At 36.4% G+C, this 59,226-nt stretch overlaps 4 protein-coding genes across 5 annotated transcripts; 1 reads left to right on the top strand and 3 right to left on the bottom strand.

Annotated features, from left to right (window-relative positions):
* Window positions 1-9,828: 9,828 nt before the first annotated feature.
* Window positions 9,829-12,001, bottom strand: LOC127105604 (protein STRICTOSIDINE SYNTHASE-LIKE 3). Its single transcript, XM_051042795.1, has 4 exons — window positions 11,519-12,001; window positions 11,052-11,336; window positions 10,605-10,772; window positions 9,829-10,353 (listed from the first exon to the last, which is right to left on the bottom strand). Exons 1-4 carry the CDS (start codon window positions 11,848-11,850, stop codon window positions 9,954-9,956), a joined length of 1,185 nt encoding a protein of 394 aa, XP_050898752.1. The 5' UTR covers window positions 11,851-12,001; the 3' UTR covers window positions 9,829-9,953.
* A 1,287-nt stretch (window positions 12,002-13,288) lies between these two features.
* On the bottom strand, window positions 13,289-14,422 carry LOC127104584 (uncharacterized). Its single transcript, XM_051041764.1, has one exon. It carries the CDS (start codon window positions 14,420-14,422, stop codon window positions 13,289-13,291), a length of 1,134 nt encoding a protein of 377 aa, XP_050897721.1.
* A 2,049-nt stretch (window positions 14,423-16,471) lies between these two features.
* LOC127104583 (serine/threonine-protein phosphatase 7 long form homolog) lies at window positions 16,472-42,637 on the top strand. Its single transcript, XM_051041763.1, has 5 exons — window positions 16,472-16,531; window positions 16,639-17,348; window positions 17,431-17,521; window positions 17,689-17,983; window positions 42,498-42,637. The coding sequence occupies exons 1-5, from the start codon at window positions 16,472-16,474 to the stop codon at window positions 42,635-42,637; spliced, it is 1,296 nt and encodes a 431-aa protein (XP_050897720.1).
* Window positions 42,638-47,466: 4,829 nt separating this feature from the next.
* Window positions 47,467-52,779, bottom strand: LOC127106494 (beta-galactosidase 8). 2 transcript variants are annotated; one of them, XM_051043779.1, is made up of 17 exons: window positions 52,515-52,779; window positions 51,619-51,714; window positions 51,394-51,506; window positions 51,148-51,307; window positions 50,922-51,065; window positions 50,723-50,811; window positions 50,531-50,636; window positions 50,203-50,290; window positions 50,002-50,120; window positions 49,754-49,912; window positions 49,435-49,634; window positions 49,252-49,346; window positions 49,033-49,142; window positions 48,819-48,932; window positions 48,635-48,736; window positions 48,341-48,552; window positions 47,467-48,187 (listed from the first exon to the last, which is right to left on the bottom strand). In XM_051043779.1, the coding sequence occupies exons 1-17, from the start codon at window positions 52,587-52,589 to the stop codon at window positions 47,743-47,745; spliced, it is 2,427 nt and encodes an 808-aa protein (XP_050899736.1). In that variant the 5' UTR covers window positions 52,590-52,779; the 3' UTR covers window positions 47,467-47,742. The 2 variants fall into 2 exon arrangements, with proteins under 2 accessions (XP_050899736.1, XP_050899734.1); XM_051043777.1 differs by lacking the exon at window positions 52,515-52,779 and adding an exon at window positions 51,892-52,164.
* Between the last annotated feature and the right edge of the window lie 6,447 nt (window positions 52,780-59,226).

The raw sequence follows: 59,226 nt of genomic DNA, 5'->3' as shown, positions 1-59,226 counted from the left end.
CTTAACCTTTAGGTTGTGGTATTTATAGAGGTTTCTCTGTACCTGAGCTAGAGAGAGGTTACCTACACTCCCTTGACCAAGTACATGGGGAGGAAGGAATTTTCCTTTCTTGGATCGTGGAAGATGTGGTTATCCTCCTTGACTTCTTTTTTGGACTTGTTGTAGTGGGATATGTCATACCCGCATATATGGATAAGCGAGTGAGAGAAGTAAGCCAAGTAGGCGAAGCCTAATCGGGCGAACTGATATGGATGCTCGGGCGACTTCATGGTCCAATTCGGGCGGTCTAAGACTTTGTGGGACAGCTCGCGTCCCACTAGTGTGTTGGACTTTAATACCTCTTTGATGGGTTGCCCTATCATAAAGGCCACAATAAAGTTATACTGATACATAGTCCCTCAAGAATAAGAGTTGGAAGAGGACGAAGTGATTTAATCCACGCAAAAGGTAATATATTTATGGGCGAGAATCTAAGTTAAATCTCTTATGCAAGAATTTAAGTTGAGTCCATTTGGCGAGATTTTAAGTTGAATCCATCAGGCGGGACTTTAAGTTGAGTCCCTTTGGTGAGACTTTAAGTTGAGTCCCTCATACAAGATTTTAAGTTGAGTCTCACTAGCGAGACTTTAAGTTGAGTCCCTCTAGCGACACTTTAAGTTGAGTCTCTCAAAAGAGATTTTAAGTTGTGTCTCTCGGGTGGCACTTTGAGTTTAGTCCCTTGGGTGAGACTTTAACTTAAGTCCCTCAGGTGAGACTTTAAGTTAAGTCCCTCAAGCATTGCTTGGGGTGAATTCAATTTTGTCTTTGTATTCTCATAGTTATTCGCCCTTTATATGTTAGTTTGTAACTACGCATTTAGGGGTGGTTCTTTAAAGATCATGTTCATGCTCGTTGTCATTCGTTTATGAAATTCTTGGCGTCGTGGCTTTTCTATTATTTAGGGCTTAGTCAAGGTGGAAATGATTCCCCGTTTGATGTTAAATGTGTAGCATATTGAGGAAAAATGATCTTTCAATGAAGATCCAACCATGTAATTACCCTATAGGGAGGAAAGGAACTTCCAGTGAAAGTCCATCAATGTATTACCCCGTAGGACGACAATGATCTTTTAGTGGAAGTCCAACACTAAATTATCCCATATGACGATAAAGATCCTTCCCTAAAAGTCTAACAATGTATTACCCCGTAGAAAGGTAAGCATCTTTCAGTGGAAGTCCAACATTTATATTTGTCTCATAGGGGGCAAGGACACCCCCTTAAGGATCCAACAATTATTTCAAGGTTTCACTAATCATTTTCAGCATGTGACCCTGCAAAAAATGAAATAAGACAAAAAGGAGACGCCTCATTAAAAAAACCTATTTAGGTAGGAGAAAAGAGTGTCATCTCTTTACTTAAGACTTAAAAAGTTCTTAAAGAAATACAAATGACAGAGATAATAACTCGCCCTATCCAACAATAGAATAATTAATTAATGAATAAATTTGTGTTTTCCTGCCTCTTGTTCCTGCCGACGATCTCACTAGATAAATTATTGCTTTTAAGACTAGTTTCCTCAACTTGTATTTTGATACTCGTTGACATATTTTTCTCCTTTTTGTACACTTGGTGTCCTTTTATTATTTTTGTAACACAATTCAGTTTATCATATATGATTGGCCCACACTATTTATAAACTCATATTGAAGTGTTACACTATGATTATGAATTGGTCTACGAGATCTTGAAATGATAAATTTGCAATCAATTGTGTTTAATTCAGTATCCTACAAGGATTTTATATTCTCAAAAGCATAAATTAGATATTGATGATCCAAACGATCATTTGTAAGAAGATAGTATTATTGAGGAGAAAGATGATAACCCATTATGGAAAGACAACAGTTACTTGTAATTGTCTTAATGTTAAGGAAGATTCAACTACAGTTGTGTCTCATCCTAAGAATAAAATTCTTATTAAAATCCACCGAAACAAGGATGAAGTTTTCAGAAGAACTATTTCCTCAAAAGAATCTTTTGTAAAATAAGAATCAAAGATTTCTGCAAAAGAGCACGCAAAGGATTTAATGCATTAATGTTATATTCACCGAGAGATCATATTTCTACTATTGCAAGGAAAATTAATCATACTTTTCTCGTAATATACTTATATTAGACCCTTTCACTATTTTATTAATGGAAAAGTAATTTTTAACTTTATTTCATATTCATTTGTTGAAATTACTTTCTTACATTGCCATGACTATTATATATAGATTTTCATGCATGCTTGATTATTACTCATACACATTATTAATGTTACACATATCTATGACTATCATGCATGTTGCACTATATCATGCTCAATTGCTCTACTCTATTACACTACATTCTATTAATCACACACAAGTTCAAGGAGAGTTGAATAACACGACTTTGAGTTTGGTGTGCAACTCTTGAAACACCCTGGTGCCAAGTGGCTTAGTAAGAGTATCAACCACCTGAAGTAATCCAGGGACATAGAGAATAGGGTTATGTGAGAGAAGGATTGCACTAAGGTTGTCACATAGAAGTGTAGGAAGGAAAACTTTCACTTCAAATTATTTGAGGAGATACTCTAGCAGTAACTCAGACGTAGTGTGTGTTAAGGCTTCATATCTGGCCTTGGTACTCGACCTTGCAACAAGTAGTTATTTTTTAGAACTCCACAAAACCAGATTGGTATCACACACTACAATTTTCCCATTATTTTATCTGCTCTTTCTATTTTGGGTCATCAGTTATGTTTAGGTCAGTTGCCTTTGTCTAAGACATTGGACCTCTAATTGAGTACTCTGCATTTTGTCCGAGTTATTTATTTTTCTAGGTCATTGACTGAGTCATTGTGATTCAGCAGAGTCATTTTTGGTGCATCTATGTCATTTTGGTTTTGTCTGGGCCATAGCCAGTTCATCGGAGACATGTATCTTTATTTGAGTCTTTTGCATTTTTTATATGAGTCAAAGGTCAACCCAGTTGACTAAAAGTCAAACGAGACCATTTTGACTTTTTTATTATTTTCTTTTTTATTTATTTATAATATTGTCCTTTTTATTTCTTTCATTTTTATAAACAAATCATTTTCATTTAATCCTTTATTTATTCATTTAGCCATCTTTTATTTTATTTTTAATTTCCTTTTAGTATTATCACTATTTTGTTTTTCTTCAAGTCCGCGAGTCCAAAAAAAAGGCCATAAAAACCCAAAAAATATCCAAAACATCTAAATCGGATTAATCACAAAAAAAGGAAGGAAATTAAATATTTTTTCATTATAATCAAAATCGGTTACATTTGGTACATCCTTGATTTACACAAGCTTGAGCTCTAAGATACAATCATAATCAAATCAACCCTACACTGTCCTAAAGCTTCCTAAAACAAAACCTAATTTTCACCTATAAAAACCCTAGAGATTTACCCTAAAAAATGGAAGAAAAAGACAACACAGACACACAAAAATTCCAAACTCTAAGTTGATTTTCTTCTTATTGAAGAAAATAAACTACTAAACCTAGCCTCCATTGAAGCTTTACTCCATGTAGCAATACCTCACACCAAAGGAAAAAAAAGAGAAGTTATATATATATATATATATATATATATATATATATATATATATATATATATATATATATATATATATATATATATATATATATATATATATATATATATATATTATATATATATATATATATATATATATATATATATATATATATATATATATATATATATATATATATATATATATATATATATATAGAGAGAGAGAGAGAGAGAGAGAGAGAGAGAGAGAGAGAGAGAGAGAGAGAGAGAGAGAGAGAGAGAGAGAGAGAGAGAGAGAGAGAGAGAGAGAGAGAGTACAAAAAACAGAGAAAAGGAAAAAAGTAAAAAAGTAAAAATAGGACTTACTCTAAGGAGTTCACTGCAGAGACGGATGTGAAGAAAAGTGTTTTAGTGTTTGATTTGGTTGTTTTAGTTTAGGTTTAGGTGGTTTTCTGGAAATCTGGTTAGGGTTTTGAAGGTTATGGATGAAGATACTTCATGTTCTTGAAGAACACCATGAGTTTTTCGATGAACTCATAGTGGTGAATGGTGTTTGAGATGGTTGTTTCCTGGGTTTGAGGGTGGTGATCTTGGTTATAGGTTCGTGTTATTCATGTTCATAATGAACACGAAGAACAAGGTGAAGAGGGGTGGTTAGCATTGTGGTGTACGGTGGCTCTAAGTTTTGTTGGGGTGGACGAAGGTTTTTAAGGATGGTGGCTTTTAGAGAGAAGTGAGAGAAAAATAGAGGTTAAAGAGAAGAGTGAAAATAAGAAAGACAAAGAAAAGTGGGAAATGAAGGAGATCTGAGGGATGGGGCCCTCATATACTCTCTATCTTCATGCCCTGATGGCCAACACGTAGAATCCCCAAAGCCATGTGATTTTCCTCTCTCCCATGATCCTATGTGTTCCTTCCCATCATGGGGATCCCATCTGAGCCTTTAATTCTCAATCAAATGGATAAGCGAGTTCCACCTCTGATCCAACTAAGGTCATCAAATCAATCTAACGACCACACTTCTCCCAACTTGTTTTTGTTTTTTTATTCTCATGGGCCTCTTAGGATTTGTGCCATGAATTTCTTTATTTCACATCTCCCCAATTTCTCATGGACCCCCTTGTTTCTTTTTATTTATTTATTTACTTATTATATTTTTAGTTTATTTTTGTTTAGTTTTACTTTCAATTCAATTATTATTAGAAAAAATAAAATAAAAAACAAATATTAAAATACCAGAAAAATAGAGTTTATTACAAATGCAAAAATAGTTTCTTTCTTTGAAATTCCCTTAAAATACTCTAATTAATTTGGAAGAAATGAGTGAATGCACATTCACTTATTTCCCGAATAATCGAGGGTTTCATGTACGCTTCGTCTACACGATTATTTTCCTTCCACAAATAAATTTTCACAATAAACTTAAAATCAATCTCAACTCATCAAATTAATTTTTTCCCTTGTGCAATTAAAATAAAATTTTCATAAAAAGGATAGTGTTTGACTCATTTCAACGTGAAATACAAACATATGTTTCAGTCTCCATCCTGCGAGCATACAAGCAAAAGTTTAATCGCTCGAATGTCAGTTAAATACTATTCTCTAAAAATAACCAACACATAAACATTTTATACCAAAGAGACACGTAGCGTTGAGTTCCCCATCGCACCTGGGTATACGTAGGAGCGACACTCAATATCTCGTCAGGCCCATTAATAAAAAATTAAAATCCCCATTTATATAAGCGTCCTTTTAATAAATTGAAAACTGCAACCATCTTTAAGCTAAACATTTCACCTAAACTAATTAGGAGTTTCTCATTAAGTACAACGAATGTGAGGGGTGCTGATACCTTCCCCTCGTATAACCGACTCCCGAACTCGAAACTAGTTGTGACGACCATGTTTTCATTTTTCAAGGATTTTATTGACGTTTTCCTTTAAATAAAAACTTCGATGGCGACTCTGTAGTTATTTTGAGCGTTAGTACGCTTGGGCATTTTTTGTGCCGCGATAACTAGCAACTTAGTTGGGGACATCTAGCGAGTCAAGCTTATTCCTTTTAGTTTTAGGCTGAGTATTTTTGGCTGTTTCCATTTTTTTATGTTTTATTTATTTATTTATTTTTCTTTTTTCCGTTTTCTGTTTTATTTTAATACTTTATTTTATTACTCATATATCATGTTGGTTTGAGATTGCCTATTGAGAGAAGTTATATACCGAGCTTGAGGAAAAACATAAGTTAGAAGGATGTTGTGTAGTATAGGCCAATGAAATGCACATCCCAATAGGTTTTATATGAAAAGTCCACCTAGAGTCGCTTCTCTCTATCGTTAGGGTACTTTGAATGTTTGTATAATGAAATTTCCACCCTGAATCCTTATTTATAGTAATGCATGAATAACTTCTTATAACAGCTTTAATCCTACTAATTAACATGTATCAATTTGCTTGATTTCGACCTCACTGGCCTGTCTCCATGTGTCTTTGCTGCATGGGTAAGACTTTAAGACAGTTACACAATCAGGTTGCAACGTTTCGCTCAAAACTGCCTTTGTCGAACCTCCTGAGAACTAACTCTAAAAAATGTTCTAAGTCCTTAACTTCAATCCAACATAGACATTTTGATACCACTCGACCCAAAAATCCAAACTGCCGAAATGCTAGTGCTTAGCTCCAATCCTTTAAGTATTTTGTTGGATCTTCTATGTTGAACCCATGATCTCGAAATTCCATGCCAACAGTACCGCATGCACGAGTTGAGTCGATGTTGCATTACATTACATAAAGGTTATGCAAATGAGATTGTTTGAGTGTTGTTGAGTACCTTTGTATGGACTTGTGTGAGTTTGCATAATGGGTGAAATGTGAATACATGATATTGTGGTGCATGTTTTAATTTATGTATAGTTTGTGATGTATGAATTTATCTTGATTGTTTTGTGCACCAATTATTATTTGAATGTATTATCACCTCTTTCTGTTTGATGTTGCGGTTGTGCTCCTCTAGAATACAGACAATTTGGTACATAAGTAGGAGCTTGATGTTGAGGATGAAGTTGTGCCTCTTTAGTTGTTTGTCGATCGAGTCTATAGTTAGAGTAGCTCTGATATGTAACACGAGGGGGACATACCGTTATGTTATTTATTTTATGTTTCTTACCATCATTTAATTTTGATACTTAACCACTTTCAAACTGATAACATTGTCAAGGCTTTTTAATGCCAAGTATTTTATCATTTTGCTGCTTATCAAATGATTCAAATTTTCAATTATATGGTTCATGTAGTTCTGTTGAAGTTTGAGTAGCATCCTACTTGGAGGACTTATGTGTTATATTTAATTATTTCTCGAGTCGTGAAGTAGCATGTTACAATGAACATTGGAAGTCCATGACTAGAACTTTCGATTATCTTTTAAAAACCAAAAAATTTGGTCTTCATTACGGTAGGTTTCCTGCAATACTAGGAGGATATACCAATGTGAGTTAGATATCGAGTATTGGAGATTATAAATTTATAACTGGGTGGATATTTACATTGGCTGTAGGTGCAATTTATTGGAAGAGCAAGAAACAAACATGCATTACTCTCTCGACCATGGAATCATAGTTTGTGGCTCTTGCATCCTCTAGATAAGAAAGAGAATGGTTGGGGGAACCTTCAGTTGGAGATTCCATTAGCTAAGGACAATGTTTCAAAAATGTTGATACATTTTGATAGTCAAGTCACCCTAGATAGAGCATTCAGTGAAGTATACAATGGAAATTCTAGGCACATAGGTCTTAGACATTATTTTGTGAGAAAATTAATTAAGGATAGGATCATTTCACTTACATATATACAAACAAGTTATAATTTAGCTAATCCGTTTACTAATCCATTGGACAGAGACTTAGTAAAAACGACATTGAGAGGTATGCAATTGAAACTCCTTGAATAAGGGTTCCGACAACGGTAGCAACCCAATATGAAGTTAACAAACCTTAAACTAAGATTCAATGGATAACAACAAATCGTTGGTTTGGATGTTTGTGCAACATTTTGTGACAATGTTGACTATTACATATTGAGGGTTGAGATTTTTCAAACTCTTAATGAAATTCTATATCGAGGATATGTATCTCAAGAAATGGATACATAATGAACTTCACCTATATGAATTTCGATATGGTGTCGTCTCAAAGTGAGAGTTGAAGTTTCTCTCATGAAAAATTCACGAAAGCAGGAAAAACACATGACCATAAATAGTGTTAGGCGAGAGATGTTGGCGAAGAACCATTAAAGAACGTGTGTAAGGTAACGCTGATATAATCACAAGGGATAACAATTCAAAGCATAACTACCTAACATTCCAGTTAAACTTTGTGTTATCCTTACCAAGGTTAAGTTCAAATTCGAAAAGTACTTAACTATATTAACGTTATTTTCCTCTCTTTTTATAGAACTGGTTTTGTCATTATTATAACAAGTGGGAGATTGTTGTAAAATATTAATAATTAATAATCTTGAGTGTGTTCCAAAATGACAAAAAAATATTCAAGTGAATGTTAATGTTTGAATTCAGAAGTAGACAACACTTGTGAAGTGTTGCAGTAGGCAATTTGTAATTTGAATTCGAAAATAGGCAATACTTTGTGAAGTGTTGCAGAATGCAAAATAGTACATCCTTTGAAAAATGTTGTTGTAGGCGAAACAATCCAACATTTAGCAAAAGTGTTGCTGAAAGTGTAGGTTTCATCAAGGGTCGCAACCTTATGAAACAACACCAGTTTGACCTATAAATTGAGCATTCTCGATTCAGAAATCATAACAAAAATGCATATTCTGTAGAATAAATTTCAGACACTCTTCGCTACATTCGAGCTTTCATTTGTCTTATGCAAACCCGAAAATGCTGAATTATCCTGGATATTCCTACGTACAAACTCTAAGACAGTTTGAGAGTGCTTGAAATACTATAGAAAAAGTGATTCTTTCACGATTTTAACCTCAACCTATTTAATTAAAAAAAATTTAACAGTGTTTTTATTCAATATCATAAAATTATCATAATTTCCAATGTTTTTTTCTTTTTTGATTTTTTGTATACATTTTAATGTATAAACAATCATTATATTAGTGGTTTTAAATATATATATATATATATATATATATATATATATATATATATATATATATATATATATATATATATATATATATATATATATATATATATATATATATATAAATAAGATTAATTGTTGTACACGGTCAATGTTAAATTTTTTACACTATTAATACATCACAATCATCCGTTCGTGTTACTTTATATGTGATTATAATAAAAGTCAAACTTCTCTAACAAATTAATGGTTGTAATTAACTGACAGTATAAAATATCTTTACACTGTCAGTATATTTCAATTATATATATATATATATATATATATATATATATATATATATATATATATATATATATATATATATATATATATATATATATTGGTACGTGTGTATTTAAGTATAATTATATTGGAGATATTTCATGTTTTGAGGCAATTTATCTACGAGTTCATTATTTTTATTAAAAATAATTCTAATAGACTTATAATATATCATAATGCTTTATCTACCAACATTATACATAATATTGATTGTCTAATATTTAAATTATCAAATTTTATATAATAAATAATAAAAATTTATATAAATGACCGTACTCATGCAGATATACAGGACACAACCAGTTAGATCCACGCAAGAGAGCAAATATAAATATTACTTTCAATGATTAATATTTTTTTAATTAATAATTGCATTTGTTTGAGAAGAAAAATCTCAATAATTAATATATTTTAGGAAAATTCTTATATTCAGATGTTAAACTTTCATTTTTTTTTCTTTCTATCTCATAACTTTTTTTTTTCTTTCTATCTCATAATTTTTTTTATCTTAATTATGATTATTTAATAAAATTGAATTTATACGATCGACTAAATATGATGATAAGTATTGCAATGTGAAAATTCTACTTAGAAACCACACCATGCATTAGGGTGAATATTGAAATTGGAAAGGAGTCTAACATTATTGGATGTATAAATATACTTGAACACCCTTGTTCGTTTTGCTAGCTTTTGACTGAGATCTGAGCTCAGTTAACACAATAACACATTCTTATAATATTTACTCTTTAATTTTGTTGATTTCAACTAAAACACACTAATTGATCATGTTTGCACATGTTAGTAATAGAAAACAAGACAATAAAGAAGCAAAATTCATCTAAGGATTTATTTTCCACTGAGAACTTAAGGTACACATTATTGACAACATTGAAGCAAAACCAAACTCTGTAAATGCTATATCTGAAGAATATTGAAGGTAGAAAAGAAGTTACAATTTATAAACCGCAATAAAAGGCGTAACAACACTTCCTATCCAAAGTTGACCATCTTTCTCCTCAACTTCACTCACAGCTCTAACAACTTTTCCCTCACTGTCCTCCAATATCTGCAGCAATTTACCTTCAGGACTATACTTCAAAATCACACCATGTTGTTTTCCTCCAATTTGAAACATGAATTGAATCTTTGTTGGTATAGGAAGCTTGAGTATAACTTTCCTTATCCTTGGATATAAACCATTAAGGTATGAATACATGGATCTTCTACAGTGAAGTGCCACCCAAAAATCACCATCTTCATTCACCCTCACATTGTCAGGAGGTCCAGGTAGGACCGCCATGATCTCTGAAGTTCCAGCCTTTTCTCCTTTTAGCCAATATTTACTTAACCTACCCAGTAAGAAGCACATGGTTTAAAAAGAAACACATTCATATGATTTGACATAAAAAAAGTTTCTACAAAATAGAAGAAAAACCGACAATAAGCTGCACCGCTATCCATTTTTGAATGACAAAACCAATCCTCTTAAAAAAATACATCCATTGATCTAGAAGATACAACATTGCAATGTATGAGCACGACTACTTCTGACATTACAAAAAATAGAAGACAGCTAGCTAAAGTGGTAAGGTTTACTGACCTGCCAATAACCCCTTCACAATAAACAAAGAAGGAACCATCTTTACTTAAGGAAATGCCATTTGGGAATTGAATGTTTCTCACGAGAACAGTGGTTTCCTTTGTTGTAGGGTTGTATTTTAAAACCTTGCCACTATCATCCCCGGAAAATACCAACTGAATGAAATTTCTGTTAAAAAATCATGTCAGAAACAGATGAAACAATCCAATATCTTTATTTCACAAACAAAAAGCTCGACATATGCAAAATACTCAATAATCATCCCAGATGAACCGTCTTATGCTGTCATCAGTCTATGAACAAATAATAACAAGATGCCATTCACTGCTATACTGTGATCGATTGTTCCGTCATCGACAAACAGGAACTTTAACTTTAATAGAATACTTTCCTTGTTTATAAAATGATGCAAACTCAGAGTCTAAAAGTCTAACAACAAAATCATACCTCCTCTGATAAATTTCACTGCTTTCGGTAAAATAAACATTTCCTTCGGCATCTACATCGACATCATTAGTAAATCTCAGAGGCACCCCTTCCGCTTCAGTTGTAAGCGAAGTTGCTAAGCCTCCCTCAGGCCCCACCTTCATGAGTCCAAAATATGCATCTGCAATGTACAATTCACCTGTTTTCTTGTGAAATCTGAGTCCTAAAGGCCTTCCACAGATATGTTCAGTTTTCACGTAACTAAATGGTGTCGCAGCTTCTATAGGAAGAGGATTACATAATGACCTGTTTTTGAAATAGAGAAAGAAGAAAATCCGTGATTGTTCTCTGAGAAATGAGTTACTATATTTTATGTAATATGTTAAAATATAACTTATATACTCAAGTTCATGGTAGAAGATACTAATTATAATCTAAAGAACGAAGAAAAGATAAGAGTTTTGGAAAGGAATTGTGATGTGAAGTACCTATTGGGCGAAGTGTGTGCGAAATGAACCCAATTATGGTGATGATTGAGGAACAAGATTGTACCATCGGCAAGACCGGTGTAAGGTCCACGACCAAGATTGTCAAAAGCAATGCTCTCAGGTCCTTGTATTTGGTTCAAAAATCTAATATGAGAGTTTTGCAGTAAGTTGTGTTGGTCTCTGTGGGTAGGAAGTTCAGACCAAGGGGGCATTTGAACCTTTTTGACCTCATAATTAGGGAAATTTGCAATGACACTGTGGTTGAATGGGTCCAAACCGCAGTATAGTGCGAACAGGAGAAAGATAGCGGCAAAGATTTGAGTAAACGTCATGGTATTGGAATGAGAGAGAAATGAAAGATTGAAGGGTGAGTGAGTGAGTGTAGTTATTGTTGATGAATGGAGAACGTGTTTGTTGGTGTAGTGAATAGTTAAACTTTGAAGTGGGTTGGTGGCACCAAACCACAATTAGATTTGAAATGAGGTTTTGTATAGAACAAAAGATAAATATCTGCCGACAGTTTTTCTTTTGAATTTCTATTGCGATCCTTTTGCCATATTTAGACTTCATGCTACAATTTTGGAGTTTTTGCTTGAAATGCCCCAGTTTTGAAAAAATTGTACCAATATACCCCATTCTGAAAAAAAAATCTGAGTCTACCCCTTTTTTAGCTGGGCCTCGTCACTTGGTTTGACGAGAGGCTGAAGAAATTTTTTTGGTGAGTATGCTCGTCACGAGGGATTAAAGGATTTCGTTTTTTTTATTTATATTTTAAATAGTAATAATAATTAATATAATTGTTTTTTAAATATTAATTCTATATTTAATTAATATAATTGATTTAATTAAAAATAATAATAATTTGTTTATAAAAAAATATTTAAAATAAATAGTAAATAATTTATAATAAATAGTAAGTAGTAAATAATAATTATTATTATTATTATAATTTGTGATATTATTATTTTTGAAATATTAATAATAAAAATGAATAATTTTTAGAATATTAATAATAGAAATAGTTGGTGTTTTATATATTAATAATAAACTTGTTATTTTTCCCTCCAAAATGTCAATATTTTTTTGGGAATGATATCTTTCCCGCCAAAAAGTTTTTGTGTTTGTACTATCTCGGCCAATGATTTGCCGAGTATTCAACTATTAATTTTTGTATAAGTAGCAGAACTTGTAGAAATGTAACTCAGACCACCAAATCCTTTCTTTAGTTCATAATGTCTGTTTGTGGTCTTGTATTTTATGGACACGGTGAAAAAATGAGTGTTTGCCTTGATCCGTAATGGAATTTCAGAACACTGATTTCTGCCATCCACACTGGCTTCCGACAGTTGGGCGGGCGTCGTATGAAGGTGAGGAAAGTAGAGTATCGTTGTCCATACATAACGTTGACTGATGCAAGCCCCGATGGTACGTACATGTATTACCTGGATCGTATAGAAAATGATGAAGATGTCCAATGTATGTTTTCGGCACATAGTGGTGAAGTTAATAGAGGAGTTGAAGGTCCACTTGTGTTGGTTGTTGTTGTTGATTAGTTTTTTAATTACCAGTTGTGTTGGTTGTTGTTGTTGTTTAGTTAATGTGGTCTTACTTTGTAACCATAACCCTTTGATTAACAAATGTATTTCATAAATGTTTGTTCCCAAAAGACATTAGAAATACAAAATGGTTTATATATATTATGTGCATAGTAGTTAATAAATAAATAAATAAACATAGTCATCTGAACGGATATTTAAAACAACAAGATAATCATCTGGAAGGTCTTTGGGATGATCCTGCAACATTAGGACATTTCCTACGCATGTATCCTATTTCGCGACAAATTCCACACCTTCTCTTCTCCTTCTCAACGTCATCCATCTCGGTTCTAATCCTGGTGCTGTTTGGGCGCCCTTTCTTCCTCCTTCTCATAGAGTCGTCGTGGCAAAGAGTAAATCCTTCATATTGTGGCCAATTCTCCTCATGGGGAAGTCCTAGGAAACTCTCCTGATAGACCTTGAAGACGTTACGAATTTTGAAGACGTCTGGAATGTGAATGGAATAGTCCTGGCGTATGCTCGAACATGCTGCGATTACATGGGAGCAAGGTAAGTGAAATGCCTGAAATTTCCCACAGTCACAGTGTTGTTTCCTCAGATCAACGCTGAACGTTCCGGTTGGTCGACCGTCGTTATGATTAATCTTCTCTTGGACCATGAAATAAAATCTCTCTCGGTCGAACTGCATGACGTTATGCGTGTTAGCTTTGATGACTTCCTCAGCCATCCCCTTGTTGCAGTTATCAGTGAAAACCTGCCCAGAGGCTAACATTTTTGTCCACTGATGGCCTCTTCTACCAAATAGTGATCCTAAACGATAGTACGTAGATTTGACCAATGCAGTGATTGGAAGGTTCCGGGTTTCTTTCAACACCGCATTCATTGCTTTTGCTAGGTTAGTTGTCATGTGACCCCAGCGTTGCCCTCCGTCAAATGCCCTTGCCCACTTCTCGCGAGGGATGTTGTCTATCCATGATAAAGCGTCGTTGTTTGTTCTTCGGATTTCCCCCCGATAGTAGTTAAACGTTGCCTCTATTAACGCATAACCCATGTTAACAACTATTTTCCGCAGATCCTTGTCTTTAATCTCCCGCATGAAGTTTTGCGCGATATGTCTGATGCAATAGACGTGTGATGAAGGAGGAAATTGCCATCCATTTTCCGGGTTGTTGTATGCACTCTTTATTGATTCATGCCTGTCTGATATTAGGCATAGATTTGCTTGGGGGGTAACATGCATTCTCAAATTCTTAAGAAAGAAACTCCAGGCTTCCTTTGTCTCACTTTCAACCAATGCGAACGCTATCGGAAATATGTTCCCGTTCCCATCCTGTGCCACAGCCATCAGCAGAGTCCCTCTGTACTTGCCATACAATCAAGTTCCATCAACCTGCACAATTGGTTTACAATACGCGAAGCCACGTATACATGGTCTAAACGCCCAAAACAGACGATGAAATATCCTTTGGTCACCCAAGTATGAACCATCATTTGAAATCACAGGTAGGGTTTGTAATTCTATAATGGTACCTGGCAGATATGTTTTCATTACAAGTATCCACTGCGGAAGATCGTTGTAAGATGCCTCCCAATTTCCATAGAGCGACTCAACCGCCTTACACTTTGCAATCCATGCCTTTTTGTATGATATGATATACCGGTATTTCTCAACAACATGAGCAATGATAACCTTCACCTTAAGAGAAGCGTCCCGATTTACAAGCTCCATTATGCTCTTGCTAATCATTTCTGAACTGAGTTTTGTATGGTCTTGTGACATGGAAGTGGTTGTGCACGTATGAGGCCCACTACACTTACCAACTCTCCACCTTGAGTTGCCCTTGCGCAAAGAGACCCTGCATTTGAAATTGCATGTTGAATTTCTACATTTGATGACAAAACGTACACTGTCAGATTTAACCACAGAAAAATCTAGACTACGTTTTATATGCCATTGTTGCTACGCCAGAAGACACTCTTCCTTATCTTCATACTCTATGCCCTCCTCTATTTCGTCAAAGTTGTGAGTTGGTATGAAACTGCCGAAAACGGAGATTGGTTCGGCATCATCCAAACTTATGTTTTGCATGTGCGCAGGTGGGTTGTACAAACTAATTGATTGCGCTCTTAGCGCAACGACCGGTGTGTCTAATATTTCCTCATTGCCATCGTCATCGCTAACACCGAAAAGATCCTCAAATCGAACCTCGTCAAGATCATCATCACTATTCTCGCCCACCTCTTCATTTGGTATGAAAGGTTCATTATTTTGAGTCGGCTCTTCGTCAATGGCTTGACTCATTCCATAGTCGTGTGATTGTACAGATTGCGTTGGATAACATTGATTTTCGTTGTGAGACGGTTGTTCCTCAACATTGTCACTCGGTTGTTCTTCAAGATTATCGTCTAGATGAACATATATCTCAATGCTGGGTAATTGAGATAATGTTACATGACATTGAAACATCGACCTGACATCTTCGTCGGTCTTAATCGGTGTCATTATGTGAAAGACGGTATTATCATCTCCACTAAATAATGGTTGACGGTAAATGATGTCTTCAACATAACGTTGCAACTTCTTTTCAATACGGTCTTTTAAATGATGATAGTCGGAGTTGATGTGGATTTTGAACATAGTTACATTCGTATTGCAAAATGAGAATCCCTCACTTTCATCTGTGAAAAGTGATCCTTCGGAATGGATAGAAACAATTAAATTTCTTTGAGCCATGGATGTGTAAAATGAGGATTTGAGTTGGTGTGATTATAAATGAGAATTTTAGTTGGTGTGAATATATATGAGGATTTGGTTTGGTGAATGCAAATGAGGTAGTAGTAGTATTTATAGGAAATATCAATTTGATTTGGTAAGCATAATAAAACAAAATCCAAATCACATGTTATTTCTAAGTTAAATAGAGGAGAGAGAGAGAGGGAAACGCGTGCTGAAAATGGCATGTGATACCTCGTCACTTGGAGTGACGAGCCAAAACCCTAGGCATAAAGCCCTCGCCATTCCATTTGACGAGGGGACAAAGAGAAAGCTTGCACTCGTCATTCCATTTGACGAGGGGATGAAGAAGTAGGTACAACTCGTCATTCCAAGTGACGAGCCATTGGTGCAGGAAATTGGCATTGAGTTTTCCCTTCAGCGTGGGAATCTAACTTTGCAGGGAATCCTTACAAAGTTTTTTGCATGCGTTACATGCCATGCAAGAGTCTAATCCACTACTATTCAAAGTTTTACCAATTTTTTTATATTATAATTTTACCACTATAAATATTCAATACTTCTACACTTCTTACTCATCATCTACCTACAATTTCTATTTCACACATTCTTACCCTCTTCAAATATTTACTCTCTTCAATTTCTACACTTCCTTTCAAGATGTCTTTCCTATGGATGGACGAATCACACCGTGGAACGGCGACAAACATCGCCGAATACGTAAGTCTCATTCAAATATTCATTTTTATTATCGTTTTTTATTATCGTTTTTTATTTCCGTTCTTTATCAGACAAATATTCATTACTGTTATTTATTTTAATTTCAGCAAGATGGAAATTTTCGGGTTCATTCGCATTCATATATTCAACCAAGTGCGGTTATAATACCGTACTTGGAGCTAGCAGGTTTTGCGAATGTGACAAAAATTACAAGTCTAAAAGTATACTCTAAACTCATTGTGGCATTGTTAGAGAGATGGAGACCGGAGACACATACATTTCATTTACCAACCGGTGAATGTACCATCACATTAGAGGATGTGAGCATGTTATTCGGTCTCCGAATCCATGGAAAAGCTGTCAATGGGCCAACAAACGTAACCAATGACGTTTACATGGAAAATTTGGGAATCCAACCAACCGCCTCGGATAAAAATGGGGCTTCTATCAAAATTGTTTGGCTAGAAGCAGTATTAACGCAACTCAAAAATAACCCTAACCCGTCCGAGGCAGAAAATATTTTACATGCAAAAATTTATATTTTACTTTTAATTGCTACTTTTTTAATGCCAGATAAAAGTCACAATTTGTTGCATTCTTCTTGGTTACCTTTAGTAGGAGACCTTGAAAAATGTAATTCATACAGTTGGGGTTCTGCTTGTTTGGCTACATTATATAGACATATGTGCAAGGCGGCCCATAGAGGAGTAAAGAGCATAGGAGGATGTGTGGTATTACTAACTGTATGGGCATTCACACGCATACCCTTGATAGCCCCAGTTAGTAACGAGGTTCCATCATTTCCTTATGCATTAAGGTAACGATTTACATTTAAATGCAATTTAAATTTATTCAAATTATTTATACATCACTTTAACGTATTTTTTTTAATATGCAAGATGGTGCAAACGAGATATGAATTATCGAACTAATCCTCGACATCATTTACAAGGGTACCGTGTTGCAATAGAACACATGGAAGAAAAATATGTAAGAATGATTATTTATAATATTTAACTTATTTAAATTTATTATATACATTCTAATATTTATTATAATATTAAACTTATTTAAATTTATTGTATACATTCTAATATTAATTATAATATTAAAGTTATTTATTTTATACATTCTAATAGTTATATTTCTTTTAACAGTTTATTTGGAGGCCGTACATACAATATCCAGTGCCTGATTATAATGACAGTCGAGTCTGGAGTGCAACAACATACATCATATGTTTCTATACCGTTGAGATGCATAAGACGGATCGAGTCAAACTCCAATTTGGATTTGAACAACAAATACCGTCTCCGCCAAGATGTCTAAGTGAACACCATAACATGACTATGCTCAAAGCTTGGGACACGCATTGGCAAGATTTAAATAAAGAAGAGCTGAAAGAATGGAAAAGAAGAAGGCATTTGGTGTTACAAGGAAACTCGGTCAATGGTGAGTCTAAGCCGGGTAGACAATACATGAATTGGTTTTTATCAATTCCTTTTATGCACGTTGCTCCGACACAATTTTTGGATGATCCCCGTTGTAACACCCTTCTAAAATACCCCAATTATTTAATTAAAATACTAAACATATATCAGAGTAATTATGCAGTTAAGGGTGTCACACAATCATTCACACCATGAAACAAAATAACCGTCATGCTCATTTATTTAATCAAATAAAACATTTGCATAATTCGCAGCGGAATAAAATCCAACATCAATACAAAACATGTAACACAATACATGTAAGCTTATTCAACAATCATCAAGGGAAACAAGAAAGAAACATCCCATCCCGATGTTACATCTATCAGAGCACGACCCACTAAGGAGACTACACTAGACTCCAAGCATTAGCTTCTAATCAACTCATTGCTCGTTACCTGAAAAATAGTTGTAAGGGTGAGTTCCTCAATCGATATAATAAGCATTATAGAATATAATGTCATGTTAAGTAATTTAACACATTAATCACCCTAATCGTATTCGTACATTCAGTAACGGCACACCAACTCAAACATCATATTCAACACCAATACAACTCATATTCATACTCAATAGCAACACCACACACGTATAATATTGGAATACATCCATTCATATTATACGCCATACATAATTTATGCAAATGAGACTCCACACATGCGGTACCGACTATTCTTGAACATATAGTTCAAGCTCACCGATAAAATCCAGATACGGCTACTAAGCTCACTAGTCCCACTCATTTGAGACCTAGTGACTCACTCACTAATTCCTCACCATGGGAATTAGCTACAGCCCCGAAGGCTATGCTATGCACACTAATCATCTAGCATGCAAACATCAACAACAAATCCACAATGATTCACTCACTAATTCCTCACCATGGGAATTAGCTACAGCCCCATAGGCTATGCCATGCACGCTAATCATCTAGCAATGCAACATCAACAACAATCCACAATGGACACGTGCTCACACTCTAAGCCATACAACAGTCCATTCACAAATACATGCATAATATATACATTCACAGCATTATGCATATCATCATACATCATCAACACATGTATCAAAACATCATATCATGTCAAATAATTAAACACAGTATTAGCACACTCTACTAATACCTATACTGCTCAAAACAGCGGGAAATAATCCCTACCATATCACACACTGATATAGGCAACCACCAATTAGGCACACAACATTTAAATTAACAATTTTTCCACTCTGCAACAGCGTTAACCGGTTAACGCCCTGGGTTAACCGGTTAACGCAGGCAAAACACGCTTACTGCCCAAAACTTAACAGTGTTAACCGGTTAACGCCCTGGGTTAACCGGTTAACGCAGGCAAAACAGCACTAATTCTCAACTCGTAACAGTGTTAACCGGTTAACACCCTGGGTTAACCGGTTAACGCAGACAAAACAGTAGTTCCTGCGCTAACACGAAGCAGAATGCAGAATTCTCCGCATTTTCCGCTGTTAGAGGACTTCCGGACCTCCGATTCCAATTCCGTAAAAAGCTATACGTTAGGGAAATTACAACACACTCAATTACAGGTTCAATTTCAGTTTTTTACACAACATATCCATCACAATTTTCAGCATTCGACAATCCCAATTAGGGTCAATTCAACGGTTTATCACTCCCCATTACATGCTAACCCATAATACCCATTAAACGACGATAAACCCCCCTTACCTGAGTTAATCCGGCAACTTTGAGCTTTCAAGCTTTTCCGTTCTCCAACCTTTGCCCTTGCTCTTCCTCTTGCTCTGCCTCTTTCAGCCGCTTCTCTGAGTTTCACGTGAAAACCTTATTTCCCAAAATGAACTCTTTTTACTTATTCCAGCTTATATATATTTTCAAATAATTATTATTCCAATAATAATAATAATAATCCAATTATCTAATTAAATTAATAAATATATTATTAACTTAATTTAAATAATTACCATATTATTATCGGGGTGTTACAACTCTCCCCCACTAAAAGAGTTTTCGTCCTCGAAAACATACCTCAAGCGAACAACTCTGGGTAAGACTCCTTCATCTTACTCTCCAGTTCCCAAGTCACATTGCCACCTGCTGGTCCTCCCCAAGCTACCTTCACCAAGGTAATCTCTTTACCCCGCAACTGCTTCAACTCTCGATCCTCAATCCTCATAGGTGATGTTTCAACAGTCAGGTTATCTCTCACCTGTACATCATCTATTTGGACTACATGCGACGGATCATGAATGTACCTCCTCAGCTGAGACACATGAAAAACCTCATGCAAATTCGCGAGCAACGGCGGTAAAGCGATACGATAGGCTACCTCTCCTATCCTCTCCAAAATCTGATAAGGACCAATAAATCGAGGTGTCAACTTTTTTGACTTCAAAGCTCGACCAACACCAGTAATCGGAGTAACACGAAGAAACACATGATCTCCCTCTTGAAACTCAAGTGACTTCCTCCTCTTGTCGTGATAACTCTTCTGACGACTCTGAGCAATTCTCATCTTCTCCTGAATCATCTTAATCTTTTCCGTAGTCTGTTGAACAATCTCCGGTCCAACCACAGCACTCTCACCGGACTCATACCAACATAAAGGTGTCCGACATCTCCTACCATACAAAGCTTCAAACGGTGCCATACCAATGCTCGAATGAAAACTATTGTTGTAGGTAAACTCAATCAAAGGCAAATAACAATCCCAAGCACCTCCTTTTTCCAAAACACAAGCCCTCAAAAGATCCTCTAGTGACTGAATCGTCCTCTCAGTCTGACCATCAGTCTGCGGATGATATGCAGAACTCAATCTCAGCTTAGTTCCCAAAGCCCTCTACAAACCTTCCCAGAACTTCGATGTAAATCTAGGATCTCTGTCTGAAACAATACTAGACGGAATACCATGCAAACTTACAATCTTCTCAATATACAACTCGGCTAATCTCCCTAACGGATAATCCATTCTGATCGGAATGAAATGAGCCGACTTTGTCAATCTGTCAACAATTACCCAAATAGCTTCACAATTCTTACTTGTCCTCGGTAAACCAGAAACAAAATCCATACTGATACTATCCCACTTCCACTCTGGAATAGTCAACGGTTGCATTAGCCCAGACGGCTTCTGATGCTCAATCTTTGACTTCTGACAAGTCAAACAGGAATAAACAAAACTTGCAATTTCTCTTTTCATTCCCGGCCACCAAAATAACTTTTTCAAATCATGATACATCTTCGTAGCTCCAGGATGAATACTCAGGCCACTACGATGTCCTTCCTCCAGAATACTCTTCTTAAGTTCGGTAACATCCGGAATACACACCCGATTACCAAATTTCAAAACATCATTCTTATCAACTCTGAATTCACCACCTTGACCTTGATTCACTAGAGTCAACTTATCAACCAAAAGCACATCGGATTTCTGACCCTCTCTAATCTCATCCAGAATACCACTCGTTAACTTCAACATTCCCAATTTAACACTATTGTGAGTACTCTCACACACCAAACTCAAATCTCTAAACTGCTCAATTAAATCCAATTCTTTAACCATTAACATAGACATATGCAATGATTTCCGACTCAATGCATCAGCTACTACGTTTGCTTTACCCGGATGGTAATTCAAACCAAAGTCATAATCCTTCAGAAATTCTAACCATCTCCTCTGTCTCATATTCAGCTCTTTCTGATCAAACAAATACTTTAAACTTTTATGGTCGCTGAAAACCTCAAATCTTGACCCATACAAGTAATGCCTCCATAATTTCAGAACAAAAACCACAGCTGCCAACTCTAAATCATGTGTTGGATAGTTCCTCTCATGAACCCTCAGTTGTCTCGAAGCATAAGCTATAACCTGCTTATTCTGCATCAACACACCACCCAAACCCAACAATGAAGCATCACAGTAAACCTCAAATGGTTCCGACGGACTCGGTAATATCAGAATAGGAGTAGTAGTCAACCTTCTCTTTAACTCTTGGAAACCTTCTTCACATTTTGAGTCCCAAACAAATGCTTGCCCCTTTCTAGTCAACATCGTCAACGGTAATGCCAACTTAGAAAATCCCTCAATAAATTTCCTATAGTAACCAGCCAAACCCAGGAAACTGCGAATCTCAGCAACAGACTTCGGAGCTTCCCACTTAGACACCGCTTCTATCTTAGAAGGATCAACAGCAACACCACCTCTTGAAATCACATGACCAAGAAAACTAACCTCTTCTAACCAAAATTCACACTTTGACAGTTTAGCAAATAACTGCTTTTCTCGTAGAACTCTTAAAACCATTCTCAAATGCTCAGCATGCTCTTCTTCAGATTTCGAATACACCAAAATGTCATCAATAAACACCACAACAAACTTATCTAGGTACGGATGGAAAATCCTATTCATATACTCCATAAATACTCCAGGCGCATTAGTCACACCAAAAGGCATTACAGAATACTCATAATGTCCATACCTTGTTCTGAAAGCGGTCTTCTGAATATCCTCAGCTTTCACACGTATCTGATGATATCCCGATCTCAAATCTATTTTGCTGAACACACTCGCACCAACCAACTGGTCCATCAAATCATCAATCCTCGGTAAAGGATACCGATTCTTGATCGTCACTTTATTCAGTTGCCTGTAGTCCACACACAACCTCATAGTACCTTCTTTCTTCTTAACCAATAACACTGGTGCACCCCACGGTGACAACACTCGGACGAATAAACTTCTTATCCAACAGATCTTCCAACTGACTCTTCAATTCAGCTAACTCAACAGCAGACATACGGTACGGAGCCATCGATATCGGTCTAGTACCAGGTACCAAATCAATCGAGAACTCAACTTCACGCTCTGGCGGCAATTCATTCACTTCTTCAGGAAACACATCAGGAAAATCACACACCACGGCTAGATCACAAATCACCAGTTTATCTTTAGCCTCCAAAGTCGCTAACAGCATAAACAACTCTGCCCCATCTGCTACTGCCTCATCCACTTGTCTCGCTGATAGAAACAAATCCTTTCCTTCCTCAACCTCAGGAAATATCACAGTCTTATAAAAACAATTGATAGAAACTCGGTTAAACACCAACCAGTTCATACCCAGGATAACCTCAACCTGTACTAGTGGAAGACACACAAGGTCCATTCCAAAGTCTCTACCAAAAATACTCAAAGGACAACTCAAACAAACTGAAGTAGTAGTCACTGAACCCTTTGCAGGAGTATCAATCACCATACTACCATGCATCTCAGATATCTCTAACTTAAGTTTCACAGCACAATCCAAAGATATAAAGGAATGAGTAGCACCGGTGTCAATAATAGCTACAAGAGGAAAGCCATTAATATAACACGTACCTCTGATCAAGCGATCATCTGCAGAAGTCTCAGAACCCGATAAGGCAAAGACCTTGCCTCCTGACTGATTCTCCTTCTTCGGCTTAGGACACTGTGGACTGATATGACCCACCTCTCCACAGTTGAAACAAGTTACAGTCTTCAACCGGCACTCTGCAGCCAAATGACCACCTTTGCCACACTTGAAACACTTCATCTCAGCACTGGTACACTCATGGACACGATGTCCAGCCCGACCACATCTATAACACTTAGCAGGGGCGCTAGAGTCTCCCCCACTAGGCCTCTTCATCCCACTCTGTCTCTGAAAACCTTTGCCAGCTGCATACGGTTTTCCACGATCATTCTGATTCTTGTCTCTTCTATCAACCCTTTGCTGATAGCTCTTTGCTCTAGCTTTGGAATCCTGTTCAAAAATCCTGCAACAGTCAACCAAGTCAGAAAACACTCTGATCCGCTGATATCCAATAGCCTGTTTGATCTCGGGACGCAACCCGTTCTCAAACTTCACACATTTCGAAAATTCTCCAGCAGCCTCACTATAGGGAGTGTAATATTTCGACAGCTCTGTGAACTTAGCAGCATACTCCGTAACAGACTTGTTACCCTGCTTCAACTCTAAGAACTCTATCTCTTTCTTTCCTCTGACATCTTCTGGAAAGTACTTCCTCAAGAATCTCTCTCTGAACACAGCCCAAGTGATTTCAGCATTCCCAGCAGTTTCCAACTCAGTGCGGGTAGCAACCTGTAACACCCTTCTACCCCAAACGACATATTTAAATAGATTATCAGAGTACAACATGTAGAAGAGTTTACATTTCTTACATCATAACACTTTTATCATATCACAACATAAAACATATTATTTATTAAAATAAAAACTTCGCAGCGGACAACAACACAATTATAATCTTTCAACATATAACAATTCATAATAATGTTTCATTATCGTCTCAACAAACATCTCAACATAATAGTCATCATAAACAACGTAATAATAATCAATTCTCCATCGAATCCCATAACCCCGGTGTCACATGACCAGAGCATTTGACTCGACTCTGTAGAATAACTCTACACTTATTCTTCAAACCTCAACGATAGCTACTCCTCTTTATCTGCACATTGCTTATCATGGATGAACATAAACACATGCAGAAGGGGTGAGAATTACATTATTAAATAATAATATAACGACAGAAATATAAACATAATATATTTCCCCTATGCCAACACCGCTCGTCATAATCATCATAATCAACATACTCATGAACATCAGCAAAACAACATATCAAATGCAATGCACACACCCATGCATGACTCAACACGACTCGGTATACCCATTTTGTGACCACTACAGGATCACCACTCCCAGATTCACCACCATAGAATCCGAGTCCCCCGCAAGGAACCAAGCCTCTCAACAAGCCCGGAGTCAACATCATCATTGGAACTCAGTCCGTTCATCACTAGGCATCGGCCTTTCATGAATGCATGCACACCAAACATGCATCATCATCAACATGGCAACAACAGCATCATATAGTCATGTTATCATCATCATTAATAGCATGACATACAACTCAACAAAACAACAACAACATTACAACAATATCATATCGTTACATAACACATTTATAACTAAACACGTAAATTCAACATCTCATCATCATAAACACCTCATACACCATCATATAATCACTATTAATTGTTATAATACAATTACAGCGACTTACTAAGAGTCTCGCAACTCAACGCACTCAAAAACTCACCAACATCAACTTCTGCACAGCACAGTTCGCGCCGCGCAGCAGGGTTCGCGCCGCGAACGGTGCGTTACAGAACTCCTCTGGATTCTGCCCAGTTCGCGCCGCGAACTGGGCTTCGCGCCGCGAATCGCGCGCGAACAGAAGCCCTCTGCTACAGAACCCAACGCAGCTTTGCTTCTCTACTCGCTATAATTCATACCCCACGGCTAACAACCCAATATCAACATTTAACAGTCATATATACACAACATACTTCGATTATAATGCCTATAACTCAACCAGACTCACAGATCGGAGAATTTCCATCAAAACCCCAACTGTCCCAATCTCCCTAAAATCCCCAAATTCATCAACAATCCAACATATATCATGAATTTGCTCGCATATTATCATTTAATAAGGTTCAGACCCCTTACCTCTTTGGATTGAAGGAAGCTCTGAGCAATCTTTGGCCTTTTCCTCTTCCTTCTCTTTCTCTTCAGCGGTTCCTCTCTTTCTCTGACTCTGAGGCAAAATATGTGACAAAACTTCTGAGTTCTCACTTGGCCTCTTATATCCAATTCCACTTTTACCCTTCCACTCTTCATATTCCATTTATTTTATTTATTTAATTAATATTAAAATAAATAACATCAATAATAATATTTCCCAATATTATTTAATAATTCCTTTTTCCTTCCAATAATCTTATTAAAATAATATTTAAATTAATCCAAAATATTCGGGGTGTTACAACTCTCCCCCACTTTAGAAGTTTTCGTCCTCGAAAACATACCTCAAGCAAATAGAGCCGGATACGACTCCTTCATCTGATCTTCACGCTCCCAAGTCAAGCTCTCACCAGCTGGACCTTCCCAAACAATTTTCACTAGAGCAATCTTCTTACCTCTCAGGGTCTTCTCTTCTCGGTCATCTATCCGAATTGGCAACACCTCAACGGTCAAATTATCTCTCACCTGGATATCATCCAACTGAACAACATGCGAAGGATCCGCAATATATTTTCTCAACTGAGATACATGAAACACATCATGCAGATTAGAAAGCGACGGCGGTAAAGCTATCCGATACGCCACTTCCCCAACCCTCTTCAAAATCTGATACGGACCCACGAACCTCGGAGTAAGCTTTCTAGACTTTAAAGCTCTACCCACACCTGTCGTCGGAGTAACTCTCAAGAACACATGATCTCCCTCTTGGAACTCAAGTGCCTTTCTTCTCTTATCATGATAACTCTTCTGACGACTCTGAGAAATCTTCATCTTCTCCTGAATCATCTTAACCCTTTCAGTCGTCTGCTGCACAATCTCAGGTCCGAGTACAACACTCTCACCTGACTCATACCAACACAATGGAGTTCTACACCTCCTACCATACAATGCTTCATATGGAGCCATACCGATACTAGCATGAAAACTATTATTATAAGTAAACTCCACCAACGGCAAATAACTATCCCAAGAACCACTCTGCTCCAACACACAAGCTCTCAACAAATCCTCCAAGGATTGGATAGTTCTTTCAGTCTGACCGTCAGTCTGAGGATGATAAGCTGAACTCAACCTCAACTTAGTCCCCAACGCTTTCTGCAAACTTTCCCAAAATCTAGAAGTAAATCTGGGATCTCTATCAGACACAATACTGGATGGAATACCATGCAGCCTCACTATCTCCTCAATATACAACTCTGCCAACTTCTCTAAAGAGTGATTAATCTTCATCGGCAAGAAATGCGCCGACTTAGTCAATCGATCCACAATCACCCAAATAGAATCATTACCTTTCACCGTCCTCGGCAGTCCCGTCACAAAATCCATGGAAATGCTATCCCACTTCCATTCAGGAATCTTCAAAGGTTGCATCATACCTGTCGGTTTCTGATGTTCAATCTTTGACTTCTGACAAGTCAAACAGGCATACACAAACTTAGCAACATCTCTTTTCATACCAGCCCACCAAAACAATTTCTTCAAATCTTGATACATTTTAGTTGCACCTGGATGGATACTCAATCCACTCCTATGGCCCTCTTCAAGAATACTCTTTTTCAATTCCGGCACCTCAGGAACACAAACTCTACCTTTAAATCGCAGGATGCCATTCTCATCAATCTCAAAATTACCACCATTACCCTGGTTAACCATAGTAATATGATCAACTAGAGCGACATCAACTTGCTGACCATTCCGAATATCTTCCAGAATTCCACTAGTCAACTTCAGCATACCCAACTTTACGCTATCAGCGGAAACTTCACAACCCAAACTCATATCACGGAACTGTTCAATTAACTCAAGCTCCCGAACCATCATCATAGACATATGTAGAGACTTTCTACTCAGTGCATCTGCAACTACATTAGCCTTACCGGGATGATAACTCAATTCAAAGTCAAAATCCTTCAGTAATTCTAACCACCTTCTCTGCCTCATATTTAACTCTTTCTGATCAAACAGATACTTCAGACTCTTGTGATCACTGAACACTTCGAATCTGGAACCATACAAATAATGCCTCCACATTTTCAACACAAATACAACCGCTGCAAGTTCTAGGTCATGCGTAGGATAATTCCTCTCATGAACTTTCAACTGTCTAGAAGCATAAGCTACAACTTTACCATTCTGCATCAAAACACCACCAAGACCCATCAAAGAAGCATCACAATAAACAACGAAGGACTCACCAGGATTAGGCAAGATCAACACTGGAGCACTGGTCAACCGCCTCTTCAACTCAACAAAACTCGCTTCACAAGCTGCATCCCACACATACACTTGACCCTTCTTAGTCCACTGCGTCAACGGCAATGCCAACTTAGAGAAGCCCTCAATAAATCTGCGATAATAACCAGCTAACCCCAGAAAACTACGTATCTCAGTAGCAGACTTCGGAGTCTCCCACTGTGATACAGCATCAACTTTAGCAGGATCAACAGAAATCCCACCACCCGAAATCACATGGCCAAGGAAACTCACTTCCTTCAACCAGAACTCACATTTAGATAACTTTGCATATAATTTCTTTTCTCTTAACACCTGCAGAACAATTCTCAGATGTCCTGCATGCTCTTCTTCCGTCTTAGAATATATCAATATATCATCTATGAACACCACAACAAAATTATCAAGGTACGGATGAAATATACGATTCATATATTCCATAAACACACCTGGAGCATTAGACACACCGAACGGCATCACAGTGTATTCATAATGACCATACCTCGTACGGAAAGCAGTCTTCGCAATATCCCCTGACTTCACTCGGATCTGATGATAACCCGACCGCAAATCAATCTTACTGAAAACATGAGCTCCAACCAACTGGTCCATCAAATCATCAATCCTCGGCAATGGATACCGATTCTTGATAGTCACCTTATTCAACTGCCGATAATCGACACACAACCTCATCGTACCTTCTTTCTTCTTCACTAACAATACTGGTGCACCCCAAGGAGAAACACTTGGACGCACAAACTTCTTCTCCAGCAATTCCTCAAGTTGCTTCTTCAGTTCAACTAATTCAGTTGCCGACATTCTATAAGGAGACATCGACACTGGACTCGTACCTGGTACTAAGTCAATGGCAAATTCGACTTCACGTTCTGGAGGTAAATCACTTACATCCTCCGGAAACACATCCTGAAATTCACAGACAACAGGCAAATCTACACTCACTACTTTCTTATCCGCTTGCAGAGACGCAAATAAAGCGAATACCTGAGCTTCATCTTTCACAAAATCCTCCACCTGCCTAGCAGATAGAAATCTTGCCTCATCATTCTCACCAACTTCAGAAAACCGCACCGTCTTCCTATAGCAGTTGATAAACACGCCATAGAATTCTAGCCAATTCATTCCCAGAATAATGTCAATTTGGTGCAAGGGTAAGCACACCAAATCAACCACGAACTCTCTCTCAAAGATCGTCAAATGACAACCTCGACAGACAACAGAAGTCTTCACAGAACCATTAGCAGGAGTATTTATCACCATACTTCCGCCTAGGGACGACATAATCACACCAATCCTGGTCGCACACTCATACGAAATGAACGAATGAGTAGCACCAGTGTCAACAATAGCAAGCAATTCAACATTATTAATCAAGCAAGTACCTTTAATCAGATTATCTTCTTTAGGAGCTTCAGCCCCACTCAGAGCAAACACCCTACCAGTAGTATGAGCTGCAGTAGCCGCCTTCTTCGGTTTCGAGCACTGCGAACTGATATGGCCTTTCTCGCCACAATTAAAACACGTCGGACCAGCATCCTTACATTCAGTAACTCTATGACCAGCCTGACCGCATCGGAAACATCTCAGCACTCTCTTGGTACAACTATCAGCACGGTGGCCTGGCTTGCCACACTTGAAACATTTACCAGCTATGGAAGATCCTCCCCCACTTGGCTTCTTCTCATCTACCACTTTCTGCTTACCTTTACCATTCGGAGATGCATAAGGACTACCACGATCCTTATTCTTCTTCTCACTAAGACTCTTGTAATGAGCAGTCCTAGCCTTGCTATCTTCATCAAATATCCTGCACTTATTAACCAGTGTAGGAAACCTACAAATCTCCTGGTAACCAATGCCTTGTTTGATCTCGGGACGCAACCCGTTCTCAAACTTGACACACTTGGATCCCTCAGCACCAGCATCATTATAATGAGGACAATACTGCACCAGCTCCTCAAACTTCGAAGCGTAATCAGCAACAGACATGTTACCCTGTTTCAGTTCTAGAAATTCCATCTCCTTCTTACATCGCACATCAGCAGGAAAATATTTCTCCAGAAAGACCGTCTTGAACCTTTCCCAAGTCATCTCAGCACCTGGTACTGAAATTCTCTGGCGAGTGTTATCCCACCAGTTTTCAGCCTCTTCAGATAACATATGCGTACCAAACTGCACTTTCTGTGCTTCAGTACACGTCATCACCCGGAAGATCTTCTCAATTTCCCTCAGCCAAATCTGAGCACCATCTGGATCATAGCGCCCTTTGAATGTAGGAGGGTTATTCTTCAGAAACCTTCCCAAATTCTTAAACTCGTCGACCGGCGGATTCTGCTGCGCCTGCATAGCCTGCGCTATAGCAGCCAAAGCCTCAGCAATCGCACAGTCATTTTCTCCAGCCATACTCTACACAACACAACCACAACCGTTAAATATCGACAGTGTCATTTACACTAATCGACCAACAGGGAAAACATCACATTATGACTCGACTGGACTGACAATGCTCTGATACCACTAATGTAACACCCTTCTACCCCAAACGACATATTTAAATAGATTATCAGAGTACAACATGTAGAAGAGTTTACATTTCTTACATCATAACACTTTTATCATATCACAACATAAAACATATTATTTATTAAAATAAAAACTTCGCAGCGGACAACAACACAATTATAATCTTTCAACATATAACAATTCATAATAATGTTTCATTATCGTCTCAACAAACATCTCAACATAATAGTCATCATAAACAACGTAATAATAATCAATTCTCCATCGAATCCCATAACCCCGGTGTCACATGACCAGAGCATTTGACTCGACTCTGTAGAATAACTCTACACTTATTCTTCAAACCTCAACGATAGCTACTCCTCTTTATCTGCACATTGCTCATCATGGATGAACATAAACACATGCAGAAGGGGTGAGAATTACATTATTAAATAATAATATAACGACAGAAATATAAACATAATATATTTCCCCTATGCCAACACCGCTCGTCATAATCATCATAATCAACATACTCATGAACATCAGCAAAACAACATATCAAATGCAATGCACACACCCATGCATGACTCAACACGACTCGGTATACCCATTTTGTGACCACTACAGGATCACCACTCCCAGATTCACCACCATAGAATCCGAGTCCCCCGCAAGGAACCAAGCCTCTCAACAAGCCCGGAGTCAACATCATCATTGGAACTCAGTCCGTTCATCACTAGGCATCGGCCTTTCATGAATGCATGCACACCAAACATGCATCATCATCAACATGGCAACAACAGCATCATATAGTCATGTTATCATCATCATTAATAGCATGACATACAACTCAACAAAACAACAACAACATTACAACAATATCATATCGTTACATAACACATTTATAACTAAACACGTAAATTCAACATCTCATCATCATAAACACCTCATACACCATCATATAATCACTATTAATTGTTATAATACAATTACAGCGACTTACTAAGAGTCTCGCAACTCAACGCACTCAAAAACTCACCAACATCAACTTCTGCACAGCACAGTTCGCGCCGCGCAGCAGGGTTCGCGCCGCGAACGGTGCGTTACAGAACTCCTCTGGATTCTGCCCAGTTCGCGCCGCGAACTGGGCTTCGCGCCGCGAATCGCGCGCGAACAGAAGCCCTCTGCTACAGAACCCAACGCAGCTTTGCTTCTCTACTCGCTATAATTCATACCCCACGGCTAACAACCCAATATCAACATTTAACAGTCATATATACACAACATACTTCGATTATAATGCCTATAACTCAACCAGACTCACAGATCGGAGAATTTCCATCAAAACCCCAACTGTCCCAATCTCCCTAAAATCCCCAAATTCATCAACAATCCAACATATATCATGAATTTGCTCGCATATTATCATTTAATAAGGTTCAGACCCCTTACCTCTTTGGATTGAAGGAAGCTCTGAGCAATCTTTGGCCTTTTCCTCTTCCTTCTCTTTCTCTTCAGCGGTTCCTCTCTTTCTCTGACTCTGAGGCAAAATACGTGACAAAACTTCTGAGTTCTCACTTTGGCCTCTTATATCCAATTCCACTTTTACCCTTCCACTCTTCATATTCCATTTATTTTATTTATTTAATTAATATTAAAATAAATAACATCAATAATAATATTTCCCAATATTATTTAATAATTCCTTTTTCCTTCCAATAATCTTATTAAAATAATATTTAAATTAATCCAAAATATTCGGGGTGTTACACAACCCACCAATCATCAGCTTCTTATGATAGCATATGCGTACCGAACCTGACCTTCTGGTTATCGGCACACTCAGTTACTCGGAAGATCCTCTCGATCTCCTTCAACCACTTCTGAGCGCCATCTGGATCGTATGCTCCCTTGAACATTGGAGGATTGTTCTTCTGGAACTCACTCAATTGACGAGCAGCTCCCATTCCCATAACATTCGGATTTCCTCCAAGTACTCCAGCTAGCATACCCAGAGCCTCAGCAATCGCAGCATCATCTCTACCTCTTCCAGCCATCTCTATTCTGAAAACCCAACAAGCTAAAACAATAAGTACTGATAGGGTTACACAACACCTATCCCGTACAGGGGAAACAGAATAATTACGACTCGACTCGACCGACTATGCTCTGATACCACTAATGTAACACCCTTCTAAAATACCCCAATTATTTAATTAAAATACTAAACATATATCAGAGTAATTATGCAGTTAAGGGTGTCACACAATCATTCACACCATGAAACAAAATAACCGTCATGCTCATTTATTTAATCAAATAAAACATTTGCATAATTCGCAGCGGAATAAAATCCAACATCAATACAAAACATGTAACACAATACATGTAAGCTTATTCAACAATCATCAATGGAAACAAGAAAGAAACATCCCATCCCGATGTTACATCTATCAGAGCACGACCCACTAAGGAGACTACACTAGACTCCAAGCATTAGCTTCTAATCAACTCATTGCTCGTTACCTGAAAAATAGTTGTAAGGGTGAGTTCCTCAATCGATATAATAAGCATTATAGAATATAATGTCATGTTAAGTAATTTAACACATTAATCACCCTAATCGTATTCGTACATTCAGTAACGGCACACCAACTCAAACATCATATTCAACACCAATACAACTCATATTCATACTCAATAGCAACACCACACACGTATAATATTGGAATACATCCATTCATATTATACGCCATACATAATTTATGCAATGAGACTCCACACATGCGGTACCGACTATTCTTGAACATATAGTTCAAGCTCACCGATCAAATCCAGATACGGCTACTAAGCTCACTAGTCCCACTCATTTGAGACCTAGTGACTCACTCACTAATTCCTCACCATGGGAATTAGCTACAGCCCCGAAGGCTATGCTATGCACACTAATCATCTAGCATGCAAACATCAACAACAAATCCACAATGATTCACTCACTAATTCCTCACCATGGGAATTAGCTACAGCCCCATAGGCCATGCCATGCACGCTAATCATCTAGCAATGCAACATCAACAACAATCCACAATGGACACGTGCTCACACTCTAAGCCATACAACAGTCCATTCACAAATACATGCATAATATATACATTCACAGCATTATGCATATCATCATACATCATCAACACATGTATCAAAACATCATATCATGTCAAATAATTAAACACAGTATTAGCACACTCTACTAATACCTATACTGCTCAAAACAGCGGGAAATAATCCCTACCATATCACACACTGATATAGGCAACCACCAATTAGGCACACAACATTTAAATTAACAATTTTTCCACTCTGCAACAGCGTTAACTGGTTAACGCCCTGGGTTAACCGGTTAACGCAGGCAAAACACGCTTACTGCCCAAAACTTAACAGTGTTAACCGGTTAACGCCCTGGGTTAACCGGTTAACGCAGGCAAAACAGCACTAATTCTCAACTCGTAACAGTGTTAACCGGTTAACACCCTGGGTTAACCGGTTAACGCAGACAAAACAGTAGTTCCTGCGCTAACACGAAGCAGAATGCAGAATTCTCCGCATTTTCCGCCGTTAGAGGACTTCCGGACCTCCGATTCCAATTCCGTAAAAAGCTATACGTTAGGGAAATTACAACACACTCAATTACAGGTTCAATTTCAGTTTTTTACACAACATATCCATCACAATTTTCAGCATTCGACAATCCCAATTAGGGTCAATTCAACGGTTTATCACTCCCCATTACATGCTAACCCATAATACCCATTAAACGACGATAAACCCCCTTACCTGAGTTAATCCGGCAACTTTGAGCTTTCAAGCTTTTCCGTTCTCCAACCTTTGCCCTTGCTCTTCCTCTTGCTCTGCCTCTTTCAGCCGCTTCTCTGAGTTTCACGTGAAAACCTTATTTCCCAAAATGAACTCTTTTTACTTATTCCAGCTTATATATATTTTCAAATAATTATTATTCCAATAATAATAATAATAATCTAATTATCTAATTAAATTAATAAATATATTATTAACTTAATTTAAATAATTACCATATTATTATCGGGGTGTTACACCCGTCAACGTGTAGCTTCCGCAACCCAACACACAACCCAACACACAACATCACCCCCACAACAACATAACCAACCATCATCCTCAGCTCAACAAATATACCAACACATCCAGACCACCCAACAACACACCTTTTATTCCACCTCAACCCAACACCATAATCCCCAAACTCCATTCCCTCCAACAAACTACTTTTACAACCAACAATATCAACAACAACCCAACCTACGCCCACCCATACAATACACTCCAATTCCTCAACCCAACTTCGAATACTCAAACCCTCATTCTCAACCCCAACCTTCTAACACCACATACGCACGCCCCACTCCCACATACAACCCTGATGATGTTTATTATCCTCCTATCCAACACACCCCACCCCAAACCTACACACAAACCACACATTCACTACCCAACTTTGACCTCACCGATGACCATTTAATGAGTATGCCTTCTTTTGGCGTTCAAGAACTCGACGTTATGGATATGCCTCCTAACACATCACAACAACGTCAAAGTCAACAACAACAACAAAACGCCCTTGATGAATTGTCTTCAGACTCATCTCCGTCTCCCGTAAGACAAAGACAAGAAGACTTGGGCAAGGAAAAACGAAAAAAAGTTGGCACAAGATGTGGAACAGGCGGTCACTATAGATAAAATGTAGTGCTTCCATTGTATCAATAAAATGTATTTCTTCCATTATATCAATAAAATGTATTTGCTTTCATTATATCAATTAATCATTTTTATTATTAATATTTCAAAATTAATAATATCACAATTTTTTTATTATCAATAAAAACTATAATTATTTACAATTTATTTAAATCAATTAAAAATTATCACAATTATATCAATTAAAAACTATAATTATCACAATTATATCAATTAAATCAATTAAAAACTATAACTACAATTAAATAATTAAATCAATTAAAAACTATAATTATTTACTATTTCAAATATAATTATTTACTATTTAATAATAATATCACAATTTCCTTATTATCATTAAATATAGAATTAATATTTAATGAAATATAGAATTAATATTTAAAAAACAATTACATTAATTATTATTACTATTTAATATACTATTTAAAATATAAATTAAAAAAAAACGAATGCCTTTAATCCCTCGTCACTTCAAGTGACGAGCATACTCACCAAAAAAATTTCTTCAACCCCTCGTCAAACCAAGTGACGAGGCCCAACTAAAAAAGGGGGTAGACTGAGATTTTTTTTTTTTCAGAATGGGGTATATTGGGACAATTTTTTCAAAATAGGGGCAAGGCAGGAAATTACTCACAATTTTGTCGAATAACTAAATCGAAGTCAAGTGGTCAATGTAGATTAAGTTCCTTTTTGTGGTTTCAATTTCCACCGTTAATATGAAGATCTCTTTTATTAGTGATATGTAGACACTATAAATGTTCTTTGAGCCTTAAAGTCGACTCTAACTCTAGTAAACCTTAAAATCCAACTCATTTAAACTTTCATTTAACAAAGAAAAATATTTAACTCAAATAAATTATATACAAAAACATTTGAATAAAACTGAATTGTTTTAATTTATTTATAATTGACCGAGCGACTTGATATATGAATTTAAAATTTAAAATAGTATCAAAGTTACAAAGTTTAACTAGTCTTTCTTCATTTTTTTTTTCAAAATCTTAACTTTCTTATTTGTTAAAATTTTAGGTCACAAATATAATAATTAAGGTGATATAGTCATTGTTTAATTAGTCAATATTTAAAGGGGTCTAACTAATATTAAGTATGTGATCAAAAGTATAAATATCATGAAATGTAAGATTATTGTATAGATACCATAAGTCAATATCTAATTTGATGAGGGGGCAAATTAGAATATTGAAAACTCATAAATAACTCTAGGATTATTTATATAGATTATGGTCCCCATTTGTAGAGGAGACGGAAAAACATGGTTCATCAGGATTCTCTCTTCAGCACCATCAGAAGATACTCAATGAACCTTAAGAAACAATACAAATTGAAAGATCACATACCCACGAACATGAAGGAATCTCAACGACAAACACAAGTAAGTTTCTGCTTTCATTCTCTAATTGAATTCTGGTACCAGTTTAAAGGATATGAATTGATGGATTATCGTCTCATAGTGATTAGTTTAGAGGTATGTTTTTTATTTCTATATGAGTAGAAATCATAAGGTTATGAATCAATCCAACAAATGATATCCGAGTGTTTATTGGTATTTTTAGTAAGACAATCAAAAGTTTTAGTTCACTAAATGGATTAAACTAAAAAACTCCTTTTCCCATCCTTTTCGCTAATGACAAAGGGGGAGAAGATGTTTGTGTATGTGTTTGTCTTTCTCTAACTTTTACGGCAAGCAACAGAGTCTCAAAAACTCTCATTCAAAGATCAAAGGGGAGTATTGATCAAGGGGGAGTTAACATTGTTAGGGGGAGCAAGGATTATCGAAGTTTTAACGGTTTGTCATCATCAAAAAGGGGGAGAATGTGAAGTCAAACTTCTCCAACTATTGGTTTTAATGAAGACAACTTAGAAGACAATGCTCATAGCCAAAGATTGAAAAAAGCATCATGGTCAAAGGTAAAGCATCAAGTGTTCTATCACATTCAATATTATGATGACTATCTTTGGAACTTAATGGTTGGTCACATCTTTTTGAGGTACAAGTTGCAAATCCATTATGTTATGCTATAGTGCTCAAAAAACCATGTTGATCATTTCACTTATTGCATACATTCATTTTAACATCATGTGGAGCATGTTTGAAACTTCTTTTTAAAGTATTTTTTTTAACCAAGTCAGGTGTAACCGGTTACATGAACAAATTTTTGAATATTTTGGTATGCAATGTCAGGTGTAACCGTTTACACCATTTCTGGTAACCGGTTACACATACGAAAATTTCAATTTTTTGTTATACCGCTTTAGGTGTATCCGATTACGATTATGTGTTAATCGGTTACCATTGAAGCAATGAAACTTTTTCACTTAAAATCTGATTCTAACGAATTTATTTTTACATCCCTTAATATTGGTACCTTTTCATGATTACATGCACTTTCAGGAAGGTATTATGGTAGTATAAATACCATACATATCAAATTTTGTTTTTTCACCTCTTTCATTGCAATTCAAACTTATTATTCTCTCAAACTTTCAAACAGGTGTCTTATGATACAAACTTTGTGTGAAACTTACTGCATCAGCTAGTTATAATTCATCGAATGTTAAGATAAACTGTCTAATCATTAACACTATATCCAACAAAATTGAGAAAGGATCAAGTAACGAATGATGCGACGAATATCATCCAAATGAAGGTTTTTCTGACCTATTAGACTGCAAATGAGTTGTCAAGAAGGGTAATGGTCAAATAATATTGGAAATATTCCAAGTCCCACATTGGTTATATGTGGAGTCTTTAAAGAGTTTATATAGAGTAACATCTCCCACCCTACAAGTCGGTTTTGTAAGGATGAGTTATACCAAACTATAATATGGTACCTGAGCCTATCGATCGGACCATGGGTCGCCTGATCGATAAATTAGCAAGTGTATTAATCTTCCAATATAGTAATAAACGATCGGACCATGAGCCTATCGATCGAACCATGGGTCGCCTGATCGGTAAATTAGCAAGTGTATTGATCTTCCAATATAGTAATAAACGATCGGACCATGGGTCGCCTGATCGCTAAATTAGCAAGTGTATTAATCTTCCAATATAGTAATAAAGGAAATTTACCTTCTATTGCTTGACCAAAGTTCGTGTTTTATCTTAGTTAAACAAAAGCCTTAGGGGTTTTGTATTGTTTGTTTGAACAATTGAAAATAAAATGCAATAGAAGGTAAAAACAACAACTGAACAGATTAAAATATATTATGAATAAACATGCTAGGGAAGGTTTATGATTGGATTCATCAACAACAATAAATTAACTTTGCAACAACTTAATTCAATAACATTGACTATCAGTTCTTAAGGGTGTTTACTCCAAAGTCCTTAGTGAGAAATTTTTTAATCATTTAAATTAATCCCCGTGTCCATAGTGAATTACAGATGAAATTAAACATTATTTTAATCAAGAATATTCTGGTTTCCAAAGGGTATCCCTATGCCTAGGTGATATCTACTATGAATTACTCATAATTAAGCATCAACAATGGCGGTCAAGCCTAAATATTAACCACAAATCAATATCAATTTTTCCGAAAGAGAAAACATTAAGCACAAATTGTAAATAAGTCATATCATAAAATCAAAGTCATTACAAGGTAAAAATATAAAATTGCATCATAAATCCTAATCAGGGACACCCTATAGCATTAGGGGGTTTAACTACTCATAATAATAAAGAAAAACATAGTAAAATTCATAAACATTACAGATCTAGAGATGAAAGAAGTCTTCAGTTACTTAAAGCTCATAAAAATCTTGATCCACCTTGAAAATATGAGTTTTCAAGCATTCTACAACTGTTTATGCCGTCAAAATTCGTCCCCAAATTAGTCTAAACCTCAAAAAATCACTTTCTGGCTACAAATACTCGAAACTGGCCTTTTTTGTAATTATGGGCGCCCATACGCATATGGGGGGGGGGGTGTCATACATGTATGGGGGTGCCATACACGTATGGGGGGTGTCATACGCGTATGGGGCAGCTACAATATACATTTTAGACGTTTCTTACACGTTTAGGGTGTATAGGGGGAAGACCATACACGTATGGGTAGAAACATGCATTTTTCAGATCTGATACGCGTATGGGCAGACAATTATGTATTAGCCTTTGGTGTTTACATGAAAGTTGTACCCTGGATGTTACCTTTCATTTTCCGTCAGTCCCACGTTATTCTGAGTTACGATGCTCTAGATATGATCAAAATACCACACACCTATCATGATGTAAAACTTGCTGAAAAATAGACTTTGTGAAACTTTCTGAAAATTCATCGTGTTCCTTTTCTGGCCATTTATTTGACTTCCTCCAACCTACAAAACATGCTAACCTTCCTTAAAAGATCAAAAGTACTAGGAATAATTAAAACATAGACAAATATGAAAATAAAGAAACTGACATATAAAGCACTCAAACGATATGGAAAATGCAAATAACTCGCATACTTTCACCTGTTAAAATGATAATAACTATAGCAGAAATTGTGACTAATCACAACCCCAAACTTACCTTGTTTCTTGTCCTCAAACAACTTTAAGAACAAAGAACTCATGTCACCCTCAAATGAAATAAAAACTTTTCACGTACCACAATACCTCTAAGATCTTCCATGACTTTCATTTGTTGCTACCTTCGGTTTTTGCTGGATTACCGATGTCGGTTGATTGGCCACACCTTCACTTGAAAACATTGCTCCACCTGTCAGCTCAATTTACACTCTCACTAAATCTCTCTGGTGTTAATGTGTTTTATACTCAAAATTTACAATACACAATACCATATCATAGGCTTGAATAAATTCTCTTTCGATGTCAAGGTGCACGATACACACACTCTTTGAGGTCTTTATGGTTGTAACGTGGCTAGGGTTAAGATGGGATAATTTTGGAAAAGTAGGCTAAGGTCCAAAGTCAATACGATCATTATCTTTATTATGATCATTCTGATGGATTAGTGCTGGAATTCTTTCTTGCACTAGTCATTTAGGATCAACTGTTAACGAGGATTTAACTTTTGGATTTGTCTTTATTTTCGATATCCACTGACTTCTCCTTCTTCGAGTGCCTTGATGATTAATTTTCTTATTTTCTTCAAGTTTATTTTTCAAATTTTCATATTTTTTCCCAATCATCAGGTGCCCTCATTTGTACTAACGTTGCACAGCTACTCCAAACTTAAAGGTTGTTATCCCAACAACAACCCCAAACTTAGAATGAACATAAATCTAATAACTCACATAAATATTCTGAACAAGGTGAGGAAGTGTTTGGGCCATGGGTTAATATGATGTGGTTTTTAAAACAAACAAATAGATAAATGCTCAAATGAGATTAACAATGGATAATAATAAAAAGGCTGGCCAGAAAGGCTCATGGGTAATAACAAAAAACGTGCCTTAGTGTATGTAATCATGCAACCAAACTCATAAAAAGAATGTACGGAAGTTCTGAATGATAAAAAAATACCTGAATGCTCTCTTATGATGTACATTGTGTTTGGATTTTTCTTCTCTCACCATGTTGGGTAGAGTTGACAACCTCCAATGTACCTCTTTCTCGATGTGGCTTCTCAATCAATTGCGACAAACCTACTCAACCTTCAGTCCAACTTAATTAAACCAATCAGATCATTTAGAAGTATATAAAAAATATTTTGGTGAGTTAGCATGCACAGAGGACACACATGCCTTCAGTTTAGATACTTTTCACACAACCACTGAAGTTATAATGATCATATTACTAGATGAAACTAAACAACCAGAAAATAAACCAATTGAAAGAAAAAAAACTCAAAAATTAATATAAAATTGAAACTATAAAATAAATTTTTTGAATACCTTCCTTGGGTTGCCTCCCAAGCAACGCTCGTTTATCGTCATTAGCTTAACGCCTCATTCCCACTGTTATGGAGGGGTACTTCAGCTTCCACACCTTGTTGCTTGTCTTTTCCGAAACAAAGAAATTGTCTTTTTTAGATAGAGACTAATTTGTGCCACAAGTCACTTCCAACTTCCATAGTCTTACCTTGATGCCACTTTCTCCTCTTTCTCTTGGCTTTTGGAATGGAAATAAGAGTTTTTCCACTCGGGGTTGTTACTAGAGGTGATACGAGTTGAGATGGCCTTCTTGAGACTTTTTCTAATGTTGGCATGTTACTTTGGCCTTTCACATCTGTCCTGATCATGCCTACTTAATAGTGATTTTCTTTTTCTACCTCTTGCTTCTTATTTTCAAGCACATTCAAGGTTATTTCATCATCATAAACTCTTAAAGTCAGTGTAATGTGTTCTATGTCGAAATTGCATTGACTTGTCCACAAGAATGGTTGGACCAGAATGATAGGTGTCTCTTCATCCTCGGGTATGTCCATAATCACAAAATCAACAAGAAAACTAAATTCCTCTACTGTCACCAGTATGTCTTCCATTATCCCATATGCATTCTTTGTGGAGTGATTTGCAAATTTCAGATGTGTCCCTGTACTGCTGGCCTTTCCAATACCAAGCCTTTGATAGATTGATAATGGCATCAGACTCACACTATCTCCTGAACTAATAAGTACCTTCTTGAAACTTTTGTCTTTTATAGTGCATAGGACTATGACAGATCCAAGATCCTTCTGCTTGATTGGTATTCTCCTACCTGGTGATATTTCACTACATTTTTCATTAAAGGATACCAACCCATCTCCTATTGTTAGAGATTACATCCTTTATGAATTTTTGGAACATGGGAATTTGCTCGAGTGCTTCAAAGAAAGGCATATTGATCTCTAACTTTTTGAACATTGTGATGAATTTCTTAAAGTCTTTCTCTTTTGGACCATTCTTTGTCACTCCCTGAGGGTAAGGTAACTTACTCACCGATTTAGCCTCCTTTTTATTTTTCTCTTTAGTTACCTTTAGGGTGGTATAACTTCTTCTAGTTCTTTCTTATTTTCCCTCACTTCCAGATCTACCTCTATGACATAGTCATAATTTATTGCCTTCTCTTCTTCATCTTTAGCAACTTTCTGACTTCTTATTGTGACAACATTAACATTCTCATGATTTCTCAAATTTTGTATTGTTACACTCAGAAGGGTGCCTTGAGCTTGATTTGAGAGTTGTTATGCTATTTGTCCCACTTGAACTTCCAGATTCTTAAATGTAGTTGTAGTGTTCCTTTTGTTGTTCCTTGTCTCTTCCTGGAATTGGGCATTTTGAGCAACCATCTTTTCAATAACTATTTCCCAATCTGCTTTTTGTGGTGCTTGTTGTTGATGTTGTTGTAGGAATTGATTCTGAAAGTTCTGTTGAGGTTGAAACTATTGTTGATTCTAATATTGCACTGGACCCTGCTTTTGAACATTACCCTGCTGATCTTTCCAGGAGAAGTTTAAATGATTTTTTCAACCTGGGTTGTAATTATTAAAATAAGGATTATTCTGTTGGAGATAAATAACTTCTTCTACATGTTGAAGGTGTGTAGCACAGTACATGGTAAAACGAGGACCTCTGCAAAATTCACAACTAACTATAGTAGCTTGTTGGACTTGAGCTACCTGCTGAGTACCAACATTTAATGCCTTAAGTCTCTTTTCAACTTCATCCGCAACTTGATCTTCTAACATAACAACATGTGTATCCAATTTTAAATCAATCACCCCTTCTGGTTTACTTGTGCATATATCATATAATTCAAGATGTTCATTTGTAACAATAGCTTCAATGATCTTCTTTATACCAGTGGCTATTGTAAAACTGGATGAGTCACTAGCGGCTGTATCAATCAACTGATTCGTCTTCAACCTGAGCCCATTTACAAACATCTACATTTGTTCAGTTTGATCTATATTATGTGTAGGACATGCAACCGAGGGTTTCTTGAATCTTTTATACGCATCACCTAATGATTCACCTTCCCTCTATTTGAAGTTTAGAACTTCATATCTTTTTATGAGGAAAACACTCATTCAGAAAGGTCGTTTCCATCTCTTCCCACGTGGTCATGTTATCAGTTGGAAGTGAATAAAACCATTCTTCTATATCCTATGCTAGAGTAAAAGGAAACATTCTCAGTTGCTTACTTTCTTCAGTATGCTCTTCTATCTTCAGAGTAGTACTCATTGTCAGAAACCTTTGCAGATTTTTATTGGCATCTTCATTGATTTTTTTTCTGTGAAAGGTCTATTTTCAAGTTGATGGATGGTAGTAGGATGCAACTGAAAATTGGGAACATTCACCGGTTGGTTTACTATTGTCAATCGACCCCCTGAAGCATTTGTTCTTCCATAATCACCCAATAATCTTTTAGGTTGTGGATCAACCATTATTAGCTCTTCTTCTTTTTCTGACTCTGTATTTGAATGGTTAGAGTTGTTTTCCTTGCGTTCTGCCAATTTTTGCAACCAAACTTTCCTGAGCTGAGCGCGTAAGATTCTCTCAATTTCTGCATCAAAAGGAAAATTAGCTGAGAATTCTCGTTAGATACAAATGTCAAAAGCAGATTAGTAGTAACAGAATAATAATAATTATAAAAATAAAATAAAAACTGAAATAAAAATTTTAGTTGTAGAGCAACAAAACTTTAACTAAAATAAAACTATGAACTCTATAATCTTTGACAGTCCCCGACAACGACGCCAAAAACTTGATCGGTAAATTAACAAGTGTACTAATCTACTAATGTAGTAATAAAGGAAAGTTTTCCAAGTATCAATCTCAAAGACTTATTGACGATACATAATTCGTGTTTTATCTTAGTTAAACAAAAGCCTTAGGGGTTTTATATTGTTTGTTTGAACAATTGAAAATAAAATGTAATAGAAGGTAAAACCAACAATTGAACAAATTAAAATATATTATGAGCAAACATGCTAGGGAAGGTTCATGGTTGGATTCATCAACAACAATAAATTAACCTTGCAACAACTTAATTCAATAACATTGAGTATCGGTTCTTAAAGGTGTTTACTCCTAAGTCCTTAGTGAGAAAATATTTAATCATCCAAATTAATCCATATGTCTATAGTGAATTACAGATGAAATTAAGTATTGTTTTAATCAAGAAAATTCTGGTTTTCATAGGGTATCCCTAGGACTATGTGATATCTACTATGAATTACTCACAATTAAGCATCAACAATGGCGGTCAAGCCTAAATATTAATCACATATCAATCTCAGTTTTTCCGAAAGAGAAAACATTAAGCACAAATTGTAAATAAGTCATATATCATAAAATCAAAGTCATTAGAAGATAAAAATATAAAAATTTCATCATAAATCCGAATCAGGGACACCCCATAGCATTTGGGGGGTTTAACTACTCATAATAATAAAGAAAAACATAGTAAAATTCATAAATATTACAGATATAGAGATGAAATAAGTCTCCAATCACTTAAAGATCATGAAAATCTTGATTCACCTTTAATTTTGTATTTGTCTATGTTTTAATTATTCCTGGTACTTTTGATCTTTTTAGGAAGATTAACATGTCTATAGTTTCTTTAATTTTGTATTTGTCTATGTTTTAATTATTCCTCCAATCTACAAAACATGTCAACCTTCCAAAAAAGATCAAAAGTACTAGGAATAATTAAAACATAGACAAATATAAAATTAAAGAAACTGACATATAAAGCACTCAAACTATATGAAAAATGCAAATAACTCGCTTACTTTTACTTGTTAAAATGATAATAACTATAGCAAAAATGATGATTGATCACCGCCCATCGTTTATATTCACGCACCAAGCCCTTAGACATAAACTCTCTAAAGAGTTTATATAGAGTAACACCCCTCACCTTACAAGTCGGTTTTATAAGGATGAGTTATGTCAAACTCTAATAATTAATTAAGACTCCCCACTAGTTGTTGATATAAAAAAGGATCTGAAAAAAGATTACCCTTATCATATTGATATTTGACGTCAATCTCAATAGGAGTAAGCATTAGGGAAGTAGATTGGAGCCTAGTCAAATGAATGAGATTTCTAGTATATTGGGGTGGAAAAACAAGTCAGACCCATCTGTTAAGTCTGAAATTTTTGGTGGTTAGAGCCAAGGTTTATGCCCCCTCCGCCCCGTTTTCTGATAGGCTTTGGCAAGCTCATGCCTTAACGGGGATAACATGACCATTTGTCGCTTTAAGACTTTAAAGGGTGAAAAAGTGGGCCGAGTTCGCCCATAAAATTGCGGGCAAGCCAAGGTTTTCGCTCGCCCCCCTACTTTGTCTGCCCTATTCTATTTTTTTGGTGGTGTGGACATGCCCGGTTGCCACCCCTACTAATTTTTGTGTGTTGGTAAAACGAATACCATTGGAATCATAATGAACCTCAACGACTAATAAATAATGAATACACAACCACAAGATTTCATCTAAAACAAGGCTTGAAGTTGTTGTATGACCACTTGATGAGAACCAATACATACCATGTTATAAACATAAATAATAATGAGAACAATTCTAGTAGCCGTGCGATGGATTGATAATGACTAGTCAAACTGACTTTGAGTAAAATAAAATCTAAGAAGAGTGAACTAAATTTTTTCATACCATTCCAAAGGAGTCTTTTGCACCATATAAAGGGTGTTTGAGCTTGCAAACACGTGAAAAGGCTGAAAATAGACCATTAGGATATGTCATGTAAATATTTTCTTCAAGAAAATCACATTATGAGAAATACACATGTAATGTGTAGTGGCATTATAACACAAAAATCCTTCTTTATTGGGACTATAGCTCATAATTTCACATTAGACATATTACGCCTCAAACTTATCACGTTCAAGAGACAGTAGGTGAACAAAACACACACAATCAAAAGTGTAAAGATAATGATAACTAGGTGTTATATTAAGTGTGAGTATGAGTCTCACATCAGATGGAAAAGTGAATGTTGAATATTTTATAAGTGAAAATATCCATATACTCAATGTATTGAGGTTTTAGGTAAATATATGGTGTCTCTCTCACTTGTGTGGTTGCTCCTAAAACCTGATGTGATAATCCCCGGACCCCCCTCATGACTCAACAGTGGTGTTAGAGCCTAGTTCAACTAGGGCTCCTTGTATCAAGAGTCTTCTTGGCAAGGGTGTTCAGGCAACATGTTTCGTTGAGGCCATCCAACGGTGGTGCAAGTAGATATGGATGAAAAATCTTCAATTTGAGGAGGTACATACCCATAAGAATGAATGAACTCACACTTAAAGAGGAGATTGTTGGTATATCAAGTGTGAGTATGAGTCCCACATCGGATGAAAAAGTGAATGTTGAACACTTTATAAGTGAGAAGACTCATAAACTCGATGTTTTAAGATTTTGGATTAATATGTGGTATCTCCCTCACTTGTGTGGTTGCTCCTAAATTCCGATGTGATAATCCCTGAACCCCCTCATAACCCAACACTAGGATGGACGTTAAAAAGAAAAAAGAAAAATTAATAAAAATTAAGAACCTAAGATGGAAGATGATTGATCAAGAAAACCAATGTGATAAATGCTTCAACCTAAAATTATAATGAGACAGTGATTTGAAACAGTAATGTTCTTGTGACATCAAACATGTGACGATTTTCACGTTCAACAATTTTATTCTATTAAGATGTATAAGGATAATAGTGTTGAGAAATAATACCTATTTGCAATAAGTATTCTTAAAACTCACTAGAGGTATACCCACCTCTCAGATGAATATGCAAAATCTTAACCTCTCGGATGAATATGCAAAATCTTAATAATTCTTTAACATAATGAAAGCTTATGCTTTAGAGCGCATAAAATAAAATATATTCATCAATAAATATCATAAATTATTTATACTTAGTATGAGATAAATAGGAGACATACCTCAGACATCACTATGAAAAACATCAAGACATTATGTAACACGGTGAGAAAGAGAGAAAAAAAGGAAGAGTTTTGCTTTTTTTTTTATCAAGTTTGCAAACAACACAAGAAATAGAAAAGTTCAACACGATTGATTTGTCTCCCAAAAATCCATTTTTCATTATATGAGGAAAAAAACTATAAAATATGGGTGATCCAACTTTCGACGCCAAACCTCATATGAGGAACATTATTACAACCTACACTAGAAAATTTAACATCACAATTGTTATCCATCAGTTGTCCAACTAAAACTAAACTTCAAAAAATCCTAGAGGATACAAACACATTCCGAAAGGATGAATTAATGTCTGTAAGAACACTGATAGAAAGTATGATTGGAGGCCTACAAATCAACAAACTAAGATTGAGAGACAATATATATCTGTATATATACCTTTGACATGTTCAATCCATTGATGTATGAGAATTGAGAATAGTTTCTTGAGTAAAAATAGTATCATAAGTCATATCATATACGCATTAGAGTTCACTTAATTTTTTTTCAAATCTTCTTTTATTGTAATGACCAATGCACTATTTTGCATTGACAACTATAATACCATCTTACTTTGGCTAATCAAGGAATCATCATGATCTATTAGGCCGAGTCCAAGCTAGAAAGGCCAGAAAATCGACGCGTCTATGTACAAGCAGCTTCAACCGCTAAACTCTTTGTTACTCCTTGACATGGATTTCCAAATGTATTAACTGATACTCCAATATTACAACTGCTCGATCCAATGCAGGCCTTCTGCACAATGGGTAGAGCCTTATTGCTGTTGCAGCGTCCCTGGTTGAAGTTTCCGCAAGTTCCATGAGGAGTTCCAAAGCTTGCAAATTTAATAGAAGAGATCACCTGATTAGGATAAGGGCAATCTAATGACAGTACCGGACCAATGTTTCTTCCTGATTCTGTATCCGAATTCCACGAGTCTATAGGTGGAGGGTGAGATTCTGATACATGCGAGCACACACTTTCTGTCTGTTTTGTAGTAAAAGATATTTTTGTAGGGTCGCCTCCGTTTTCCTCGAACAATACAAGAATGTTGCTGTCTGATCGCAACCATGACCGCGGTACATGATATCTGCAGGATTAATGACTCAATGAGTATCTAAAAGGCCTGCTTATTCGAACAGTTACATATATACAACCAAAGCGCGTTTCCAGGTGCGATCATACTAGTACTAATCGATTAATTTCAAGTTCTCTCGTGTAGAAAAGAATGTCTAACACTTACAATGTCTGTGACGGTTTTCCACAGTTCTTGAGACATTTGGATGAAGAATAGGATCCTCTATAATTGCATGAGTTAGTACAACCAGATTTTGAAGCGATGTATGTTGGCCAGTATCGCCCAATGCTCTGTCCGTTCACCCAAGCTTCGCCTTTTCCCATCCCCGTGAAGTCAATTGCAACCGGGTTACTTCCGGAAGGGGCAACAAATTTTGTCTAATATAACACATAATCAACATTAGTTATATGAGGAAAAACTCGAGAGTTTTAACAAATACTCTATTCTTAATAAGATTACCTTGTACCAAGTCAAAGGTTGATTTGTAGGTAAGGTAGACTGTGAATTCCACTGTCCAACACTTCCACTAGACAGACCTAAATCTTCACCTTGAAGTCCAACCTGAAAACAGAAAAATGAAACTAATTCACCAAAACTCAAAAGGAGAAACAAAAGCAGGCCTTGAGTTAAAGCCTCGACTAACCTGATACGTCCACTGCTGGGACGAGAGATCGACGGTACTTCCATTTTTCAAACCTTTCAATATTACCGGACCAGTGATCCCCGCACCCACTCTGTCATAAAATGCTCCATAGTTCTATGGTGTTTAAAATCCACATTAGCCGATGCATAATAAAAACCATGATTTTGTCACTGTAGAGGCCTAATCATGTACTTTATTATAAGAAAATATGAACCTGTAATCCCACTGTTAAACTCAGGAGATCAATTGTGTTCTTTCCAGCTACAAGTGTAATAGGGATGTCCACCTTGACCTTAGCACGTCCACTCTTTCCCGTTCCACTACCTGAAAAATTTCTCGGTAATAACTAATAACACATCGAAATCTCTTCACATAATTCATGAAATATTTCATTGAAGTAAAAAAGATATATAATCTTTTAATTTTTTATTACCTGCAAGTTTTCCATTTATAAAAGCATGCAGGGCATGACCAAGGGATTTAATGTGAAGAACAGGTTGAGCACCAGCATTATCTTCATCAACAATGCTTCAAAAAAAAACTGAAAAAGGTTAACACGCGGCGCGGAGAAGTGCAGGTCAAAATAAAGCTGCCTCAACCTTGAAAACTCATATACCTTAATGAGTACCACAAGTAGTCACTTCTATCAGCTGTCGTGTTTATTTGCTCGTGTAGTCCATATTTTGAGAATGCATCAGCCTTTGAAATACCGACCGGTTCACTAATCCAACTCCATCTCAAACTTGAACTCTCCAAAGAACCAACCTCTTTTAAAAATTCAGTTGTGAAGCTTGAAGTCATAGACACGGAATTAATCTATAGTAAGGAAAAAAATAACTTTAGTTTATGGTACTTTGCGAACAAGAAATAGAAGAAAAGATATCGAGAATAGATTGATTTATCATATCTTTTGATTGGTAATTGATGAGGCAAACCTTTGCAGTATTAAGAATAACACTTCTGCAATCTGGTAAGATGCTCACAGACCACCCCGGCAACTGATATGAATTGCCGTTAAAAGTTACCGTTGAATCGGTTGTACCGGTGTTGGCAAGGAAGGCGGCGCATACAGCTCCTGTCTTGTAAACTGCAGTCTGAGATTGAACCATTCACTTCGCTGAATATTTAATAACTTAAACCAGCAAAGTGTGATCAAACCTTTCATCGGCCTATTATTTATTACCTCTAGATTTGGACCGGGAGACGAAATTGTAGGATCAGTAGCTATCAGTGCTTCTTCACAAAGCTTTATGGCCTTATGCAAATCTTTAAGATGACCCCATTTGGGCTGTCTAATAATTCCTGCATCAAGAAGTAACACATTTTATATTTTTCTACATTTCTATACCATCAAAATAAGTATGATAGTTGAAAGATTGCATACCATACTCATCAATAGGTGCATCATAATCATAACTAGTGGAAATGAAAGGTCCGCCAGTCGTGCGGCCAAAGTTAGTCCCTCCATGGTACTGTTTCAGAGCAAGCAACAAAAAAAAGTTGTGGTATCACTAGCTTTGAGCTTAAACTAAATTCAATCTTTTTAATCCAGGATCACAGAAAATAGAGGTTTGTTCAAATTCAGTTATGCTACCGTGCTATAGCGCCATGATAGCGTATTATTACCGAGCAATAATGATTTTTTTCCAAATTTTGCTATGCTATGGCTCCTCTATTTGACAAGACTAACTACATGTGAGAGGTTACATTACCATGTAGTAGTTTTGAAAAGTTCCACCGCGATGAAAAAAGCGTGCTACAGCAAATGCAAGATCTTCTACAGGTCTATAAGGCACAACACCTCCAAATGCAAGAAACCTGTGGTTTGATAGAATTCGAAGATGATATATTGAGTATGCCATTCAAATAACTAAATGATTTATACGGAAAAGGTCCCTACTAACCATCCACTATAATTCTCAGTCCACATTTTCGGTTTGTTGTTAGAGTTTGGTGTAAATTGATCGCAGTAAAATCCATTGCACGCGTTAATCTGTGAGCATTTAAGATAGAATATTACAAAACTTAACAATCAAGTAGGAAGATAATCCAGTAAAACATAAACTGCATAAAACTCTGGATAGCTAAAAGAAGAAAACATACAATTGGATCAGGCGCGTTTACTTGCTTGCACATAACCCATGGAACACCTGTATCAAGAGATGTAGCCATTGATGCTGCCCAATTGATGTAGGATTTACCAGCAGGACCATAGTGTATATCAACATTTCCATACTCATTTTCAATCTGGCATAACAAATATCTGAGCAATAATTTCCCTAAAAAAGAAAAATTGGCTTGTATTTTTATAATTTTCAGAGAATGAAACCTGAGATAGAATAATAGGTCCTCCTTGTGATGCATAGAGATTCTCTTGCTTCATCAAATCCACAATCTTCGCCGTAAACCGCTTCATCTCTTCCTTGAATGGTTCATTATCAGTTCTGAACTTAACTCCCGGAATAAAATGCAACCAAAGAGGGAAACCACTGTTTAAGAAAAAAAAATTAAAGCAATGGATTAGACAATAGTATGAAACTGTTAAAAATGATAGAGTGAAAAGATCCAATTTTACCCGTAATTCCATTCCGCACAAGCGTATGGACCGATCCGGAGATGAACATACAGACCTGCTGCAGCAACTGCCTTCACAAATCCAACCAAATCCCCCCTACCTTCAAAATTATACTGCCAAGCCAAAATATGTAATCCATCATTCATTTTGAAAACTCACAAAATGCAATGTAAAAAGTGACATAAGAACAATATGAAAGTGGAAAGACAATGAAAAAAACAGAACCTGTCCTCGAACCGGTTCGTGCAAATTCCAGAAAACATAAGTCTCAATGACATCAACTCCTCCATCTTTTGATTTCTGAATAAGGTCTGGCCACATCTACAACAACAACAATACTACCATCGTTAACATCAAACACCAAACACAAATTGAATAAATAGTGTATATCTATGAGCACTTACACAATAGTTTGAAAAAATTTGAAGTGACTAAATGTAACCATCTAGACATTGGATTCAAGTATCTCTATATACACAAACATAAAGATAAAGAGACCTGTGGAGTGCTACGAGGATAATGAATGGAACCAGAAATGAGGACCCTTCTTTTGCCATCAATAACCAATGCTCTATGGTCATAGGTAACATTGGAACAAAAAGAAGCAGAGACATAAACACCAAGAAACCAAAGCAAAACCAACACAGGCTGTGTCAATCTCATTATCTTTTCGGGGTTTAGTTTAGGAACAAACTATAAACCAACACAATCTAATGAAGAATGATTCCACCTTTGTTCTTGTATTCAAAGACCCAACTTCTTGTTTTTAAGACACACTTATCTTCAAGTAAATGCAATAAAAATGAACTTGGGTTTGGAATACAGTTCAGAAGAAAAAACCAAAAACAAAAAAAGTGTTTTCTTAAAACAAAAATAAAATAAAAAATTCTAAAAATGGAGTTACTTTCTTAGTATAAAAAAAAATCTTGCACAAGAATGGATGGCTAGTTGGATTTATTGTACACATAGTGTTGTCTTTTCTATCACATGCTTGTATGTGTAAGAGTTGCTGCTTAACCGGTTTGTGAAACTTGACACATAACATGCAAAATTTTAATATAACTCCTGGCCCGGCTATAGCAAAAGCTAACTATAATGATAACCGATTTAAGGTTGCATACCTGAATCAATTCTGTCTTCAGAGTTCCCATAATCATCTTCAAGTACATAAAGAAGCTTCCTGTAAGTATGTCCATCTACAAGGTCCTTTTCTTGCAACTCTTGTAGAAACCTCATGGCCTCTTGAACTTTTCCTCGTCTACATATCTCATCCAGTACAGTCCTATATGTAATAAAATCAACTGATCTTTGCTTTTCAGTCATCTCCCATAGATAATTTACCGCATCATCGATCTCTCCAACGAGTGCCAAAGAATTGACAAGCGAATTATAAGATTTACTATTCGGAGTGAAACCTTTGGTCTTCATTTCATGATACAATTCCTTGGCATTCTCTGTTCTTCCTTTGGCACACAACCCATGAATCAAGTAATCATAAGTTAAAGAATTGGGTTTGCAATCATAAACAACGCCCATCTGATGAAATATCCTCAACGCATCGTTAACATGAAGAGAAAGCACATAACCTTTTATCATAGAATTTAACGAAAAAATATCAGGTTCGATCATGTCATTCACCATTTGCCTGAATAAACATCTCATAGTCTCCATATACACAAGGTTTATATAAGCATTGTATCCTCTGCTCAAAAGTGCACCAAAAAGAATATTATATGTTTTAATCGAAGGCCTAAAACTGAAATTTGGATTTCTACTATTCTTCATGTGCTTAAACACATTAACAGCTTTTGTCAACTTCCGCGCCTCAGTGAAATAATATATGACCATGTTAAACAACGCCTCGGAACCAATAGAAGGAACCGCAAGCAACTGGTTCACAATATCATCCATTTCTTGGTACATTTTCGCATCACCTAGCTTCTTAATGGTGACATGAAATGTCGACAAATCATGCCGAAACCTAGGCTGGTGAGACGCCCAATGAAAAAGCTCTAAACAAACTAAAGGGTCGCGTTGAAGAGCAATAACATTGCATAACTCTTCAGGAGTGAACCTTGGGAGAAGCTGAGACTGTGCAAACTGAAACTGAGCTTGGTCTAGAATCGGCTTATTGGATTTCAAAAACCGATTTCGAACTCTTCTTCTATAAGACCTTGAAGGAACTCTAGTTGAATAATAATGAGAATTAAAGCTATTAAGTGGAAACAAAACAGGAAATTGAGTATAACTATATTTCCCAACTGAATCATTGAGAACAAATAGCTTAGGAAATTTCTGCAAACATAGATTCTCATTTGAGCTATTTCTTTTGAAGTGGCTACAATATTTCAAGCAATTTCTACCAAAAGATAACATTTTTGTGCAGCGTTCAATGAAATCGATTCTTCTTCCTCAGCCACGATTTACAACCTATGTGAAATTAACCTAAAATATATCAAAATTGAAGGTGGAAAAAACAATAAGAAGTGATAAGGGTAGATTAACATTGGCAACTAACCTAGTCGATGAGGTTCCGACGACACTGAAGAGAATCGTGATTCGTGTGATTCCGGTGATTGAAACTGCGATTGAAGAGTGAAAACAATACAGCGTCTACCTCTGGAAATGATAACCTGGGTCCGGAGGGAGGGTAAACTGAGCTCAAACATTAAAGAATTTAAAATTAAATTAAAATTGTCAACAACAGAATTAAAATTAAATTAAACCAATACATTGATTTTATTTGGGTACTTAATTTTTTCATTACAATATATTAAATATTGTATAATATATACTACATTGTTTAATTACTCGCTACATATTCTGAGAGAATTTTACAATATATTAAATAGTTGAAGTAGGTAGGAAAGTTTTTTAAAATAGTGGAGTTGATCTCGATCCTAAAAGAACAACAGTCTCATTCATCTATGAGCTTCAAAGCCAAACATGCCTTAGCGGCCACCAATCATACCCTAATTCCCCAAATTTCCCCAAATTATACAACTCAACCAAATCGTATACAGACCGATAAACCTAAAATGCAAAGAGTTCAGGAAAATAACCTAAACAACAATCGAGATTGATACTCTCGTCCAATGGTTACCGAGTCGTTACGTATTGCGGTGGAAATTGAAATGCAAACTCAAATTTGAACAAATAACAACCATGTTAGAGGTTTCAACACGAAATGAATAGATGTGAAAGGATACCGACAAAGAGAATGGGAGATTTCCTCTGCTTCAGGTATTTCTCTGCTCTCTTCCTCGCTTCGTCCTCCTGCGCTCTTTGCTTCTTCTTCGCTTCGATATCACAAGTCGCGATTGGCGGTTTAGTTCAACTAATCCAGAGTTCCTGCGAGAAACTCTGGGTAGCTTTTGATCGTATGAACTTTTAATGAATGGTTTGGTGTGTGTTTTGGCAGGGTAACGGTGCAAAAAAAAGGAGAGATCTTTCAATGAATGAGCGCCCCCTTTTATAGAACTCTGGGGTACCAAGTCTCTCACCTGTGAGCTGGCCAAAATCCAAGATTGTAGGTGGTCCCTCTTATGGCATCTTTTGTTAAGTTATTACCGCAGTGAAACCTACATGTTGTGGTATAAATTCAACTCTCCCTTTTTACTGTTATGCAACATTCTTTGTCCAATCGTATATTGCTGAATGGATCAATCATGTACAATTTTTGCAGTTCATTTGCTCAGGGTATGGTGTGCTTGTTAGCATGATAAATTGTTCTCATGGTATCTTACTTGTGCATACATTCTTCAGTGGAATTCTTGCTTGGTTTGTCTTATGAGCGATGATGGATTTCATGATTGGACCGAACCTGGATTAGTACTGCATCATGGCATAGCATTGGTACAGCATAGTAGTATTTGCATTCCCACTGCCCTGTTTCTTACTGCTAATGAATATGTATTTTGCTGGTTTAGCCATTGGAGTGACCTTGGTCCTCTTTTGCAGGTTGGTGTTATTTATGACAGCAATTGGTAAAGGGCACATCTTCTGTAACAGGCTTCTGGCTTAGTCTGCAGCATGATCATCGTCCCATGGCATTTTCTTATTGCAACATTGGTCGAAGCTTAGTGATCAGGTATTATTGGCCTGCCCCCTTGGTGCAAATTAGTATGTTTACCCTGCATTGTCACTGACTGCTATACATTGCTAGGTGATTGCTACCCATTGACGCCGTTTGGTTAGTTGTTGCAAGCTAGTGTCGATTTTGCAGCAAGCTATGGTAACATTTCCTTCCGTGCTTTACTCATTGGTTTTCTCTTTAGAGCATCGCGGTAAAGTCCTCCTATTTTATCTCTTTTGTTGGCTTATTGGTGTTTTGGTAACAAGTTTTTGCTATGGTTCAGTCTTTGGAATAACATCTGTCCTGGTTTGATAACAGGTTCTAATATAACCGGTCTGGAAGCTGTGTAACACTGTCTAAAAGCATAGACAGAAGCCATTTTAAAGGCAAGTTCACTGGAATCAACAACATGAGCAGCACCATCTGTCAAGACAACTCGGAGATTTTCAACTGGATGTCCAATTAATGCACATGAGTTGGCAGCTTTCTCAATTGCAGGGACAAAATTTGATGGAACAGCTTGGCCAACAAGCATGCTTTCAAATTCAAACTTAGTTCCCGACTCAGTAAGAAGTGGTTCAATATACCCAATCACACGTCCATATTGTCCTCGCCCTCCAGATTGCTTCTTATGTAAATAATCCAAATCAGCATGCTGAGTAACAGTTTCTCTGAAGTTTACACGGGGCTTTCCAACTGCATCAACCTTGTATTCCCTCACAATGCGTTCATCATAGATATCTAAGTGTAGTTCTCCCATTCCAGAAATGATTGTCTGCCCATTCCCTGGGTCCAAGCCAACACGGAATGTAGGGTCCTCTCTTTGGAAGCGGTTCAAAGCTTTCGAAAATTGCTCTCCAGAATCTTTTGAGACAGGTTGTACAGCTAAAGACATCGCAGGTTTAGGTACATCATAGAAATCATTGTGTATTTAACCGACCCATCAGTAAAAGTATCTCCTTGGCTTGCTGTTTGTATTAATGTGGAGCTTCTGCGGTTTTTGCAGGTTGCAGTTTTGGGTTTATGTTATACACGTTTGGATTTGGCTTGCAGCAGGTACTAGACTTATAGCAGGCGGCGACAACAGAAACAAACCATGTATTCATTTGCATTTCCCTGGCGCACATGGACTCTTGTTCACACTGACGGCACGGTACTGCTGGCTCTTGGATTTGCAGGTCAGAGTATGGTGCTGGAGGATACCCCTGCGGTTCCTAAACGGTCTGTGGAAGCATAATGCAGGGAAGGGCATGGGCGACTGTCATGACAGGATGATGTGTATTCTTTGTTTTTTTTTTCCAGAAAATTATTTCTTCCATTTGGCTTGGCTGTAATATTATTCAGAACCTAGGATTGCTTGTAACCGAAATTCTAAACCAAACAATGTTGCATCTTGAAGTCCATGGGCCTGTTAATGCATAAATAACCACTTATTACCCATTCTAAGGGACTCCTCAATATATCACTCAAAAGAATTGCGAATATAGATGAAGAAGAAAGCTGTGAATTTATTTTGAATTATTCATGAATTTCATTGCCCTTTGTCATCTATGTTCGAGAAGATGCAAACTTTTAAAGTGATCCATGCTTCCAAAGCAAAGGTAAAGTTAACAAAGTTGCAAACCAACTTGGGCGCATTAGCAATCATTGCTCGTAATCACACATGCTCATGGCCATGCTATTGGATTCATTTCCCCAATACTTGCATGATGAGACCTGCTTATGACCTTGAGGTCAACTTAGTATTCCACCCTATGTAACATCCTTTCATCATGTCCTTTTCCTTGTATTCGTATAATAAATCACACTGGACAAAAATGGGTTTCATGAAATGCATGTTTCTATGTAGTACGGAAATGACATAATAGTGATAAGAAACTAAGGTGAGGTATTCTCGTGATGAAATGCATGCCATGCTGTGCATATGATGCTAAATAAAAATGAAATTCAATTTACGAAAATTTAAATATGGCCGGACAAAATTGGGGTATGATACAATGCCCTAAAAAAAACCTTTAAATTTGGATTCTAATTTGAAGTCCAAAGTCTTATGTTTTATTGAGCTTTACGACCATCTTATATGGACTTTCTAATTAGAAAATTTTGTATCCTATATCAGTGTACCGGATAATGTTACTTAAAGAATTCCTGACGTAATTTTTCTTCACCGAATAACTTGCAATAAAGTATCCCAGTAGATTATGCGTTCATCGAATAACTTACATAAAAAATATCTGGTATTTTTGTATTTTATTGAATAACTTAGTTACAAGTTTTTCCGTAGTTTTCCTTTTATTCATCGGATAACTTGGTTATAAATTTTTGATAAAAAAAAATTACATTTTGACATACCCATTTTAAAACAATAATCATTATGCAATTACAATGGTGATAGATTAGCTCGGTAAACAATATCTCGTTTACCTTCACTTATATGAGAAGTTTCTTTCTTGAAGTGACGTATATAATTAATGAGAAAATCATTCTCATTTGTTTATTGAGAAGATTAAGGCATGCTGCACATTGCAAACATCATCCTTCATTGCAAGAAAGGAAATGTAATGACTTTTTCCTGATGTTGGCCTAGAACACAAATTAAGAACCACTCTGCAGCTTCCATCTAAACCTCACTACAAGTCCATTTTCCATCCTGGCTAGAAGCAAAAGAACCCTCTATCTTTGGATTCTAAGACCTGACGATTCTGCATTTTGAGTCATGAGGACTTCGTGCCAAACAGATCCAAGAGTTTACCAAGAATTTCCAGGTGAAGTTAAAGCTGGACCTGAAAATATACATCGAAACAATTGTCATTTATCAAAGACACCACATATCTCTCTTTTTAAAGCAATCAGTAATGAAAAGAAAACAAAATTCTCAACTGGTATAGCGATATTTTATACTGATATGATGGAGCAGTATGTTGAAACTTGAAAATAAATTATCACGTTTTAACTTTTTAAACCCCATGTTAGTCACACAAATCGTTTACGACATGCATTTACAATCATGTTGGATAAACAACTTAATTAATCACTTGTAACATAAACATTTATTATATAAGTTCTGATGAATAAACAATTCTTGTAACAAAAGATAAAGTCAAACTATTTTCATAAAAGATACAAGTTATTTTCATAAGCTATCCTGGATGGGAATAAGCTGAAACATGTTATGGACATGTTATAAGTTGGTTATGTAAATTCTCTCAAATAGTCTCTGGTTATGTTATAACGCAAGCTCAAATAAGTCAGTGCACACAGAAATAAGTCAGTGCAAACAGCGCCAAAAACAACATAATGAAACTTGACACATAACATGCAAAATTTTAGTAGCTATGTAATGGATTTTATTAAGGAGGTGCCGTCGTGAAATAGTGCATTCTCCATTATTACTCTGTTAGTGTTAATTACACCCAGTTACCTTAATTATTTTCATAATGTCATAAATTTTTTATCAACAATGTTCTCATAAGTTGACAACATGGTGATCAAGACCCTGGAGGAGAAAGATCATGTAAAGGACATGGAAGAAACATTTGAGTCAATAAGGAAATTTGACATGATGCTTAATCTAGATAAATGAACTTTTGGGGTTCCAACTGACAAGTTTCTGGGTTTCATGCTGACACACCGGGGAATAGAGGCGAATCCAGATAAGTTCCAGGTGATCATCAACATGAGAAGTCTGGCGTCGGTAAAAGAAGTTTAGCAACTGACCGGGAGGCTGACCGTCCTGTCCCGATTTCTGTCTTGCGCGG

This window comes from Lathyrus oleraceus, chromosome 7 (genome assembly GCF_024323335.1).
Source record: "Lathyrus oleraceus cultivar Zhongwan6 chromosome 7, CAAS_Psat_ZW6_1.0, whole genome shotgun sequence".
Classification (NCBI taxonomy): Eukaryota; Viridiplantae; Streptophyta; class Magnoliopsida; order Fabales; family Fabaceae; genus Lathyrus; species Lathyrus oleraceus.
The sequence above is the reverse complement of the archived record's forward strand: the minus strand, read 5'-3'. Positions and strand labels throughout refer to the sequence as shown.

Excerpts from the sequence above, each read along its gene's own strand:
- LOC127105604 (XM_051042795.1), bottom strand. The coding sequence starts at position 11,850 with ATGACGTTTACTCAAATCTTTGCCGCTATCTTTCTCCTGTTCGCACTA. Across the intron at positions 11,337-11,518 it reads GCACACACTTCGCCCAATAG|GTCATTATGTAATCCTCTTC; the intron begins GTACTTCACATC and ends TTTCAAAAACAG. Across the intron at positions 10,354-10,604 it reads TGTGAAGGGGTTATTGGCAG|GTTAAGTAAATATTGGCTAA; the intron begins GTCAGTAAACCT and ends CTTACTGGGTAG.
- LOC127106494 (XM_051043777.1), bottom strand. The coding sequence starts at position 52,056 with ATGAGATTGACACAGCCTGTGTTGGTTTTGCTTTGGTTTCTTGGTGTT. Across the intron at positions 48,737-48,818 it reads CCCAGCAGTGGACGTATCAG|GTTGGACTTCAAGGTGAAGA; the intron begins GTTAGTCGAGGC and ends TTCTGTTTTCAG. Across the intron at positions 48,553-48,634 it reads AACCTTTGACTTGGTACAAG|ACAAAATTTGTTGCCCCTTC; the intron begins GTAATCTTATTA and ends GTGTTATATTAG.
- LOC127104583 (XM_051041763.1), top strand. The coding sequence starts at position 16,472 with ATGTCTTTCCTATGGATGGACGAATCACACCGTGGAACGGCGACAAAC. Across the intron at positions 17,349-17,430 it reads TCATTTCCTTATGCATTAAG|ATGGTGCAAACGAGATATGA; the intron begins GTAACGATTTAC and ends TTAATATGCAAG. Across the intron at positions 17,522-17,688 it reads AACACATGGAAGAAAAATAT|TTTATTTGGAGGCCGTACAT; the intron begins GTAAGAATGATT and ends TTCTTTTAACAG.
- LOC127104584 (XM_051041764.1), bottom strand. The coding sequence starts at position 14,422 with ATGGCTGTGGCACAGGATGGGAACGGGAACATATTTCCGATAGCGTTC.